Source organism: Bombina bombina, chromosome 4, assembly GCF_027579735.1.
Source record: "Bombina bombina isolate aBomBom1 chromosome 4, aBomBom1.pri, whole genome shotgun sequence".
Taxonomy (NCBI): Eukaryota; Metazoa; Chordata; class Amphibia; order Anura; family Bombinatoridae; genus Bombina; species Bombina bombina.
This window is the reverse complement of record NC_069502.1, coordinates 965,505,038-965,566,534: the sequence shown is the minus strand read 5'-3', so window position 1 is coordinate 965,566,534 and position 61,497 is coordinate 965,505,038. Positions and strand designations below refer to the sequence as shown.

Below are 61,497 nucleotides of genomic sequence, written 5' to 3'. Positions count from 1 at the left end.
CCTCCTCTGCAAATGAAAGTGATCTGCCGTCTGACTCAGGCACACACTGTACAAAGTGCCAAGTCTGTCTCACACTGCGCATAGTGGTTTAGTGCACACTAAGAAATCCTCTCAAATTCTAATACTTTACTCCCTGTAATAACATCTCCCATGCTCAATTAGCACTCTGCTGTAGTACCCACTGGTGGCTGCCAAAATTAAAAAAAATTTTAGTTCTTGACTCATGGGGCCCCCCTGGCTCATTGGGCCCCTGACAGTAGTCACCCCTGTCACCCCCTGATGGCGGCCCTGCTTGGTGTTATTATACTGATGCAGATACCACTGATCCTATAACCAGCCCTTGTCTGGCTATACCCATGAGCCAGTGTCACTACTGTGTAATTATATAGCGCTGGGTGTTATTATACTGATGCAGATACCACTGACCCTATAACCAGCCCTTGTCTGGCTATACCCATGAGCCAGTGTCACTACTGTGTAATTATATAGCGCTGGGTGTTATTATACTGATGCAGATACCACTGATTCTATAACCAGCCCTCTTGCTATACCCATGTGCCAGTGTCACTACTGTGTAATTATATAGTGCTTGGTGTTATTATACTGATGCAGATACCACTGATCCTATAACCAGCCCTTGTCTGGCTATACCCATGAGCCAGTGTCACTACTGTGTAATTATATAGCGCTGGGTGTTATTATACTGATGCAGATACCACTGATCCTATAACCAGCCCTTGTCTGGCTATACCCATGAGCCAGTGTCACTACTGTGTAATTATATAGCGCTGGGTGTTATTATACTGATGCAGATACCACTGATTCTATAACCAGCCCTCTTGCTATACCCATGTGCCAGTGTCACTACTGTGTAATTATATAGTGCTTGGTGTTATTATACTGATGCAGATACCACTGATCCTATAACCAGCCCTTGTCTGGCTATACCCATGTGCCAGTGTCACTACTGTGTAATTATATAGCGCTGGGTGTTATTATACTGATGCAGATACCACTGATCCTATAACCAGCCCTCCTCTGGCTAAACCCATGTTCCAGTGTCACTACTGTGTCATTATATAGTGCTGGGTGTTATTAAAATAATGCAGATACCACTGACCCTATAGCCAGCCCTTGTCTGGCTATACGCATGTGCCAGTGTCACTACTGTGTTATTATGCAGATACACATCCAGTATTTCACTCAGGCTTTATTTATTCCATAACTTATTACCCAATATCGCTAGCAGTCTCTTGACAAGCCACTACCTTTATTCACACTACATATTTTTTTTTAATTCCTATTATTTAATCAGAAAGAAAAGATATACTAAGGTTGTGGCGGACACTGCAAGGGCTAGTCACGGACACCAGTGTCCGTGTACGGACACCTTGCCTATCCCTGATCATAAAATATTGGAACAAATGTGCTCTTATTTTTTAAACCCAGACTCTTAATTGCTAATTCATCAATGGTAGAAAAAAATTTTGGTTGAATTTTAAACCCACAGTCAGCATTGGAAAAAAGGATATCAACTTAAGGCTTCTGTTAAATTTATAAAGGTCCTGATCTAATTTGAACCAGTTGCAGTTATCTTGCTTGCAAAAAGACAGTCCCTTTTCCAGTACCTTATGTTGGGCATCTGTAAGTTCTACCTTGGAGATATTCAGCACTAACGTCTGTTCCCCTGACGTGTCCTCCTTGGTGGTGCCTGTGACAACTGGCTGTGAACCGGTTTTGCAGTGATGCCTCCTACCGCCCAGTCTCCTCCAACATCTGAATCCCCCGACGTGGATTCCATGGTACTGTCAGAGCTGCTAACGGTCTTCTGTGACCTCCGTTCTCGTCGACGAGCCGCACCGGAAGTGACATTTCTCGAACTTCCGGTCGGGTCCCGGGTCCACCTGTAAACCGCTCCGGTCAGATAATCGTTTTCATCACGGTTGAACTTAATCCGTTTCTTGTTCTCAAGTTCTTTCTTCAGTTCTGTAATATTTGTATTAATCTCTTTTATTGATTTATCGATGTCAAGATCTCCTGAGGACTGTTTGAGGCTTGTCACTACCACCTTAATTTCCTCCGTCTGGGCATCAATAGCCATCTGTAAATACTCAACCGTGAGTATGATTAAATCCAGCGAGCACTTGTTCAAAATCTGTTCAAATTTGGTGCAATATTCTTTATTGCTTGATAGTAGTGTTGGTCTTGTACTCATCCTTAACCCTCTAGGGATACGTCTGATTCTGTAGTACTCTGCCAAGGTAGATGCATGTAATTGATAAGACATATTTCTCTTAGCAAGTCTCTCATAATGATTCATATTGACTTCTGTCTGTGGTGTCCTCAGAAAGTCACGAGAGCCCCTTACCAGGGTTGTGATTCTGGCAGCTTCAACATCTGTGTATGCAAAAACCTTTGCTCCCTGGGAATCCTGTATATCGTCCATGGCAGGGTAGGTGCAAGGATAAATAGCAGTAGGTATCCAAAAAGCACAGTAAATATCCAGCACTCAGGCCCAAGGTGTGTGCAAGCTGACACAGGATCACTGCAAAGATCCAAGTAACATCAAATATATCCAAGAAATGCAGCAGCACCACTTCTCATCATCCATAAAAAGTTCCTTTATTAACACATAGTGGGAGCAGGTAAGAAATCAAACAACGTTTCGGGTAGTCAACCCTTAGTCATGTTTACATAGTGTTTGTAAGTCCTAATCACCCTTAAATAGCTAACAGCCAGGTGAGACCACACCTTTCCACTAAATTACCTAGACATACATATCTCTTAATCTCTACTGACATCTAGTGGTCTAAACCTATATCAAAAATACAATTTATTTATACAAAAATAATTTTAAAAAAAAAAGAGAACAATCACATTTGTTGAAGAGCAGATCTAAAAATGTCAAAATACAGTTTGTTAGTGAATTGAACAGGGCATCAAGATGTATTAGATTCACAATATCTTGGAGCGAAGAGTCGATTAACTTTCTTGATACTAAAGTCTATAAAGATGGTTCCCTCTTAAAAACAGATCTATTCAGAAAGGATACTGATAGGAATAGTCTCCTACATTTCTCTAGTGCCCATGCACCTGCTTTAGTGAAATCTTTGCCATACAGTAAAATGCTGAGAGTAAAGCGGATAGTAAAAGATGAGTCTTTGGCTTTACAGAGACTGCAGGAGATGGGTACTAGATTTGTACAGCAAGGGTATCCTCCTGATTTGATTCAGGAGACTATTGATAAGGTGGTACAGTTACCTGATGGAAGGGCCAATATTGGAAATACCCATAAGAGAAAGGACCCTGACAGGATGGTATTTGTGTCTGAGTACAGTACCTGTAGTACAGAAATTCAAAGGATCATTAGGAAGCACTGGTATGTTTTAAGAGAGTGCAACCCTGGGGTACCAGCATTTCGCCAACCGCCGATGCCAGCCTATACTAGACTCCCTAGTTTAAAAGATAAAATTGTTAAAGCTGATGTTGGTTCCAAAAAGAAATCTAAATTGGGATATATTACTCTGAGAAAAATGGTTGTTTCCCTTGCCTCAATTGCTCCAGTTGTAATAACATGATAAAAGGTGATGAATTTATCCACCCCCTTACGGGACAGAAATTTTGGATCAATGGTTATTATAACTGTAATGCCAATTTTGTTATATATCTAATTAAGTGTCCGTGTGGGCTTATTTACATTGGAGAGATGACCCAGAGAGCGAGGGACAGAATAGTCCAACATAAATCTAACATTAGGACTGGAGACCTAAAGGCCCCAGTTGCCCACCATTTTTTAACTAAAGGACACTCTATTGCACAATTAAAATTTCAAATAATAGATTACATACAGAGTCCTAGACGTGGTGGCAATAGAGAGTTGCTTCTCAAAAAATGTGAAGCATTTTGGATTAATAAACTAGACACTTTAATCCCCAATGGCATGAACAGGGAATTAGATTTAAGTATATTTTTATAGAGTAGCATATTTTTTAATATTGTGTAATTCCCTTTCTGGTATTGAATTTTATATTTTGACATTTTTAGATCTGCTCTTCAACAAATGTGATTGTTCTCTTTTTTTAAAAAAAATCTTTTTTTATAAATAAATTGTATTTCTCTTGTTAAGTGTATCCAGTCCACGGATCATCCATTACTTATGGGATATTAACTCCTCCCCAACAGGAAGTGCAAGAGGATTTACCCAGCAGAGCTGCTATATAGCTCCTCCCCTAACTGCCATTACCAGTCATTCTCTTGCACCCAACGAATAGATAGGATGTGTGAGAGGACTGTGGTGATTATACTTAGTTTCATACCTTCAATCAAAAGTTTGTTATTTTATAATAGCACCAGAGTGTGTTATTCCTTCTCTGGTAGAATTTGAAGAAGAATCTACCTGAGTTTTTCTATGATTTTAGCCGGAGTAGTTAAGATCATATTGCTGTTTCTCGGCCATCTGAGGAGAGGTAAACTTCAGATCAGGGGACAGCGGGCAGATTAATCTGCAAAGAGGTATGTAGCAGCTTATTATTTTCTGACAATGGAATTGATGAGAAAATTCACTTCAGTATTCTGGGGAATGGCACTTCACTGGAATTATACTGTATGCATAAAACTTTAGCCTAATTTGCAGGGACTAGCAACAGGCTTTTTAATAACACTCAATTTATTAATGTTAAACGTTTTTTGCTGGCATGTAAAATCGTTTAATTTTCTGAGGTACTGGGTGAAAAAATGTTTTGGGCACTATTTTTTTCCACTTGGCAGACGTTTTATTTAATTTATGACAGTTTACTGATCTCTCTCACTGTTATGTGTGAGGGGCCTTTTTTGGTGCTTTTGCTACGCATCAAAAAATTCAGTCAGAAGTTTATTGTCTTCCCTGCATGATCCGGTTCATCTCTACAGAACTCAGGGGTCTTCAAAACTTGTTTTGAGGGAGGTAATCACTCACAGCAGAGCTGTGAGATTGTAGTTGACTGTGATAAAAAAACGTTTATTTCTGTATTTTTTTTTTTTTTTTCTGCTATCAGGGTTAGTTATCCTTTGCTATAAAAGATTTGATGCTATAACTTTTCAGTTTATTAATTTTCAACTGTCATAACTTTTTCTGTGCTTCTTATAGGCACAGTACGTTTTCATATTATAGTAAATTACTTGAAAAGTATTTCCAAGTTGCTAGTTTATTTGCTAGTGTGTTAAACATGTCTGATTCAGAGGAAGATATCTGTGCTATATGTGCTAAAGCCAAAGTGGAGCCCAATAGAAATTTATGTACTAACTGTATTGATGCTACTTTAAATAAAAGTCAATCTGTACAAATTGAACATATTTCACCAAACAACGAGGGGAGAGTTATGCCGACTAACTCGCCTCACGTGTCAGTACCTGCATCTCCCGCTCGGGAGGTGCGTGATATTGTAGCGCCGAGTACATCTGGGCGGCCATTACAAATCACATTACAGGATATGGCTACTGTTATGACTGAAGTTTTGGCTAAATTACCACAACTAAGAGGTAAGCGTGATCACTCTGGGGTGAGAACAGAGTGCGCTGATAATATTAGGGCCATGTCAGACACTGCGTCACAATTTGCAGAACATGAGGACGGAGAGCTTCATTCTGCGGGTGACGGTTCTGATCCAAACAAACTGGATTCAGATATTTCAAATTTTAAATTTAAGCTGGAAAACCTCTGTGTATTACTAGGGGAGGTGTTAGCGGCTCTGAATGATTGTAACACAGTTGCAATACCAGAGAAAATGTGTAGGTTGGATAAATATTTTGCGGTACCGGCGAGTACTGACGTTTTTCCTATACCTAAGAGACTTACTGAAATTGTTACTAAGGAGTGGGATAGACCCGGTGTGCCGTTCTCACCCCCTCCGATATTTAGAAAGATGTTTCCAATAGACGCCACCACACGGGACTTATGGCAAACGGTCCCTAAGGTGGAGGGAGCAGTTTCTACTTTAGCTAAGCGTACCACTATCCCGGTGGAGGATAGCTGTGCCTTTTCAGATCCAATGGATAAAAAGTTAGAGGGTTACCTGAAGAAAATGTTTGTTCAACAAGGTTTTATATTGCAACCTCTTGCATGCATTGCGCCTGTCACGGCTGCAGCAGCATTTTGGTTTGAGTCTCTGGAAGAGACACTTGAATCAGCTCCATTAGATGAGATTACACACAAGCTTAAAGCCCTTAAGTTAGCTAACTCATTTATTTCAGATGCCGTAGTACATTTAACTAAACTTACGGCTAAGAATTCCGGATTCGCCATTCAGGTACGCAGAGCACTGTGGCTAAAATCCTGGTCAGCTGACGTTACTTCTAAATCTAAATTGCTTAATATACCTTTCAAAGGGCAGACCTTATTCGGGCCCGGGTTGAAAGAAATTATCGCTGACATTACAGGAGGTAAAGGCCATGCCCTGCCTCAAGACAGAGCCAAACCTAAGGCTAGACAGTCTAATTTTCGTTCCTTTCATAATTTCAAAGCAGGAGCAGCATCAACTTCCTCTGCACCAAAACAGGAAGGAGCTGTTGCTCGCTACAGACAAGGCTGGAGACCTAACCAGTCCTGGAACAAGGGCAAGCAGGCCAGGAAACCTGCTGCTGCCCCTAAGACAGCATGAATCGAGGGCCCCCGATCCGGGAACGGATCTAGTGGGGGGCAGACTTTCTCTCTTCGCCCAGGCTTGGGCAAGAGATGTCCAGGATCCCTGGGCGTTAGAGATCATATCTCAGGGATACCTTCTAGACTTCAAATTCTCTCCCCCAAGAGGGAGATTTCATCTGTCAAGGTTGTCAACAAACCAAATAAAGAAAGAGGCGTTTCTACGCTGCGTACAAGATCTTTTATTAATGGGAGTGATCCATCCGGTTCCGCGGTCGGAACAAGGACAAGGGTTTTACTCAAATCTGTTTGTGGTTCCCAAAAAAGAGGGAACTTTCAGGCCAATCTTGGATTTAAAGATCCTAAACAAATTCCTAAGAGTTCCATCGTTCAAAATGGAAACTATTCGGACAATTTTACCCATGATCCAAAAGGGTCAGTACATGACCACAGTGGATTTAAAGGATGCTTACCTTCACATACCGATTCACAAAGATCATTACCGGTATCTAAGGTTTGCCTTTCTAGACAGGCATTACCAGTTTGTAGCTCTTCCATTCGGATTGGCTACGGCTCCGAGAATCTTCACAAAGGTTCTGGGTGCTCTTCTGGCGGTACTAAGACCGCAAGGAATTGCGGTAGCTCCGTACCTAGACGACATTCTGATACAAGCTTCAAGCTTTCAAACTGCCAAGTCTCATACAGAGTTAGTACTGGCATTTCTAAGGTCGCATGGATGGAAGGTGAACGAAAAGAAGAGTTCTCTCTTTCCACTCACAAGAGTTCCCTTCTTGGGGACTCTTATAGATTCTGTAGAAATGAAGATTTACCTGACAGAAGACAGGTTAACAAAGCTTCAAAATGCATGCCGTGTCCTTCATTCCATTCAACACCCGTCAGTAGCTCAATGCATGGAGGTGATCGGCTTAATGGTAGCAGCAATGGACATAGTACCCTTTGCACGTCTACATCTCAGACCGCTGCAATTGTGCATGCTAAGTCAGTGGAATGGGGATTACTCAGACTTGTCCCCTACTCTGAATCTGGATCAAGAGACCAGAAATTCTCTTCTATGGTGGCTTTCTCGGCCACATCTGTCCAGGGGGATGCTATTCAGCAGGCCGGACTGGACAATTGTAACAACAGACGCCAGCCTACTAGGTTGGGGCGCTGTCTGGAATTCTCTGAAGGCTCAGGGACAATGGAATCAGGAGGAGAGTCTCCTACCAATAAACATTCTGGAATTGAGAGCAGTTCTCAATGCCCTTCTGGCTTGGCCCCAGTTAACAACTCGGGGGTTCATCAGGTTTCAGTCGGACAACATCACGACTGTAGCTTACATCAACCATCAGGGAGGGACAAGAAGCTCCCTAGCAATGATGGAAGTATCAAAGATAATTCGCTGGGCAGAGTCTCACTCTTGCCACCTGTCAGCAATCCACATCCCGGGAGTGGAGAACCGGGAGGCGGATTTCTTAAGTCGTCAGACTTTTCATCCGGGGGAGTGGGAACTTCATCCGGAGGTCTTTGCCCAAATACTTCGACGTTGGGGCAAACCAGAGATAGATCTCATGGCGTCTCGACAGAACGCCAAGCTTCCTCGTTACGGGTCCAGATCCAGGGATCTGGGAGCGGTTCTGATAGATGCTTTGACAGCACCTTGGACCTTCGGGATGGCTTATGTGTTTCCACCCTTCCCGATGCTTCCTCGATTGATTGCCAGAATCAAACAGGAGAGAGCATCAGTGATTCTAATAGCGCCTGCATGGCCACGCAGGACTTGGTATGCAGATCTAGTGGACATGTCATCCTGTCCACCTTGGTCGCTACCTCTGAAACAGGACCTTCTGATCCAGGGTCCCTTCAAACATCAAAATCTAATTTCTCTGAAGCTGACTGCTTGGAAATTGAACGCTTGATTTTATCAAAACGTGGTTTTTCTGAGTCAGTTATTGATACCTTAATACAGGCTAGGAAGCCTGTTACCAGAAAGATTTACCATAAGATATGGCGCAAATACTTATATTGGTGCGAATCCAAGAGTTACTCATGGAGTAAGGTTAGGATTCCGAGGATATTGTCTTTTCTACAAGAAGGTTTAGAAAAGGGTTTATCCGCTAGTTCCTTAAAGGGACAGATTTCAGCTCTGTCCATTCTTTTACACAAACGTCTGTCAGAAGTTCCGGACGTTCAAGCTTTTTGTCAGGCTTTAGCTAGGATCAAGCCTGTGTTTAAAACTGTTGCTCCACCATGGAGTTTGAACTTAGTTCTTAATGTTTTACAGGGGGTTCCGTTTGAACCCCTTCATTCCATTGATATCAAGTTGTTATCTTGGAAAGTTCTGTTTTTAATGGCGATTTCCTCGGCTCGAAGAGTCTCTGAGTTATCTGCCTTACATTGTGATTCTCCTTATCTGATTTTTCATTCAGACAAGGTAGTTCTGCGTACTAAACCTGGGTTCCTACCTAAGGTGGTCACTAACAGGAATATCAATCAAGAGATTGTGGTTACATCTTTGTGTCCTAATCCTTCTTCGAAAAAGGAACGTCTGCTACACAATCTAGATGTAGTCCGTGCCCTGAAATTTTATCTACAGGGAACTAAGGATTTTCGACAAACGTCTTCCCTGTTTGTCGTTTATTCTGGTCAGAGGAGAGGTCAAAAAGCTTCGGCTACCTCTCTCTCCTTTTGGCTTCGTAGCATAATACGGTTATCCTATGAGACTGCTGGACAGCAGCCTCCTGAAAGAATTACAGCACATTCTACTAGAGCTGTGGCTTCCACTTGGGCCTTTAAGAATGAGGCTTCTGTTGAACAGAGTTGCAAGGCTGCAACTTGGTCTTCTCTTCATACTTTTTCCAAATTTTACAAATTTGACACTTTTGCTTCTTCGGAGGCTGTTTTTGGGAGAAAGGTTCTTCAGGCAGTGGTTCCTTCCGTATAAAGAGCCTGCCTGTCCCTCCCGTCATCCGTGTACTTTAGCTTTGGTATTGGTATCCCATAAGTAATGGATGATCCGTGGACTGGATACACTTAACAAGAGAAAACATAATTTATGCTTACCTGATAAATTTATTTCTCTTGTAGTGTATCCAGTCCACGGCCCGCCCTGTCACTTTAAGGCAGGTAATTTTTCCATTAAACTACAGTCACCACTGTACCCTATGGTTTTCCTTTCTCTGCATGTTTTCGGTCGAATGACTGGTAATGGCAGTTAGGGGAGGAGCTATATAGCAGCTCTGCTGGGTGAATCCTCTTGCACTTCCTGTTGGGGAGGAGTTAATATCCCATAAGTAATGGATGATCCGTGGACTGGATACACTACAAGAGAAATAAATTTATCAGGTAAGCATAAATTATGTTTTTTGATATAGGTTTAGACCACTAGATGTCAGTAGAGATTAAGAGATATGTATGTCTAGGTAATTTAGTGGAAAGGTGTGGTCTCACCTGGCTGTTAGCTATTTAAGGGTGATTAGGACTTACAAACACTATGTGAACATGACTAAGGGTTGACTACCCGAAACGTTGTTCGATTTCTTACCTGCTCCCACTATGTGTTAATAAAGGAACTTTTTATGGATGATGAGAAGTGGTGCTGCTGCATTTCTTGGATATATTTGATGTTACTTGGATCTTTGCAGTGATCCTGTGTCAGCTTGCACACACCTTGGGCCTGAGTGCTGGATATTTACTTTGCTTTTTACAAATATGCATGAGATGATGAAAAATATGACTAGGAAGTGAAGAGGATCATTATGATAAACGAAAGTCAAATATTGTCCTATAGAGACCATATCAAAGAGAGTTAAGCTGACCTCCATATGGAATCAAGGGGATCTCAGTCTAACCTATACCACACTTAACAGGCTTGCTCCGTTGTACCGCAATGTCCTTTGCGTGGACATAGAGAGATTTACATGAGAGCATATCTTGAGACTGCCCGTAGTAGAGTTCTGCATGAACAAAGTAGACCCATACAGGGAGATAGTCATGCCACCGTTGTTTCAGCAGTGCTGTGCTTATTCCTATAGCCACGGATCGATGGAGCATAACTGGAAGTTCAAAGGAGGGGTCAGCCGTTTCCCCCGTAGGCCACATCCAGTAATAATTAGAGTTGCAGGACTGCGTTCTTCTGTTCGTCTCATCCCTACCTCCCTGAGCTATAACTTGCAAAACGAGCTGGACTCTGCTATGTGATAGCGTACCCAACTGACGGCCACCCAGAGAGCCCTGAGCTTCAGGTGATTTAGTGTGCGGCGACTCCAATGACTGAGCAGCATGTGAATTCTAGTTGGGCGACAATGCTGAAAGGCAAACTATGGTATGTGGCAACGGCCCTTCAGAGGAGCACATGTCACAAGCTGGACCAGTACTCGCCAAACAGAGCTCCAGGACCGGAGGGGAGCAAACTGATGTGGCGAACTCTGAGCGCAGCGAGACAAGCAGGTCCTCCATTTTGCTGCAATATGCGGCTTCAAATTTTTCCAGCGCCATTTTGATGTCACTGTAGGATTCCTCCATTACTAGCTACGGTCTCCGTAATAGTATAGTCAGTTAGCTGATCTGGTTTCTCCAGAAGAGATAAGATGCTATTTAGTCCGGCTCCAGAGGTTAGATGCTATATATTATCCGTGGAGATAAACTGATGGTGATATGAGTAGGCCGCTCACCAGCTGACAAAATTGTACGTTAAAACTATATTTGCAGAGCAAAACTCCTATTACCTTCAGTGTCACAATAAATAGTTCTAGGGTCTAGTGTTTTAGAGTTGTCATTTATAGTAGAAAGTTAGAAAATAACCCCTTTTAGTGAAATTTAGCTGAAGGAACTCACAAGGAACACATCCGTTAGCTTTGGCAGTTGGCTCCGCCCCCGTCTTAAGTAGCTTTCTAATTTACTTTCATTATCAAATTTTCTTTGTTATCTTTTATTGAAAAGCAGGGAATAAGCTCAGGAGCATGGATGTAGCTGGGCACTATATGGCAGCAGTTTTGCAAGAATGTTATCCATTTGCAAGAGCACTAGATGACAGCACTATTCCCTGCTATGTAATGCTTCAGATGCCTACCTAGGTGTCTTTTCAACAAAGAATAACATGGGAACAAAGCTAATTTGACAATAGAAGTAAATTGTAAACGTTTAAAAAAATTGTATGCTTGCTCTGTCTGAATCACACATTTAAAGGAACATTAAAGTAAAAAATAAATTTTCATGACAGCTTTCCGGTTTACTTCTGTTATTAAATGTGCATCTTCTCTAGGTATACTTTCTTGAAGAGTAATTCTAGGTAGGCTCAGAAGCAGCCGATGATTGATGGCTGCACATCGATATTTCTTGTCATTGGCTCACCAAGGGCCCAATCCGATATGCAGCGTCGCCCGCAAAAGCCGGTGACGCCAAATATTGCGCGGGTTTGGCATCCTAAATATGGCGTAACATAGAAGTTACGCTCGTATATGTCTGCCGTAGTTTTTTGGCCCATAGACAGGTATACCAAACCTGCGCAGTTTGGTATCCAATATACAGCGTAAGGACTTACGTGGCGAAAATGGAGAAATCTTACTCCATTTTCACCTCGCCACAAAATGCAGGCGTAGTAAGCCTTACGCTGAGTATTGGAGCCCCGTAACTCCCTAAACTGCCTTCAAAATAAAACCTTACACCTAACGCATGCGCAATGTCTATCTACCTGTCAACCGCAATCCCTAATAAAGTGCTTAACCCCTAAACCGCCACTCCCGGACCCACGCCGCCACCTACATTAAATGTCTAACCCCCTAATGTGATCCCCCTACACCGCCGCCACCTACATTAAAATTATTACCCCCTAATGTAATCCCCCTACACCGCCGCCATCTATATTAAAATTATTACCCAATAATGTGAGCCCCCTACCCCGCCGCCACCTATTTTATCTACACTACCCCCTAATCTAAACCCCCTACCCTGCCGCCACCTATATTAAAATGATTAACCCATAATCTAATCCCCCTACCCCGCCGCCACCTATTTTAAAATGATTAACCCCTAATCTAATCCCCCTACCCCGCCGCCACCTATTTTTTTTTTTTTTTTTTCAGTTTTGAAGGGCTTTATTTCCTATACAAACCGGAAACAGAGGATCAGAAATTATTCCAATGTCAAGTATTACATTTTAATCTCACCCCAGAAATGTCATTTTGTGTGAGTTTTTCCCTAAAACTCTCCTGTAGCATTTTCCCATTTTTGGTCTCAAATCAATCTCAGTAAGGTTATTGTGGAATCCTACTGATGACAGTAAAGTTCTTGTTTTATTTGAGTTTAGTTTTAAAGTCCTAAATCTCCAACTTTATCATTCATATGAAATAACTAATTTGTCATAAATTATGTAATTTTTGTTAAGTATAAGGAAGCATAGTTTGTTTTTTTCTTTGGTGGACATCCATATCTTAATTGCTGTTTCACAAACAATATTTGCCTTACACTAATATAGTTAACATCCAAATCATATAATTCTTTTAGATAATTCAACAATTCTTGAATGGTAACTGGTGCAGTCAGCCAAATAATTAATTAATGAGCAGGTTTACTTATCGTCATATGGATAACCTTTACATTTTTCACGTCTATACAAGGCTTTTTTTGTTTTGTTACATTTAACTTGCAACTATAATTACCTTTTATAGCTCAAATCAATAATGTTAACAAACAGAATGAGATATATAAATTCAATATTAATCCATGTAGCATTCACCACCTAAGCAATCAGCAGCTTCCAACTCTACACTTGACAGAAAACGCCTCATAAACTTCTTGCAGTTGAAATCCAACGTAGTTGTGTAGACAGTTTTTGTATGTTTTGGATACACAATAGTGGTGCTCATGAACCTCTGAGGCTTATTCTTAGGTTCAAAGTAGACCTCTGCTTTATAGTTGCGCCATGTGCAATTTGGGACGCAGATCACTGTTTGTCTGCAGGAGGAGAGGCCCAGTCCGACCGGCATGTAGATATTGTCAATGAAGTGTTTATCAGAGTCATATTTAACTGAGGAGGTGTACCTTATTTCTTTAGGAGGCAAAGGATCAAACTCCACACCCTCTCCAAAAGACAAAGGACACAGTCTTGGAATGCAGTTATTTGTCAGACTTAAAAGAGGCAAGTTCCCCTGTGCTGGTGAAGGTTCTTGTTCAATAGCTTTCTCTGCCACTCCTGCAGTCAAAAGCCAGTTACTGGGACAGGGGCTGGGAGGGAGCCCAGAATCTGGACTATCCAGAACCCTCTCACCCTTCTTCTTCATGTCGAGCAGATCAGGGACATCCTGCAGGTTCAGCCTCCCGACCATTGCAGCCAGGACCTCAGCTGAGGACACAGCTTTGTTTGACTGGCAGCCTCTGGGAATGTGACTTGTTGGTACCCACAGGATACAACGTGATAATAAACAGTGGTTATAAACAACACCTGTTGTAGTTAAATGCAGACTACGTTCAGTTAATTACACACACATGACTGGTCCAGTGTTTGTCTAGAGGGAGATTCTCTTTCCCAGCCCTCCTACAAAGATAAGAGTTTATAGCAAGTTTCCAGGGAACTGTGGCAAGAGGCAGCTCTATGAAAGTGCTGTAGGGCGACGAGTGATCCTGCTATAGTAGTACCAGCACACAGGCAGTGAGGAGAATAGCCCGCCGCCACCTATTTTAAAATGATTAACCCCTAATCTAATCCCCCTACCCCACCGCCACCTATTTTAAAATGATTAACCCCTAATCTAATCCCCCTACACCGCCGCCACCTATAATAAATGTATTACCCACTAAAATACTAAAATGTCCCTACCCTAAACTAAATTACAAATAGCCCTGAAAAGGAACTTTTGCATGGCATTGCCCAAAAGTAACCAGCTCTATTACTAGCCCTTAAAAGGGCCTTTGCGGGGCATTGCCCCAAAGTAACCAGCTCTATTACCAGCCCTTAAAAGGGCCTTTTTCAGGGCATTGCCCCAAAGTAACCAGCTCTATTACCAGCCCTTAAAAGGGCCTTTTGCGGGGCATTGCTGCAAAGTAACCAGCTCTATTACCAGCCCTTAAAAGGGCCTTTTTCGGGGCATTGTCACAAAGTAATCAGCTCTTTTACCAGTAATCGGACCCCCCTACACCGCAGCCACCTATATTAAATATATTAACCCCTAATCTAATCCCCCTACACCGCCGCCACCTATATTAAATATATTAACCCCTAATCTAATCCCCCTACACCGCCGCCACCTATATTAAATATATTAACCCCTAATCTAATCCCCCTACACTGCTGCCACCTATATTAAATATATTAACCCCTAATCTGACCCCCTACACCGCCGCCACCTATATTAACTATATTAACCCCTAATCTGACCCCCCTACACCGCCGCCACCTATATTAACTATATTAACCCTAATTATATTAGGGTTAATATAGTTATTGTATTATATATATTAACTATATTAACCCTATCTAACCCTAACACACCTAACTTAATTATTATTGCAATAAATCTAAATAATATTAATATTATTAACTAAAATATTCCTATTTTAAACTAAATACTTACCTATAAAATAAACCCTAAGATAACTGCAATATAATTAATAATTACATTGTAGCTATTTTAGGGTTTATATTTATTTTACAGGTAACTTGGTATTTATTTTAACTAGGTACAATAGCTATTAAACAGTTAATAACTATTTATTTAATAGCTACCTAGTTAAAATAATTACCAATTTACCTGTAAAATAAATCCTAACCTAAGTTACAAATACACCTACACTATCAATAAATTAATTAAATAAACTACAATTATCTAAACTAAAATATAATTAAATACACTAAACTAAATTGCAAAAAAAACAAACACTAAATTACAAAAAATAAAAAAAGATTAGAAGAATTTTAAGATAATTACACCTAATCTAAGCCCCCTAATAAAATAACAAAGCCCCCCAAAATAAAAAAATGTCCCTACCCTAAACTAAATTACAAAAAGTAATCAGCTCTATTACCAGCCCTTAAAAGGGCCTTTTGTGGGGCATTGCCCCAAAGTAATCATCTCTTTTGCCTGTGAAAAAAAAAGAACACCCCCCCATTAAAACCCACTACCCACACACGCCTACTCTAAAACCCACCCTATCCTCCCTTAAAAAACCTAAGTCTAACCCCCAAGTGCTCCTTACCTGTCCTGAAGACCGGCGGAGAAGGTCCTGTTCCAGGCGGAGAAGTATATAGAATAGAATAAGCCAATAGAATTCCAGTAGCTCTTATTCTATTGGCTAATCAAATCAGCCAATAGAATTAAAGTAGCTTTTATCCAATTAGCTGATTTGAATTTGAAGGCTCAAATCAGCCAATAGGAATTCAAGGGACGCCATTTTTAATCGCGTACCTTGAATTCCGATTCAGTGTATGGCGGCGATCGTATGAAGAGGATCCTCCATGCTCCATGGCTCCGGTCTTCAGTTCCAGCGTCACCTATCTTCAGTTCCTGCATCGCCAGTCTTCAGTTCCAGGGAGGACGGTCTTCAGCTCCGCAGTCATTGATCTTCAACTCCTCCGCTCTGCGCCGACTGGCTCCTGGAAGAAGAAGAGGTCGCCGCCTGGAAGAAGACTTCTCCGTCTGGAACAGGACCTTCTCCGCCGGTCTTCAGGACAGGTAAGGAGCACTTGGGGGTTAGACTTAGGTTTTTTTAAGGGGGGATAGGGTGGGTTTTAGAGTAGGGGTGTGTGGGTGGTGGGTTGTAATGGGGGGGTTGTTCTTTTTTTTCACAGGTAAAAGAGCTGATTACTTTGGGGCAATGCCCCACAAAAGGCCCTTTTAAGGGCTGGTAATAGAGCTGATTACTTTTTGTAATTTAGTTTAGGGTAGGTACATTTTTTTTTATTTTGAGGGGCTTTGTTATTTTATTAGGGGGCTTATATTAGGTGTAATTAGCTTAAAATTCTTGTAATCTTTTTTTATTTTTTGTAATTTAGTGTTTTTTTTGTAATTTAATTTAGTGTATTTAATTATATTTTAGTTTAGATAATTGTAGTTTATTTAATTAATTTATTGATAGTGTAGGTGTATTTGTAACTTAGGTTAGGATTTATTTTACAGGTAAATTGGTAATTATTTTAACTAGGTAGATATTAAATAAATAGTTATTAACTGTTTAATAGCTATTGTACCTAGTTAAAATAAATACCAAGTTACCTGTAAAATAAATATAAACCCTAAAATAGCTACAATGTAATTATTAATTATAAAGTAGCTATCATAAGGTTTATTTTATAGGTATTTAGTTTTAAATAGGAATATTTTAGTTAATAAGATTAATATTATTTAGATTTATTGCAATAATTATTAAGTTAGGGGTGTTAGGGTTAGATAGGGTTAATATAGTTAATATATATAATATAATAACTATATTAACTATATTAACCCTAATATAATTAGGGTTAATATAGTTAATATAGGTGGCGGCGGTGAAGGGGGGTCAGATTAGGGGTTAATATAGTTAATATAGGTGGCGGCGATGTAGGGGGGGTCAGATTAGGGGTTAATATATTTAATATAGGTGGCGGCGGTGTAGGGGGATTAGATTAGGGGTTAATATAGTTAATATAGGTGGCGGCAGTGTAGGGGGATTAGATTAGGGGTTAATATATTTAATATAGGTGGCGACAGTGTAGGGGGGTCAGATTACAGGTAAAAGAGCTGATTACTTTGTGACAATGCCCCGCAAAAGGCCCTTTTTGCGACCAATCAGATGCCTCCCTGATGGTATTGCATGATGGATAAGTCTGTTCTTCTCAGCATTGAAATAATTAATTCTGACCAAATACTCCATTTGCAAACATGCAAGAAACCTCCACCATGCTTCACTGTTGCCTTCAGACACTCATTCTTGTACCGCTCTCCAGCCCTTTGGCAAACTGCCTTTTGCTACAGGCAAATATTTCATATTTTGACTCATTAGTCCCGAGCACCTACTGCCATTTTTCTGCACTCCACTTCTTGTGTTTTCCTGCAAAGTTGGGTCGTTTGGCCTTGATGCCACGTCGAAAGTATGGCTTTTAGCTGCAACTCTTCCATGAAGTCCACTTCTGACCAAACTTCTCCGGACAGATGGGTGTATTAGGGTCCCACTGGTTTGATGACACTGCTGGACATCTTCTGATTGTGAATTGAAATAAGCATGATGTGTTTTTCATCTGCTGCACTAAGTTTTCTTGACCTACCACTGCACCCTCAACACTGCCTGTTTTGTTGTGCTTTTTCAGAAGAGGTTGGACAGCTTATCTAGAAACACTTGCCTGAATTTGTTGTTTTAGCAAAGTTTTAATGACCATCCATATTGATTTTTTGATCTCTTTATTAAGATACAAACAGAAAATACAGGTAATATGTACACGAAATATTTAAAAAAAAATAAAAAAATTTCAGAACAAAATGGCTTCTCCAGGCAAAAGTCAGTATGTAGTGTGACCTACCTTGACACTGAGCACATTCTGAACTCTTTTGGGGAGACTGTCCTGAGGTTTTCTGAAGTAATCTTCTGGTACATTATACCAGGCTTCTTTCAGCACTTTCCAGAGTTCTTCTTTAGATTTAGGTTGTCTTTTATATCTTTCTCTGTCCAAGTGATCCCATACAGCCTCTATAATATCCCGGTCTGTACTCTGTGGAAGCGAGTCCATGACTGTCAGTGTTTTATCAGCTGTATTTTTTTGTCTCAAAATATGATTTCACTGCACTAGCAGTGTGCTTGGGTTCATGCTGAAAATTAAAACTATTCCCAATCAGGCACTTTCCAGAAGGGATGGCATGATGAATTTAAACCTGTCTGTACTTTTCACCATTCATGATCCCATCAATTTGGACTATATCACCAACACTGGCAGAAATGCAGCCCCATACCTGGACAGACCCTTCGCCATGTTTTACTGAAGGCCGCAAGCACTCATTCTTCCATCTCTCTAACTTTTCTTCTCACATATTGTTGACGATTGAACCCAAACATTTCAAATTTGGATTCATCACTCGATCTTTTCCACTGATCTTCATTCCAATCTTTGTGAGCTTTATCATATCTAAGCCTTTTCACCCTGTTCCCCTTCTGAAAAAGTAGTTTCTTGACTGCTACCTTTCCACAAACACCATTCCTGATCAAGCTTCTTCAGACTGTAGAAGGGTCGACTTGGCATCTTGATGAAACTGACAGATGCTGAGCCAGGTCCTTGCTGGACTTCTTCCCGGTCTCTCAAAGAAGAAACTCTGAGAAACTTCTTATCAGATTTTGAAAGTTTTCTTGGCCTTCCAGTCCTTTTTTTGTCCTTCAAGGGACACTGAACCCAATTTTATTCTTTCATGATTCAGATAGAGCATGCAATTTTAAGCAACTTTCTAATTTACTCATATTATCAATTTGTCTTCGTTCCCTTTCTATCTTTATTTGAAAATCATGAATGTTAATCTTAGCTGCCAGCCCATTTTAGGTTCAGCACCATGGATAGCACTTGCTTATTGGAGGCTGACATTTACCCACCAATAAGCAAGCATAACCCAGGTTCTCAACCAAAAATGGACTGGCTCCTATGCATCACATTCCTGCTTTTTAAATGAAGATAGAAAGAGAACGAAGAAAATTGCTAATAGGAGTAAATTAGAAAGTTGCTTAAAATTGCATGCTCTATCAGAATCAAATTTTGCGTTTAGTGTCTCTTTCACCTCTCCTGATTCTTCAAATTTCTTTATAACAGCTTGAATGCCACATCTTGAGTATCCAGTTTGCTTGCGTATTTTCCTTTTAGAGTGGCATTGCTGATGCAAAAGTATGATTTTCTGTCTGTCAAATTCTGTGATCTTTGGCATTTTGAATGGAATGATGTGATTGAAAGTTGGTCTTATAAGCAAGCTTCATATTATTTAAACTCATACCATGTGTATTTAATGCTCAAGCATGTCTTGCACAAACCTGGTGTAATAGACCTTTTTCACAGCAGTCATTTTGTAATGAAATAATAGGACAAATACAGATGATAGCAATGGCATTAACTAGGGTTCCATTCCATTTAGGAATCAGTTGCAGCATCCAGATTAAAACCATTTCCTCTTAAATTAATTAGAACCGAAAAAAATGAACATTCTGTTTAATGTTAAAAGAATTGCATAAGGTTTTAACAATTGTCAATACAGAGTAAAACAAATGGGTTAATAGTGGTTATTAGATCACAGACAAGTTTTACATAAATACGTTTGGTGTCAGTCATTTTCAAGACATTGAGACAGAGTATATACTGATTCAATAAATGACTTAAAATGTAATACCAGGTAATCACTTTCCAAGAATAAAGGGTTGTTCCCATCAGGGGGTCGATCCGATATAAATCGTCGCCCGCAAAAGCCGGCGACGCCAATATTTGCGCGGGTTTGGTATCACATATACGGCGTAACCTAGAAGTTACGCCCGTATATTTTTGCCGTCGCCCGCAGTTTTTTGGGCCATAGGCAGGTATACCAAACCCGCGCAGTTTGGTATCCAATATGCAGCGTAAGGACTTACGTGGCGAAAATGGAGAAAACTTACTCCATTTTCACCTCGCCACAAAAAGCAGCCGTAAGAAGCCTTACGCTGACTATTGGAGCCCCGTAACTCCCTAAACTGGCTGCTAAAATAAACCTAACACCTAACGCATGCGCAATGTCTATCTCCCTGTCAATCGCGATCTGCTAAAATAAACCTAACACCTAACGCATGCGCAATGTCTATCTCCCTGTCAACCGCGATCCCCCCCCCCCGAAATCCCTAATAAAGTTATTACCCCCTAAACCGCCGCTCCCGGACCCCGCCGCCATCTACATAAACTAACCCCCTACTGTGAGCCTCTAAAACCGCCGCCATCTACCTTATCTATCCCCTAATCTGACCCCTTACACCGCCGCCACCTATATAAAAATTATTAACCCCTAATCTAATCCCCCTATACCGCCGCCAGCTATATTAATATTATTAACCCCTAATGTAAGCCCCTTACACCGCCGCCATCTCTATTAAAATGATTAACCCCTAATTTAATCTACCTACCCCGCCGCCAGCTATATTATCTATATTAACCCTAAGTATATTATAGTTAATATAGGTATTACATTATATATATTAACTATATTAACCCTAATTATATTAGGGTTAATATAGTTAATATAGTTACTATAGTATTTATATTAACTATATTAACTCTATCTAACCCTAACACCCCTAACTAAATTTATATTAAATTAATCTAATTCATTTATAAACTAAAATATTCCTATTTAAATCTAAATACTTACCTATAAAACAAACCCTAAGATAGCTACAATATAATTAATAATTACATTGTAGCTATGTTAGGGTTAATATTTATTTTACAGGTAAATTGTTAATTATTTTAACTAGGTATAATAGATATTAAATAGTTATTAACTATTTAATATCTACCTAGTTAAAATAATTACCCAATTACCTGTAAAATAAATCCTAACCTAAGTTACAAATACACCTACACTATCAATAAATTTAATAAACTACAAACATCTATCTAAAAATACAATTAAATTAACTAAACTAAATTACAAAAAAAAACAAACTCTAAATTACAAAAAATAAAAAAAAGATTACAAGATATTTAAGCTAATTACACCTATTCTAAGCCCCCTAATAAAATAATAAACCCCCAAAATAAAAAAAATTCCCTGCCCTATTCTAAATTAAACAAATTTCAAAGCTCTTTACCTTACCAGCCCTTAAAAGGGCCTTTTGTGGGGCATGCCCCAAAGAATTCAGCTCTTTTGCATACAACAAATACAATCCCCCCCCCCATTACAACCCACCACCCACATACCCCTATTCTAAAACCACCCAAACCCCCCTTAAAAAAGCCTAACACTACCCCCCTGAAGATCTCCCTACCTTGTCTTCACCACACCGGGCCGAACTCCTGATCCGATCCGGGCGATGTCTTCCTCCAAGCGGCAAAGAAGAATTCTTCCTCCGGCGATGTCTTCCTCCAAGCGGCAAAGAAGAATTCTTCCTCCGGCGGCGTCTTCCTCCAAGCGGCAGCAAAGTCTTCATTCTTCCGGCGGCATCTTCAATCTTCTTTCTTCGCTCCGCCGCCGCGGAGCATCCATCCTGGCCGACTGCTGTACTTGGAATGAGGTACCTTTAAATGACGTCATCCAAGATGGCGTCCGCCGAATTCCGATCGGCTGATAGGATTCTATCAGCCAATCGGAATTAAGTTAGAAAAATCTGATTGGCTGATTGAATCAGCCAATCAGATTCAAGTTCAATCCGATTGGCTGATCCGAACAGCCAATCAGATTGAGCTCGCATTCTATTGGCTGATCGGAACAGCCAATAGAATGCGAGCTCAATCTGATTGGCTGATTGGATCAGCCAATCGGATTGAAGTTGAATCTGATTGGCTGATTCAATCAGCCAATCAGATTTTTCTAACTTAATTCCGATTGGCTGATAGAATCCTATCAGCCAATCGGAATTCGGCGGACGCCATCTTGGATGACGTCATTTAAAGGTACCTCATTCCAAGTACAGCAGTCGGCCAGGATGGATGCTCCGCGGCGGCGGAGCGAAGAAAGAAGATTGAAGATGCCGCCGGAAGAATGAAGACTTTGCTGCCGCTTGGAGGAAGACGTCGCCGGAGGAAGAATTCTTCTTTGCCGCTTGGAGGAAGACATCGCCGGAGGAAGAATTCTTCTTTGCCGCTTGGAGGAAGACATCGCCCGGATCGGATCAGGAGTTCGGCCCGGTGTGGTGAAGACAAGGCAGGGAGATCTTCAGGGGGGTAGTGTTAGGCTTTTTTAAGGGGGGTTTGGGTGGTTTTAGAATAGGGGTATGTGGGTGGTGGGTTGTAATGGGGGGGGGGGATTGTATTTGTTGTATGCAAAAGAGCTGAATTCTTTGGGGCATGCCCCACAAAAGGCCCTTTTAAGGGCTGGTAAGGTAAAGAGCTTTGAAATTTGTTTAATTTAGAATAGGGCAGGGAATTTTTTTTATTTTGGGGGTTTATTATTTTATTAGGGGGCTTAGAATAGGTGTAATTAGCTTAAATATCTTGTAATCTTTTTTTTATTTTTTGTAATTTAGTGTTTGTTTTTTTTTGTAATTTAGTTTAGTTAATTTAATTGTATTTTTAGATAGATGTTTGTAGTTTATTAAATTTATTGATAGTGTAGGTGTATTTGTAACTTAGGTTAGGATTTATTTTACAGGTAATTGGGTAATTATTTTAACTAGGTAGATATTAAATAGTTAATAACTATTTAATATCTATTATACCTAGTTAAAATAATTAACAATTTACCTGTAAAATAAATATTAACCCTAACATAGCTACAATGTAATTATTAATTATATTGTAGCTATCTTAGGGTTTATTTTATAGGTAAGTATTTAGATTTAAATAGGAATATTTTAGTTTATAAATGAATTAGATTAATTTAATATAAATTTAGTTAGGGGTGTTAGGGTTAGATAGAGTTAATATAGTTAATATAAATACTATAGTAACTATATTAACTATATTAACCCTAATATAATTAGGGTTACTATAGTTAATATATATAATGTAATACCTATATTAACTATAATATACTTAGGGTTAATATAGATAATATAGCTGGCGGCGGGGTAGGTAGATTAAATTAGGGGTTAATCATTTTAATAGAGATGGCGGCGGTGTAAGGGGCTTACATTAGGGGTTAATAATTTTAATATAGATGGCGGCGGTGTTAGGGGCTCACTTTAGGGGGTTATAGATATAATATAGCTGGCGGCGGGGTACGGGAGCGGCGGTTTAGGGGTTAATAGCTTTTTTATTGTTAGGATAGTGAGGGGGGATAGCGGATAGAGGGTTAGACAGTGCGGGCTATGTTAGGGAGGCGTGTTAGACAGTGCGGGCTATGTTAGGGAGGCGTGTTAGACAGTGCGGGTGTTTTAGACTTTAGTCAGGTTTTATAGGCGCCGGCAGTTTCTAACGTGACGCAAGTCACTGGCGACGCCAGAAATTTGTACTTATGCAGATTTCTGGACATCGCTGGTTTATCCGACTTACGGCACGTTAGCATCTGACGGCGACATATATGGGATGGCTCGAGTTGCGAGCTGAAACTGCGGGCGACGCCGGTTCCCTCGCTTGCGCCGCAAACTGCGATCTATATCGGATCGCGCCCCAGCTGTATTGTGTTTTTTCTTATTACTCATTTCTTATATAATTATCAATTGTTTCTTTTGTAGTTTGTTACACTCATCACATTATCATAGAACAGTTAATAAACTGTATCACACTACAAAAGCAGCTGCAAATGGCAAAGAGATGTTCAAAATAAGATGAAATTACAAAAGTATAAGAAACTACCATTCAGATTTTTCATGCTTTATGTTTTGTATATACATGTTTTGAATTTACATTTTGTAAAAAATAAGGGATACAAATGTTCTAAGAGCAGATAAATAAGGAACCTGGGAGACTGTAAAAAAGTTTGGGCAAATAAAGGTGATCCCTGCACTATCTAGGTATGTATGAGCTTTAGTGCCTGTTTGGGATATGCTTTGCAAAGTGCATAAATTACTTAAAGGGACAGTAAAGTCAAAACTTGTATTTCATGATTCAGATAGGGCATGCAATGTAAAACATCTTTCCAATATACTTCAATTATCTAATTTGCTTTGTTCTCTTGGTATACAGGGAGTTAGCTGCTGGTTGGTGACTCCATATATATTTCTATTCTCATTGGCTCACCAATTATGCTCTGCTAGCTCCCAGTAGTGCATTGCTGCTCCTTCAACTAAGGATTCCAAGACAATAAAGCAAATTAGATAATAGAGCATACAATTTTAAACAACTTTCCATTTTATGTCTATTTGAATCACAACATAAAAAAAAAGATTGTTATGTCCCTTTAAGTTGTACAGTGCTATTAGGAGAATCATATTTTAGGTAGGGCTAAGTAGAAGAGGGAAGTAATATGTTTTGTTTTTAAACAACAGTACAGTCAGAGCACCGGTAAAAATAGTAGAAAGTGAACTTCAGTTGGAGAGTATTATACAGTTTTATGATTGGGAAATCTTAGCACATATATAGCCAGGGGAGGATTAAAAAGAAAAGCAGTTAGATTAGAGCTGTCAGGCAGGGACAAGAAGTATACATATGGAATGCAATACCTTGTCGAAAATGTTAAAGGGACAGTGCACTATAAAATTGGTGTCTCCTTAATTTGTTTCCAATTACTTTTTATACCAGCTGCAGAGTTTAAAATGTATGAGAAATTGTTTCTTTAGGTATATTTTTGTATATGAAATAACTGTTAATTGTAACAAATGATGCATTAATGTGCACAAGTATTATAAGTTGAAAGTAAAAGTGTTCTCGAGTGCAATCAAATTTAACATGTGTCAGATTAGCACGGCTGAAGACCTTCCATAAAGGGTTAAGACAAACAACATAAATACATTCAAATATACAGTTGCAGTCATATAAACACTATCTGATGAAAAAAATATTCATAAAAAGTATTTAAAGAAGAATTAGCGTACACATTAGTCCGATAGGAGTACAATAATTCTTCATGTGTGCTATCCCGACATGAGTTATATTAAGGTACGTTATATATTTATTAAATAGAAAATATTGAAAAATATTAATAATTAATGTAAATAATTATTATAGATATACTAAAATATTCTCAAAATATACATATAATACAGTAAAAAATACATAGACTTAAAAAATATATATATTACAGTAACTATAATAATTGTTATTAATATTTTTTAAATTTTCAATATTTTATGTTTACTATTTACATAACGTGCCTTCAGATAACTAATCCTTCATGTGCGCTAACCCGACACTGCATTTATATATATACAAAACATGGAAGGGGACTGCGCTCCTAGAACGGACCGCGTACACATCCCATAACCCTGCAACATGCTCAGCCCTGGGTGCTCAGTGGCACTCACAAGAAGCTGTGTGTGTTTCCAGAGTCACAGGCAGTTAACCCCAGACAGGTCTGAGTGCAAGAACCATAGGGGAAATTACAAAAAAAATTAATACAACACACAGAGAAAACCCTGCACTCACTTGCAAGCTCCCAGCTAAGATTTAAAAGCAAAAATGGAAAGGTTAGTTGCCAGGTATTGGAAAGGGCCTCGACGTGGTACCTGGGCTTGTCCCATTTGGCCAGATGCGGTAACTAACCTTTCCATTTTTGCTTTTAAATCTTAGCTGTGAGCTTGCAAGTGAGTGCAGGGTTTTCTCTGTGTGTTTTATATATATATATATATATATATATATATATATATATATATATACAGTATATATATATATATATATATCATAATGTTAATAATACATATAATTATATACCTATATATCTATATGATTAGATATATAGCTATAGGTATATACAGAAATATTTATTTAAAATAAAAATAACATTTTCCTATATGTAAAGAACATTGGAATGGGAAATATTAATAACACCTTTTGGGTTTTCTTCTGCGCACTCCATTTAAGTCTATAGAACATTTTTTTTGCGTGATGTCATATCCAAAGCCCTGAAGTTAGTGGGCATCGGATTTTGCTTGCGCACAAAAGTTTTACTTTCAACTTGTAATATGAGCACTAGCACATGCGAGCAAAACCTGTATGTCCGGGAATATTTTAAAAGAAAGTGGGCTTACCCTCACTGTTCTGATAAGTGGTGATGTGTCTCACATAAAAAATAAAAAGCACAACAACATTGCCACTTATCTCTGATCTTCGTGGGGGGGGGGCCTGTTTTTAAAGGGACAGTCTACTCCAGAAAATGTTTAAAAATATTGATAATCCCTTTATTACCCATTCCCCAGTTTTGCATAACCAACATAGTTAAATTAATATAGTTTTTACCTCTGTAACTGCCTTGTATCTAAGTCTCTGCAAACTGCCCCCTTATTTCATTTATTTTTTACAGATTTGCATTTTAGCCAATCAGTGCTGACTCCTAGGTAACTCCACATGAACGAGCACAATGTTATCTATAGGGCACACATAAACTTGCAATGTCTAGCTGTAAAAAAACCTGTCAAAATGCATACAATAAGAGGCAGACTTCAAGGGCTTAGAAATTAGCATATGAGCCTACGTAGATTTAGTTTTCAACAAAGAATACCAAGAAAACAAAGGAAATTTGATGATAAAAAAAAAATTGGAAAATCGTTTAAAATTGCCTGCCCTATCTGAATGATGAAAGTTTAATTTTGACTATTCTGTCCCTTTAAAGTATACTTACACAATCTAGTTTGTGTGTTTGCTAAAACAAAAATGGATTCTCTGTAGTAACACTTCAAATAATGCAAATGTAAATAAAGTCTCACTGAACATTCACAAGATTTATCACAATAGAAATTCTTGCCACTAAAAGCTGATGAGACTGACACGGCTGAAAAGGTTTATCTAACATGGAGGACAGTGCTTTTAAAGTTAGAAACTCACAGCAATGTTTCCCCATTAAAGGTACATGAAACCCACATTTTTTCTTTACAATTTGCTTCTATCTAATTTGTTTTGTTCTCTTAATATCCTTTTGCTGAAAAGGATACCTAGGTAGGCTCAGGATCTGCTGATTGGTGGCTGCACTTCTATGCCTCATTTTAATGGTTTACCCAATGTATTACCTAGCTCCCAGTAATGTATTGCTACTTTTTCAACAAAGAATACCAAGAGAACGAAGCAAATTTGATAGCAGAAGTAAAATGGAAAGTTGTTTAAAATTGTATTCTCTATCTGAATCATGAGAGAAAAATTTGGGGTTTCATGTCCCTTTAACATACAAATTATTCTCAATGTATCCCCTATTCATTCGTTATCTGCAATCTCATAATAAAGAATAAAATAAAAAAATTACTATTGAACCAATAGAAGCTGTTGGTATATGATACATGTATATCCAATGTTTTTTATATATATCCACGGAATCATCCATTACTTGTGGGATATTATCCTTCCCTACAGGAAGTGGCAAAGAGCACCACAGCAGAGCTGTCTATATAGCTCCTCCCTTAGCTCCACACCCCAGTCATTCTCTTTGCCTACTCTAAGTACTAGGAAGGGTAAAGTGAAAGAGGTGATAAAATATTAGTTTTTAATTTCTTCAAGCAAGAGTTTGTTATTTTAAATGGTACCGGTTTGTACTATTTACTCTCAGGCAACAGATGGATGAAGACTGCTGCCTGGAGGATAATGATCTTAGCATTTGTAACTAAGGTCCATTGCTGTTCTCACAGAGGCTGAGGAGAACAGGAAACTTCAGTGTGAGGAACGGTTTCATGCTATGCAGCAATGAGGAATGTTCAGTCATATTTTTTCTGGAGAGACTGTGTATTTCAGAAAGGCTGACATTATACCCAGGAGGGTAAGGGTAAGCAGTAATCCTAGAGCTAAAAGAAGGACATTACTTAGCTTGCATATGGGGCCAATTTCATATATGGTTGACACTGAATGACAAATGTTTGTGAGCAAACGTTTTTTTGAAGGGAGTGCTTTAACGTTTTTGTGGGGAAGGAATGTTTTGGGCAACTTTATTTGGGCCCACATGGCTTAACTTTAGGGTTTTAGAACCCACATGGCTAGTTATAAAAGGCTGAGGAAACATCGAGTGAGATGGGCGGGGCCTACAGTTAGTTTGTCAGCAAGCAGCAAGCTTTAACTTCTGAGGGCCCTAGTGTATGTTTTGGGCCAAATCGAAGCTTTTACCCCACACTGTCGATCCCTGAGGGCAGGTAGGGCCACAGCAGGGCTGTGTGCAAGGTGCTGATGTTTTTTTTTTCCGGATCTAGGCCTATTTTCGATCCGGTTTGGTAATTAAGGGGTTAATTATTAAAAATGTTTGTTGTGCAATCTTAACTACTTATAGTGTGTCTACATACAAAATTTTGAGAAATTTGGTGCATGTTTAGGCTGTTTTGCAGAACGTGTATGCTTTTTTTCTCTTAAAGGCGCAGTACCGTTTTTTAAGATTGTTATATTTTTCAATAAATAAAGTGTTTTCATGCTTGTTTGTGGTCATTACTAGCCTGTTCAACATGTCTGACATTGAGGAAAGTCAATGTTCAATATGTTTAGAAGTCATTGTGGAACCTTCACTTAGAATGTGTCCCTCATGCATTGAAAGGTCTATAAATTGTAAAGAACATATTTTAGCTACTAAAAGTATGTCGCAGGATGATTCTCAGTCAGAAGAGAATCAGGTTATGCCATCTAATTCTCCCCAAGTTTCACAACCATTAACGCCCGCACAAGTGACGCCAAGTACTTCTAGTGCGTCTAATTCTTTCACCCTGCAAGATATGGCCGCAGTTATGAATACTACCCTCACAGAGGTTTTATCTAAACTGCCTGGGTTGCAAGGGAAGCGCAGCAGGTCTGGTGTGAGAACAAACGCTGAGCCCTCTGACGCCTTATTAGCTATATGCGATGTACCCTCACAATGTTCTGAAGTGAGGGATTTGCTGGCTGAGGGAGAGATTTCTGACTTAGGAAATATGTTCCCTCAGACAGATTCAGATATGACGGCTTTTAAATTTAAACTAGATCACCTCCGCTTATTGCTCAGGGAGGTTTTAGCGACTCTGGATGATTGTGACCCTATTGTAGTTCCAGAGAAATTGTGTAAAATGGACAGATTCCTAGAGGTTCCTGCCTACACTGATGTTTTTCCGGTCCCTAAGAGGATTTTGGAAATTGTTTCTAAGGAGTGGGATAGACCAGGTATTCCGTTCGCTCCCCCTCCTACTTTTAAGAAAATGTTTCCCATATCAGACGCCATGCGGGACTCGTGGCAGCCGGTCCCTAAGGTGGAGGGAGCTATTTCTACCCTGGCTAAGCGTACAACTATACCTATTGAGGACAGTTGTGCTTTTAAAGATCCTATGGATAAAAAATTAGAGGGTCTCCTGAAGAAAATATTTGTTCATCAAGGTTTTCTTCTCCAACCTATAGCGTGCATTGATCCTGTAACTACTGCAGCATCCTTTTGGTTTGAGGCTCTGGAAGAGGCTCTTCAGGTTGAGACTCCATTAGAGGATATTCTGGATAGAATTAGGGCTCTCAAGCTAGCTAATTCTTTCATTACAGATGCCGCTTTTCAATTGGCTAAATTAGCGGCAAAGAATTCAGGTTTTGCCATTTTAGCGAGCAGAGCGTTATGGCCCTGGTCTGCTGATCTGTCATCAAAGGCTAAGCTTTTAGCTATCCCTTTCAAGGGTAAGACCCTATTCGGGCCTGAACTGAAAGAGATCATTTCAGACATCACTGGAGGGAAAGGCCATGCCCTTCCTCAGGATAAGACGAATAAGATGAGGACCAAACAAAATCATTTTCGTTCCTTTCGAAACTTCAAAGCTGGTCCCTCTTCCTCTTCCCCTGCCGCAAAGCAAGAGGGGAATCTTGCTCAATCCAAGTCAGTCTGGAGACCTAACCAGACTTGGAACAAGGGTAAACTGGCCAAGAAGCCCCTGCTGCCACCAAGACAGCATGAAGGGGAAGCCCCCGATCCTGGACCGGATCTAGTAGGGGGCAGACTTTCTCTCTTCGCTCAGGCTTGGGCAAGAGACGTTCAGGATTCCTGGGCTTTAGAAATAGTACCCCAGGGGTGCCTTCTAGATTTCAAAGATTCTCCCCCAAGGGGGATATTCAATCTTTCTCAATTGTCTGTAAACCAGACAAAAAGAGAGACGTTCTTACGCTGTGTAGAAGACCTATATTCCATGGGAGTGATCTTCCCAGTTCCGGAAACAGAACAGGGGCAAGGGTTCTACTCCAATCTGTTTGTGGTTCCCAAAAAAGAGGGAACTTTCAGACCAATTCTGGATCTCAAGATCCTAAACAAATTCAAGATGGAGACCATTCGGACTATTTTGCCAATGATCCAGGAGGGTCAATATATGACCACCGTGGACTTAAAGGATGAGTATCTACTCATTCCTATCCACAAAGATCATTACCAGTTCCTCAGGTTCGCCTTTCTGGACAAGCATTACCAGTTTATGGATCTTCCCTTAGGGTTGGCCACGGCTCCCAGAATTTTCACAAAGGTGCTAGGGTCCCTTTTGGCAGTTCTAAGGCCACGGGGCATAGCTGTGGCGCCTTATCTGGATGATATCTTAATCCAGACGTCAATTTACCAACTAGCCAAATCTCACATGGACATCGTGTTGGCTTTTCTAAGATCTCACGGGTGGAAGGTGAACGTAATAAAGAGTTCACTTATCCCTCTCACAAGAGTTCCATTCCTGGGAACTCTGATAGATTCGGTGGACATGAAAATTTTTCTGACGGAAGTCAGGAAATCAAAGATTTTAACCACCTGCCGAGCTCTTCATTCCATTCCTCGGCCATCAGTGGCTCAGTGTATGGAGGTAATTGGACTAATGGTAGCGGCAATGGACATAGTTCCGTTTGCTCGCTTGCATCTCAGGTCACTGCAACTATGCATGCTCAAACAGTGGAATGGGGATTATGCGGATTTATCTCCTCAGATAAATCTGGATCAAGAGACCAAAGACTCTCTTCTTTGGTGGTTGTCACAGGATCATCTGTCCCAGGGAATGGGTTTCTGCAGGCCAGCATGGGTCATAGTGACGACAGACGCCAGCCTATTGGGCTGGGGTCCAGTCTGGAACCCCCTGAAAGCACATGGTGTGTGGACTCAGGAGGAGGTTCTAGAACTGAGAGCGATATTCAACGCACTTCAGGCATGGCCTCAGCTGGCTTCGGCCAGATTCATAAGATTCCAGTTGGACAATATCACGACTGTAGCATATATCAATCATCAGGGGGGGACAAAGAGTTTTCTAGCGATGATAGAGGTTACCAAAATATTTCGATGGGCAGAGACTCACTCTTGCCATCTGTCAGCAATCTATATCCCAGGAGTGGAGAACTGGGAAGCAGATTTTCTAAGTCGTCAAACTTTTCATCCGGAGGTGTTTGCACAATTGATTCATCAATGGGACACACCGGAATTGGATCTGATGGTGTCTCATCAGAACGCCAAACTTTCTTGTTACGGGTCCAGATCAAGGGATCCGCAAGCAGTACTGATAGATGCTCTAGCAGTACCCTGGTCGTTCAACCTGGCTTATCTGTTTCCACCATTTCCTCTCCTTCCTCGTTTAATTGCCAGAATCAAACAGGAGAGAGCTTTGGTGATTTTGATAGCACCTGCATGGCCACGCAGGACTTGGTATGCAGACCTGGTTGAGATGTCATCTCTTCCATCATGGACTCTGCCACTGAGACAGGACCTTTTGATTCAAGGTCCGTTCCAGCATCCAAATCTAGTTTCTCTGTGGCTAACTACCTGGAGATTGAACGCTTGATTTTATCCAAGCGGGGATTCTCTGAGTTGGTCATAGATACCTTGATTCAGGCTCAGAAGCCTGTCACTAGGAAAATTTATCATAAGATATGGCGTAAATATCTTTATTGGTGCGAATCCAAAGGCTACTCATGGAGTAAGATCAGGATTCCTAGGATTTTGTCCTTTATCCAAGAAGGTTAGTTCCTTAAAGGGACAGATATCTGCTTTATCAATTCTACTGCACAAACGTCTGGCAGATGTTCCAGGTGTTCAGTTGTTCTGTCAGGCTTTAGTTAGAATCAAGCCTGTGTTTAAACCTGTTGCTCTGCCATGGAGTTTGAATTTAGTTCTTAAAGTTCTTCAAGGGGTTCCGTTTGAACCTATGCATTCCATAGATATTAAGCTTCTATCTTGAAAAGTTCTGTTTTTAGTTGCTATCTCTTCGGTTTGAAGAGTTTCTGAACTATCTGCATTACAATGCGACTCGCCTTATCTTGTTTTCCATGCTGATAAGATGGTTCTGCATACCAAACTTGGATTCCTTCCTAAGGTTGTTTCTAATAAGAATATTAATCAGGAAATTGTTGTTCCTTCTCTGTGTCCTAATCCTTCCTCTAAGAAGGAGCGTCTATTGCACAACTTGGACGTGGTTCATGCTTTAAAGTTTTACTTGCAAGCGACCAAAGATTTCCGTCAAAAATCTTCTTTGTTTGTTGGCTTTTCTGGAAAACGTAGAGGTCAAAAAGCTACGGCTACCTCTCTTGCCTTTTGTCTAAAAAGCATCATCCGTTTGGCATACGAGACTGCTGGACAGCAGCCTCCTGAAAGAATTACAGCTCACTCTACTAGAGCGGTGGCTTCCACATGGGTTTTTAAAAATTATGCTTCTGTTGAACAGATTTGTAAGGCTGTGACTTGGTCTTCGCTTCATACCTTTTCCAAATTTTACAAATTTGATACCTTTGCTTCTTCGGAGGCTGTTTTTGGGAGAAAAGTTCTTCCAGCAGTGGTGCCTTCTGTTTAACAATCTGTCTTGTCCCTCCCATTCATCCGTGTCCTGTAGCTTTGGTATTGTATCCCACAAGTAATGGATGATTCCGTGGACTCGTCTTACCTTTATAAAAGAAAACTAAATGTATGCTTACCTGATAAATTGATTTCTTCTATGGTAAGACAAGTCCACGGCGCGCCCTGTCATTTTAAGACAGATTATATTTTTTGATTTAACTCAGTCACCTCTGCACCTTGTAGTTTCTCCTTTTCCTTCCTGTACCTTCGGTCAAATGACTGGGGGGTGGAGCTAAGGGAGGAGCTATATAGACAGCTCTGCTGTGGTGCTCTTTGCCACTTCCTGTAGAGAAGGATAATATCCCACAAGTAATGGATGATTCCGTGGACTCGTCTTACCATAGAAGAAATTAATTTATCAGGTAAGCATAAATTTTGTTGTTTTTTTTTTTTTGTATAATACTATAATATATATATATATATTTTTTTTCTTTTTGAAAAGAGCTTTATTAAAATATAAAATGAAAAAGGCAAATAAAAAAAAAAATAGTACAACACAATTAGGACAATCGCAAAATTACAATTTCAAAGTGGGTCCTGCATCTAATGTCCCAAACATATATACTGCATCTGCCGTCAAATCTGTTGACACGCTCTGTTCTTTTCATTTTTTTTTTGTTCCTTATTTCTTAACAATATTGTCCAAAACAGTATAAGGTTACCGAACATATTAAGAATAACATAACAACAGTTACAATCAGGGGTTTGAAATAGAACAAAAGCTTGAACTTTCAATATTGTAATAGAAGTGTTCGAGAAACCCCTGGACCGTAGACAATGAAACAGTTTTAATTCAACAAATATCCAGAGGTTAGGGGAAGGGAAATGGAAGAAAGAAGAGCAAGGGGGGATAAGGGGAGGAGGGAGGGGAGAGAAGAGAGGAAAGAAAAAAAAAAAGGAATGCGCATCTAAGAAAGTAGAGGGGAGATGCCCCGGCGAGGGCCAATACAGAATGACACTCTTATTTCCATGAACATTTATGGCTAAACTCTTTGACCCTCCGCATTATCTGTGGCCTCTCTCCACCTAATCAACATTAGCTCGTGTGTCACTGCTTTACCTGACTCCCAATAGTGTCGTCTATCTAAGTTAAGGGTGTGTGACACCTGTGCCTTCCAGTGAGCCAGTGTGGGAGTCACTACCGACTTCCACCTCTGGGGGATAAGAGCTTTGGCGCAATTCAAAAAGGTTGTTAAAAGCAGTTGCGTGGCAGCATCCTCTATTCTAGGTAATGAATGGAACAACAAAATATCAGGCTCTAGAGGAAGCGGCACCGAGAAAGTGTGTCTGATATACGTAACAACCTCTTTCCAGAAAGGTCTGATTTTATCACAACTCCACCAAATGTGGAGAAGATCTGCCTCCTCGCCACACCCCCTCCAACACTTGCCATCAGTGTTTTTATAGATTTGTTTTAGCCTTGTTGGGGTCAGGTAAGAGCGAGAAAGAAATTTAAAATTCATTTCTTGTGTGTTGGCAGAGATTGAACATTTTTTGTGTAGAAGGAAGATTTTTGCCCAATTTAGCAAGGTTATGTCCGAGTGTAGGTCCGAGTTCCACCTATGTACATAAGCAGGCAGAAGGTCCATAGGAGTCAACAGTCTGTATATTTTAGATAGGAGGTGCCACCCTAGGTGCTCTGACATACAGATGTTCTCAAAAGGGGTAAGTCCCCTGATTAATTGTTTTTTTTTAGGGTGCCCGTGTACAAAATGAGAAACCTGTGCGTGCGAGAACCAGGAGGAGAACACAGGTTTCTCCGTTCCCATCAGTTCATTTATCGGTATCACAGCTCCATCCCTGATCAGAGATCCTATAGCTCTGTCGCGGATGTGCGTTGCCCTCGTGTCCGAGCTGGAGGTAAAGGATAGAGGAATTTCGGGATTCCCCCGAAAAGGTGATAGAGGGGAAGGAATAGAAGAGATGTGTGTAGTAGTGCTCGTTAGCCTATCCCATTGTGTAAACACTTCGTTCAGGAGGGGGTATCTCTTGATCAAAGGTGGTCTGTGTCATGGACTCAGCCACGCCACAGCACCTACATTACCTATTCTCAAAATGTCAGAATCCAAGCGGATCCACTGCTTCTGATCCGACAAAGAATACCATTCCGGTATCCTTTGCAACAAAGTAGCAGTTCTGTAGCTCACAAGATCCGGTACACCCAGTCCTCCTCTGTCTTTAGCCAGGTAAAGGTTTTTTTTTTTGTACTCTGGGTTTAATTTTATTCCATATGAATCCCTCCAGCCTCGCTTGCAGTTTGGTAAGATATTGACTGGGCAGGGGTAGGGGAATCGTTTGGAGAAGATAAAGTATACGGGGCAGGATGTTCATCTTCAATATCTGTATCCTACCAAACCAGGAAAACGTTTTGCCGCTCCATCTGGAGAGGTCATTTATAATCTCATTTTGGATAAGGAAATAGTTTGGTTCTATCATGTCCGCAGGGTCAGCTGTTAAATAAACCCCTAGGTATTTAAGTTTTTTAGGTTGAATTTTGAGGGGGCAATTTAAGGTGATCCTCTCGAGAACCCCTTGGGGGATATTTACATTGAGTATTTCGGATTTTGCGAGATTGAGATGAAAATTTGAAAATCTGCCATATATCTGAAACTCTCTGAGCAAGGCTGGGATGGATTCATCTATGTCAGTCAGTGTCAATAGCACGTCATCGGCATAAAGAGCCGCTTTATATTCAGTATTGTGTACTGTGATTCCCCAAATTTGTTGGTTAAGTCTAATCTTGTGAGCCAAAATTTCGATGGAGAGGGCGAATAGTAGAGGGGACAGTGGGCATCCCTGATGAGTCCCGTTGGAAATTTTAAAGGGATCCAAGAGGTAGCCGTTAACCTTCACTCTGGCAACAGGGCAAGAGTTAAGAGCAAAAACCCTACTAATAAATCTGTCCCCTATGTTCATGGAGGATAGGGTGGCTTTAAGGAATTGCCAGTCTACCCTATCAAAAGCCTTTTCGGCATCGGTGGATATAATTCCCATTGGGATTTGATTGTTTCGGGCGTAGGAAATAAGCTGTGTAACCTTAAGGGTATTATCCCTGGCCTCCCTCCCCGGGATGAATCCGACCTGGTCCGTGTGGACCAGATGCTTTAATAGAGGGTTTAGCCTATTGGCCAGGACCTTGGCATATATTTTCACGTCCGAATTCAGAAGTGAAATGGGTCGATAGTTCTCCGGTCTGGTGGGTGTTTTCCCTGGTTTGGGGAGCACCGTTATATGTGCTTCTAACATATTTTGCGTAAAACCCATGTTATCCTGTAGGGAATTGAATAGATTAGCAAGCTGTGGGGCTAGAATGTGAATGTATGTTTTGTAGTAAGTGTTGCCGTACCCATCGTGGCCCGGACTTTTACCTGCCGGTAAGTCTCTGATGGCGTCTGTTATTTCTTCCACTGAAAAAGGTAAGTCTAGAGCGTCGGAGTCACTATCATCAAGTTTGGGAAGGTCAGGCATGGAAAGATAATTCTCCACCTCTGTTGCATAGCTACTACTGTCCAACTGGGATGTATTGTGCTGGCTGGTCTGTAGATTATATAAGGAAGAATAGTATGCTTTAAATGTTTCTGCTATTTGTAAGCTATCCTCATGTGAATGTCCCGAGTTATCCTGCAACAAATGTACAAAAGTCTTTAAGTATTTCCTACGGAGAGCTCTAGCGAGTAAGCGTCCCACCTTGTTACTGTGTTTGTGATAATGTTGTTTCAAAGAAAAGGTAGAATGGTGCTGCTCCTGTTGTAAGTATAGTGTCAGAGCTGCCCTCTTTTGTAGCAGTTGCTCTGTAAAGAGGGTGTGGGATGGGTCTTGTTTATGTAATTGTTCTGCAGAACTAACTTCTTCTAACAGTTGCTGATATTTAGACCTTTGCTCTCTCTGCTTGCGCGCCTTGTACTTTATATATTCTCCCCACAGAACGCACTTGTGCGCCTCCCAAATTGTAGTAAGTGGTAACTCGTCACCAGTGTTCAACTGGAAATATTCAATGAGAGACTTTTCAATCTCGATTTTCACCAGTGCGTCATTTAAAAGGGAGACATCCAGCCTCCACTGGAAAGGAGCCACCGGTGTCTCGGGCCACTCCATCGTGCATAGCACTGGGGAGTGGTCCGACCAGGTGATAGGGAGAATGTCTATCGCTCTCACAAAAGAAAGGCTAAGGGGGTCGGTCAAGAAGTAGTCGAGACGAGAGTACACTTGATGGGGGTTTGAAAAAAAAGTGTAGTCTCTGCATCCAGGGTGTATTGTGCGCCACACATCATGGACCGCCATGCTCCTGAGACTGCTATTTATATTTTTGATATGTTTCCCTGACAGGGAGGAGGTTCCCCCAGACGTATCTATGTCAGGATCCAAGGGTACATTGAGGTCGCCCCCTATGATTAGTGAACCCTTTCTACAGTCCAATATTGTATTCGTTATGCCCCGGATAAAGGCATGTTGAGCCAAGTTGGGTACATAGACGTTAACTATAGTAATTGGCCTACCGAATAATAAGCCTACGAGTATTAGGAGCCTACCCTCATGGTCCTTCTCTATCGGCAACAACTGAAATGGCAATTTTTTGTGTATATGTATGCCTACTCCACATTTTTTGTGGGTTCCCGATGAGAGATATACTGCGGTGTATGTTTGTGACAGCCATTTAGGTTCCCTCCCCCTCTTGAAGTGGGTTTCTTGAATAAGAACAATGTCGTTTTTCTGGTTGGTTAAGGCCTTTGGTATTTAAGGATAAAAAATTGACAAACTGGGCAGCCGGGGGCATAATAAGATTAGGGTCCTCGCCGGGGCACAGAGAAGAAAAAAAAAAAAAAGAGAAGGTGAGAGTGGGGAAAAAGGGGGGAGAGGGAGAAGAAATGGGGAGGATACCTTTTAGGGTAAAGGGGAGTCAGATATAGAGAGAAACGCTTGGAAAAGAGTAGGTATTCAAATCCTATAGCACACTCAGGACTAAACCTGTCTGAGAACTGTGGGTAAAGGAAAAAAAAAAAAAGTAAGGGAGGGGAAGGGGGAGGAGGGGAAGAATTAGAAGATGGGGAAGATGCGAATTAAGGTAAAGATAGAAAAAAGAAAACTGAAGCAGAAGAACAAAGTAGAAGTAAGATTAGGAGGTCGAGCCAGGGACCTGCAGGGTGAGTTAAAGTGTAATCATATAGAGTGATAAACTTTTTCTAAGACATGCAATCAATTCGTAATGTTCAAATGCAAACATAATAAACATGAGACACAACCAAGTGCAGCGAAACAAAAATATAAGTGAGTAACTGGCACATTCGATGAGACTATAAGATGCTGCTCTAACTTAATAAACCCTAAAGTGTATGCTTCTAATTCGGTTCGTTATCTCCGGAATGTGGGATAAGGAGTTCCCCTGAAATCTCATCATCTACCTAATCACTGCCTAGGGGCAAACTAGCTTCTTTGTGGTTACATTCTAATGTGGATAGTGCACCTGCAGGGCGTATTTGGTCACTTGCGGAAAGCACCATGTTTGTTACACACTCTCAAATGTGATGCAAGTGATACTCTAGCTAGCTGGTAATTACATGTAGGGTAGAGCAAAAATATGCACATCTGCTGTTAAGTGTTATAAACAAACCAATGGATAACATAACATATCAAGCATTTATACTCATCTGCCAACACAGGTTCACTTGGTAGGAGGAGAACATCCTTGTCAGTCTCTAGTCCATTAGAACCTAAAACCAAGAGCCATAGATTTTTTTTTTTTTTTAAATGTTCAGGTGTTTTGCTCCTCGGGGCCGGAGCTCACAGCAAATTTCCCCCGGACGGCCTGGGGATTAGGGTCAGGGATCTCCACTCCCAACGCTTCACAAAAGTCGGGAAGGTCATCCATACTTCGAAAAGTGATAAGGCGGCCATTCCTAGGCACTAAGATGCTTACAGGGAATCCCCACCTGTAGGAGATCTGTTTTGACCTCAGAACGTCCGTAACAAATTTAAGCTCTCTGCGCTTCTGCAGCGTTACTGGACTGATGTCAAAGAAGATAGAAATAGATATTCCTGCATGTGTTATCGGGGCTTTCGCTCTGGCGTTGCGCATTATGTCTTCCTTTTCTGCGAAGTTGAGGACCTTTACTATGATATCTCGTGGGGGTGCTTTCCCCGTGGGTTTCGGTCTTAAGGTCCTGTGTGCTCTCTCTAAGACAACAGCAGGGGATGCTGGTGTCCCTTTAATAGTTCTAAAAAGATCCTGCAGGTATCCCTGAAGAGCTGCTGGTCCTATTGACTGAGGGACTCCCCTAATCCTTAGATTATTCCGCCTATTGCAGTTGTCCAGATCCTCCACCCTCTCAGACAAGTGATAGATTAAGTCGTCTTGGTTATTAACCTGTTTGTTAATATCTTGGATGTCATTGTACAGAGTATTGTGAGCCTCTTCTATGTTGGTCACCCTTTTGGTAACTTTATCTATATCTTTGCGTAGCTCACCAAAAAGGCTTTTCACCTCTTTTAAGACTTCTTTTATATCGTCTTTAGATGATAGGGTACGCAGGTCTTCTCTAGTGATGTTAGTATCTTGGTTAACAGTGGTTTTAGAGGGGTGTATGGAGGTGTGCAGCTCATTGTTATCTGACCTGGTTTCCAGAGCTGAATCCTGCGCTTTTAGATAATGAGTCATAGTGGCAGATTTGCTTATTCTATCTGTTTTAGCAGGTTTCTTTAAGGGCATGGCTATGCCCAGGTAAAGTTGCAGCAGATGTATGTCAGGGTGTTATCAGCAAGCACACTCTATAGTCCCTTTGCAGCTGTTTATTATGGGGCCTAGCACTATGACCCTCCAAGAAGACCAAACCGTGCACACAGTATGTAATCTACCCAGCCCAGCGCGACCAGCTCCAACATACACTCCCAAGTGCACTGCAGCAGAATTTTAATGTAAGGAGGGAAGATTGGGTAGTAATTGCTTATAGTCAGCGTTCCCCTTCTGTATCTATACTGTGCTGTGTGGGCCTAGCAACAATCCCCAAAGCGGTTTGCAGTAGATAGATATACTGTACATACCAGTTCCACGTGGCTGGGGGAATGATGACAAGGAACTTTCCCCTTTGCAGCACTCAAACAAGATGCGGAATGGTGCCTCTGATATTCCCAGCACCGCGTGGCGCTATATGATGGAGTGCGCTCTGAAGAAGGAACAGCCGCGTGGTCACGTCTCACCCGATCTTTGTCGCCTCTCTCTCTTGATCTAGCCGGCACCCGATCCGGTCATCTGACCGATCGGGGGGTAAGAGTCTGTATCTTCTTGCTGGGTTAACAGTGTAAAGTGCGGTATCGCCGGCCAGTTGTCCGCCGTAGTAGGTGTACAAGGCTGGTAACGGTAACTCGCCACAGGGAGGGCCTCAAGTAGCGGGGTATCCATGCTCCTTCGTGATATATCACAGCTCCAAAGTTGTTAAAAGTTCTTAGTTGTTCTCAACAGCTTCACAGATTAACTAAATTATTCCTATTTAAAACTAAATACTTACCTGTAAAATAAACCCTAAGATAGCTACAATATAACTAATAGTTACATTGTATCTATCTTAGGGTTTATTTTTAGTTTACAGGCAAATTTGTATTTATTTTAACTAGGTACAATAGTTATTAAATAGTTATTAACTATTTAATAACTACCTAGTTAAAATAAAGGCAAATTTACCTGTAAAATAAAACCTAACCTATGTTACAATTACACTATAATTAAATTAATTACCTAAACTAAATACAATTAATTACAATTTAAATAAATTATCTAAAGTACGAAAAACAAACAAACACTAAATTGCAGAAAATAATAAAATAATTACAAGAATTTTAAACTAATTACACCTACTCTAATCCCCCTAACAAAATAAAAAAGCCCCCCAAAATAAAAAAAGCCCTACCCTACACTAAATTACAAATAGCCCTTAAAGGGACACTCAGGTTAAATTACATTTTCATGATTCAGATACAGCATGTAATTTTAAACAACTTTCCAATTTACTTCCATTAAAAAAAATGTGCACAGTCTTTTATATTTAGAGTTTTTGAGTCACCAGATCCTACTGAGCATGTGCAAGAATTCACAGACTATACGTATATGCATTTGTGATTGGCTGATTGCTATCACATGGTACAAGGGGAGTGGAAATATACATAACTTTGAAATTTGTTATAAAAAAATCTACTACTCATTTGAAGTTCAGACTAAGTGCTATTGCATTGTCTTGTTATCTTGCATTTGTTGATTATGCAAATCTAATGTGTTGACTGGTCCTTTAAAAGGGCCTTTTGCGGGGCATTGCCCCAAAATAATCAGCTCTTTTACCTGTAAAAAAAAAAAGTACAAATACCCCCCCAACATTAAAACCCACTACCCACACAACGAACCCTACTCTAAAACCCACCCAATCCCCCCTTAAAAAAACCTAACACTAACCCCTTGAAGATCACCCTACCTTGAGAAGTCTTCACCCAACCGGGCCGAAGTCCTCCACGAAGCCGGCAGAAGTGGTCCTCCAGATCTATCTTCATCCATCCAGCGTGGAGCGGCTCCATCTTCAAGACATCCGACGTGCAGCATCCTCTTCAAACGACGTCCAACTGAAGAATGAAGGTTCCTCTAAATGATGTCATCCAAGATGGCGTCCCTTCAATTCCAATTCTATTTTTGCAACACACATGCCTTTTATTTTTTTAACTTTAGCCGCACAAGTGACTTGTGGAGTAAAAAGCCACAGTTTGTGTGAACTCATATTCCCTGATCATACATAGCCATAGTACTGGTAGCATCACAATAAGCATCACTTCTGGTTCTCTATGTTCATATTCTTCACTTAAGACGTGCCTCAATGTTTTTTTTAGATAGCATTGGTTTCCTTCTGTCCTCCCATGAACACCATCTTGTTCTGTGTTTTTTGATAGTGGTCACATGAGCAAAGACTTTCACAGTTTGTAGAGTTTTCTGGAAGTCTTTTGCTGTTATCCTTGGGTTCTTTCTCACCTCTTTCAGGATTGCTTGATGTGAAAAATGTTGACTCCTAGGGAGTAGCAACAGTCCTGAATTTTCTCCATTTGTAGACAATTTGTGGTTTGATGAACATACAAGTCTTTTGTAACCCTTTCCCGTTTTGTTCATCTCTATAATGCATCTTCTAAGGTTTTGTGAAAGTTGTTGGCATTGAAGCATGGTTCACACTAACCAGTCTTTCTTGAGAAGAACATATTTGTCAGTAGCCAGCGTTTGTATTCCTTAATTTAAGGGGCACGGCACCTGTGCAACCCACACTTCCCATCTCATCTCCTTAAAAAGATAGGTAATCCCTTTATTACCCATTCCCCAGTTTTGCATAACTAACACTCAGCAAGATTACAAGTTTTGCGTTATGGCTGGCTCGCTAATAATTTGCAAATTATTTTCACCGCTCACCTTTCATAGCGCTGCTATTACAGGTTTGCAAAAACCCGGCTTGTGCAGGCGATATGGTTGCGTTGAGCTCCTTACCGCACCGAAATACAGCAGTGTTTTGACGTGCTCGTGCACGATTTCCCCATAGACATCAATGGGGAGAGCCGGCTAAAAAAAAGCCTAACACCTGCAATCGCGGAGTGTAAGGTTCTGTAACGCAACCCCATTGATGACTAGGTGGAAAAAAAAGTTACGTTTAAACCTAACACCCTAACATAAACCCCAAGTCTAAACACCCCTAATCTGCCGCCCCTGACATCGCCGACACCTACATTACACTTATTAACTCCTAATCTGCTGCCCCCAGTGTCGCCGCCACCTACATACATTTATTAACCCCTAATCTGCCGCCCCCAATGTCGCCGCCGTCACTATACTAAAGTTATTAACCCCTAAACCTCTGGCCTCCCACATCACTAACACTAAATAAATATATTAACCCCTAACGTAACCCTAGGTCTAACCATAACCCTAACGTAACCCTAACACCCCCTAACTTTAATATAATTAAAATAATTATAAATAAAACTTACTATTAATAACTAAATAATTTCTATTTAAAGCTAAATACTTACTTACCTGTAAAATAAGTATCAAAATTAGTATGTAGGTAGAACTAGCGCCTAGATTTGTTTACTTGCTGCACTATAAAAGACCCCCTAATCAATTTTTGTTAATTTAAAATATATGTTTTAAAGAGCCATTTAGGTCTGATGTATGGTTATAAAGAGAAGTCTTTATACTTTTTTATCTTTGTATCTATCTGATTATTGCCTACTTAGGAATATACCTAGAATATTTAGGTGGTGCTTGAAAAGAAACCTAATGTTTACCTTTACCTGTAAAATAAACCCTAAGCTAGCTTAGGTTATATTTTTATTTCACAGCTAAGTTTGTATTTATTTTAACTAGGTAGACTAGTTAGTAAATATTTATTAACTATTTACTAACTACCTAGTTAAAATAAATACAAATTTACCTGTAAAATAAAACCTAACCTGAGTTACATAAACACCTAACATTACAATAAAATTAAATAAATTAAATTAACAAAATACATTTATCTAAATTACAAAAAATATAAACACTAAATTACACAAAATAAAAAAAGAAATTATCAAAAATAAAAACAAATTACTCCTAATCTAATAGCCCTATCAAAATAAAAAAGCCCCCCCAAATAAAAAAACCCTAGCCTACACTAAACTGCCAATGGCCCTTAAAAGGGCCTTTTGCAGGGCATTGCCACAAAGAAATCAGCTCTTTTACCTGTAAAAAAAAATACAAACAACCCCCAACAGCAAAACCCACCACCCACACAACCAAACCCCCCAAATAAAATCCTAATCTAAATAAAACTAAGATCCCATTGCCCTGAAAAGAGCATTTGGATGGGCATTGCCCTGAAAGGGCATTTAGCTCTTTTACATTGCCCAAAACCTTAAGCTAAAAATAAAACCCACCCAATAAACCCTTGAAAAAAAAACTAGCATTAACCCCCGACGATCCACTTACAGTTTTCGAAGACTGTCCATCCATCCTCATCCAGGCGGCAGAAGTTTTCATCCAAGCGGGCAGAAGTCTTCATCCAAACAAGCAGAAGTCTTCATCCAGACGGCATCTTCTATCTTCATCCATCCGGCGTGAAGCGGGTCCATCTTCAAGACATCCGGTGTCGGAGAATCCTCTCCTTCCGATGGCTGTTGAAGAATAAAGTTTCCCTTTAAATGATGTCATCCAAGATGGTGTCCCTTACATTCTGATTGGCTGATAGAATTCTATCAGCCAATAGGAATTAAGGGGAAAAAAATCCTATTGGCTGATTGGAATAGGCATTAGAATGCAAGCTCAATCCTATTGGCTGATTGAATGAGCCAATAGGATAAAAGCTCAATCCTATTGTCTGATTGCAACAGCCAATATGATTTTTCCCCCTTAATTCCTATTGGCTGATAGAATTCTATCAGCCAATCAGAATGTAAGGGACGTCATCTTGGATGACGTAATTTAAAGGGAAACTTCATTCTTCAACAGCCATCGGAAGAAGAGGATGCTCTGCGCCAGATGTCTTGAAGATGAACCCGCTCCGCACTGGATGGATGAAGATAGAAGATGCCGTCTGGATGAAGACTTCTGCCCGCTTGGATAAAGACTTCTGCCCGCTTGGATGAAGAGTTATGCCGGCTTTCCATGAGGACTTCTGCCCGCTTGGATGAAGACTTCTGCCACCTAGATGAGGATCGATGTCCGGTCTTCAAAAACTGTAAGTGGATCGTCGGGGGTTAGTGTTAGTTTTTTTTAAGGGTTTATTGGGTGGGTTTTATTTTTAGCTTAGGGTTTTGGGCAATGTAAAAGAGCTAAATGCCCTTTAAATGGCAATGCCCATCCAAATGCCCTTTTCAGGGCAATGTTTAGCTTAGGTTTATTTTTATTTTGTGTAATTTAGTGTTTATTTTTTATTGTAATTTAGAAAAATTTATTTATTTAATTTTATTGTAATGTTAGGTGTTAGTGTAACTCAGGTTAGATTTTATTTTACAGGTAAATTTGTATTTATTTTAACTAGGTAGCTAGTAAATAGTTAATATCTACTTACTAACTAGTCTACCTAGTTAAAATAAATACAAACTTACATGTGAAATAAAAATAAAACCTAAGCTAGCTACAATGTAACTATTAGTTATATTGTAGCTAGCTTAGTGTTTATTTTACAGGTAAGTGTTTAGTTTTAAATATGAATTAGTTAGTTATTAATAGTAGGTTTTATTTAGATTTATTTTAATTATATTTATGTTAGAGGGTGTTAGGGTTACGTTAGGGTTAGGTTTAGGGTTTAATAGGTTTATTATAGCGGCGGAGTGGGCGGACGACAGATTAGGGGTTTATAATATTTAAATACCGCTAGATTTAGAGTTCTGCATTAGCCGTCAAAACCAGCGTTAGGGGCTCCTAACGCTGGTTTTGGCCGCCCGCTGGTATTTAGAGTCAGTCAGGAAAGAGTCTAACGCTCACTTTCCAGCCGTGACTTTTCCATACCGCAGATCCCCCTACGCCATTTGCGTATCCTATCTTTTCAATGGGATCTTTCTAACGCCGGTATTTAGAGTCTTGGCTGAAGTGAGCGTTAGAAATCTACCGACAAGACTCCAGCCTCAGAGAAAATCCAGGAGTTAAGAGCTTTCTTGGCTAACGCCGGTTCATAAAGCTCTTAACTACTGTGCTCTAAAGTACACTAACACCCATAAACTACCTATGTACCCCTAAACCGAGGCCCCCCCACATCGCCGCCACTCTATTAAATTTTTTTAACCCCTAATCTGCCGACCGCACACCGCCGCCACCTACGTTATCCCTATGTACTCCTAATCTGCTGCCCCTAACACCGCCGACCCCTATATTATATTTATTAACCCCTAATCTGCTGCCCCCAACGTCGCCGCCACCTACCTACACTTATTAACCCCTAATCCGCCTCACTCCCGCCTCAATAACCCTATAATAAATAGTATTAACCCCTAATCTGCCCTCCCTAACATCACCGACACCTAACTTCAAGTATTAACCCCTAATCTGCTGACCGGACCTCACCGCTACTCTAATAAATTTATTAACCCCTAAAGCTAAGTCTAACCCTAACACTAACACCCCCCTAAGTTAAATATAATTTTTATCTAACAAAATAAATTAACTCTTATTAAATAAATTATTCCTATTTAAAGCTAAATACTTACCTGTAAAAAAAAACCCAAATATAGCCACAATATAAATAATAATTATATTGTAGCTATTTTAGGATTAATATTTATTTTACAGGTAACTTTGTATTTATTTTAACCAGGTACAATAGCTATTAAATAGTTAATAACTATTTAATAGCTACCTAGTTAAAATAATTACAAAATTACCTGTAAAATAAATCCTAACCTAAGTTACAATTAAACCTAACACTACACTATCAATAAATTAATTACATACAAATACCTACAATTTGCATACAAAGAGAGAAGCGCTCTGCCAGGAACGAACAACAGCTCAGTGGCTTGTTCTATGGCGATTTACCACCCGTAGGCAGCCTCTTTTAGACCAGTGTGCTTTTCACAGAAGAAAACTTTCCTGAAGTATATCAGTCTGATCCCGCCAAGTAAGGTCAGTCCAGCCCCGAAATACCAGGCAATTCTCCTCTGAACAAGGAACATGACAACCCCAGACGATCGTTTCGGCCTCCTATGGGCCTCGTCAGTGAGGTGCAGCCACATTCCTCTAAGCACACTGGGCAAGGAGTCCACGTCTGGTTTCCCCCATCACCCATAGGGAGACTTCCCCAGGGTCATAATAATTTGCATACAAAGAGAGAAGCGCTCTACCAGGAACGAACAACAGCTCAGTGGCTTGTTCTATGGCGATTTACCACCCGGAGGCAGCCTCTTTTAGACCAGTGTGCTTTTCACAGAAGAAAACTTTCCTACAATTACCTACAATTAAACCTAACACTACACTATCAATAAATTAATTACATACAAATACCTACAATTAAATACAATTAAATAAACTAACTAAAGTACAAAACATAAAAAAAGAACTAAGTTACAAAAAATAAAAAAATTATTTACGAACATTATAAAAATATTACAACAATTTTAAGCTAATTACACCTACTCTAAGCCCCCTAATAAAATAAAAAAGCCCCCCAAAATAAAAAAAATGCCCTACCCTATTCTAAAATAAAAATAGAAAAGCTCTTTTCCCTTACCAGCCCTTAAAAGGGCCTTTTGCAGGGCATGCCCCAAAGAATTCTGCTCTTTTGCCTGTAAAAAACCCCCCATACAAAACCCCCCCCAACATTACAACATTACAACCCACCACCCACATACCCCTAATCTAACCCAAACCCCCTTAAATAAACCTAACACTAAGCCCCTGAAGATCATCCTACCTTATCTTCACCATGCCGGGTATCACCGATCCGTCCAGAGGAGGCTCCGAAATCTTCATCCAAGCCCAAGCGGGGGCTGAAGAGGTCCATCATCGGGCTGAAGTCTTGATCCAAGCGGGCGCTGAAGAGGTCCATCATCGAGCTGAAGTCTTGATCCAAGCGGGCGCTGAAGAGGTCCATCATCGGGCTGAAGTCTTGATCCAAGCGGGCGCTGAAGAGGTCCATCATCGGGCTGAAGTATTCTATCAAGCGGCATCTTCAATCTTCTTTCTTCCGGATCCATCTTCATCCCGCCGACGCGGAACATCCATCCTGGCCGACGACTTCCCGACGAATGACGGTTCCTTTAAGGGACGTCATCCAAGATAGCGTCCCTCGAATTCCGATTGGCTGATAGGATTCTTTCAGCCAATCGGAATTAAGGTAGGAAAATTCTGATTGGCTGATGGAATCAGCCAATCAGATTCAAGTTCAATCCGATTGGCTGATCCAATCAGCCAATCAGATTGAGCTCGCATTCTATTGGCTGTTAGTGTAGTATAAATCCTAAAATAGCTACAATATAATTATAATTTATATTGTAGCTATATTAGGGTTTATTTTACAGGTAAGTATTTAGCTTTAAATAGGAATAATTTATTTAATAAGAGTTAATTTATTTCGTTAGATAAAAATTATATTTAACTTAGGGGGGTGTTAGTGTTAGGGTTAGACTTAGCTTTAGGGGTTAATAAATTTATTAGAGTAACGGTGAGGTCCGGTCGGCAGATTAGGGGTTAATACTTGAAGTTAGGTGTCGGCGATGTTAAGGAGGGCAGATTAGGGGTTAATACTATTTATTATAGGGTTATTGAGGCGGGAGTGAGGCGGATTAGGGGTTAATAACTTTATTATAGTAGCGGTGAGGTCCGGTCGGCAGATTAGGGGTTAATAATTGTAGGTAGGTGGCGGCGACGTTGGGGGCGGCAGATTAGGGGTTAATAAATATAATATAGGGGTTGGCAGTGTTAGGGGCAGCAGATTAGGGGTACATAGGGATAACGGTGTACGGAGCGGCAGATTAGGGGTTAATAATAATATGCAGGGGTCAGCGATAGTGGGGGCAGCAGATTAGGGGTTAATAAGTGTAAGGTTAGGGGTGTTTAGACTCAGGGTTCATGTTAGGGTGTTAGGTGCAGACTTAGAAACTGTATCCCCATAGGAAACAATGGGGCTGCGTTAGGAGCTGAATGCTGCTTTTTTGCAGGTGTTAAATTTTTTTTCAGCTCAAACTGTCCCATTGTTTCCTATGGGGGAATCGTGCACGAGCACGTTTTTGAAGCTGGTCGCGTCCATAAGCACCGCTGGTATTGAGAGTTGCAGTGGCGGTAAATATGCTCTACGCTCCCTTTTTGGAGCCTAACACAGCCCTTCTGTGAACTCTAAATACCAGCAGTATTTAAAAGGTGCGGGCGAAAAAATACAGGGCGTAGCTAATGCACCCCTTTGGCTGCAGAACTCTAAATCTAGCGGATAGTGTTTGCGATGCGGGAGGGTGGCAGTTTAGGGGTTAATAATTTTATTATAGTGGCGACGATGTCGGGGAGAGGCGGAATAGGGGTTAATACATTTTTTAAGTGGCGGCGATGTCCAGAGCGGCAGATTAGGGGTTAATAATTTTATTATTTGAGATGCGGGAGGGGCTCGGTTTAAGGGTTAATAGGTAGTTTATGGGTGTTAGTGTACTTTGTGACAGTTTAGTTATGAGTTTTATGCTACAGCTTTGTAACGTAAAACTCATAACTACTGACTTTAGATGACGGTACGAATCTTGTCGGTATAGGGTGTACCATTCACTTTTTGGCCTCACAGCAAAACTCGTAATACCGGCGCTATGAAAGTCCCATTGAAAAAGGACTTTTTTTAAAAGTGCGGTACTGACGTTGCGTGACGGCCAAAAAAGTGTGTGGTACAGCTATACCTGCAAGACTTGTAATAGCAGCGTTAGGGAGAAAGCAGCGTTATAAAGCATAACATTGTATTTTGACTCATAACGCCAAACTCGTAATCTAGCTGATAGTTATATAAATAAACTTTGTATCTCTGTGATTACCTTGTATCTAAGCCTCCGCAAACTGCCCCCTTATTTCAGTTCTTTTGACAAACAATTTTAGCCAATCAGTGCTGACTCCTAGGTAACTGCACTTGTGTGAGCATGTTATCTATATGACACACATGAACTAACGCCCTCTAGCTGTGAAAAACTGTCAGCCTTCAAGGCAGCCTTCAAGGTCTTAGAAATTAGCATATGATACATAGGTTTAGCTCTCAACAAAGAATACCAAGAGAACAAAGAAAATTTGATGATAAAAGTAAAATAGAAAGTTGTTTAAAATCGCATGCCCTATCTGAATCATGAAAGTTTAATTTTTACTAGACTATCCCTTTAATTGAAACACCTAACTCCAAATAACATTTGGAGAAGTCATTAAGAGAAGTTCACTTGATTATTCAATGTCTTAAATACAAATTTGAAAGGTACAACTGTTTGTGTGTTATTAGTTTGATCACATTGTGTTTGTCTATAATTGTGATTTAGATCAGTGGTTCTCAACCTAAGTGACCTCAAGGCCCGGTAAGTTTTAACCGGACCTGTCCAGGGCCCGGTAAGCATCGGGAGTGGGTATATATATATATATATATATATACTGTACATATATATATATATATATATATATATATATATATATAGTAGCTATATATATATATATATATATATATATATATATAATATATATCTATATATAAATATATAAATAAATCTATATCTATGTATAAATATATATATATATATATATATATATATATACACACATACACATACATACACACACAGTATATGTATGGTTTACAGTTGTTTAATTATGTAATAATTAATGGGTGTCAGTGGGATCTATAAATATCCCACTGACACCAATGAATTATCATAAAATTAACCCACTGTAAACTATATATACACATACACATTGGTGTCAGTGGGTTATATATATATATATATATATATATATATATATATATATATATATATAGTGTACACATACACATTGGTGTCCAGTGGCCGCCTAAATATACATGTTAGTGTCAGTGGCCATAATTATTTGTCATTGGTGACAGTGGACTTCCTTACCTGTGAGCCGATCTGCTCTGCCCGCCACTCGCCGCTACTCACAGTGCGCCACTACCCGTTCACACTGCGCATACAGACATGCGCAGTGGCGCATACAAACATGCGCAGTGGCACTCTAACAGGCCCGTCCAAAATTTTGGACATGTGTAAAGACGAGCCGGTCAGAGCGAGTGTCTGGAGGCTATGTCGGGTCGCGGCCCACCAGCAGGGCCGTCGCGGCCCGGTAGTGGGCTGCGGCCCGGCTGTTGAGAAACACTGATTTAGATGACAATCAGGCCACATTTTATTAGTAATCAATGCAGAAATCCAGATAATTCCCAAGGTTTCACAAACAGTTTCTTGTAACTGTAGCCTGAATATGATTTATTAGCAGCCAATGCCATTTTTTCAGGGAAAATAACAAATCACAAGACATTTATTAATGTGTAGAAAAATAAATAAATTATATTAAGACATTTTATCACAAAGCCTTTTACAAATTAGTATAGTTTTGTTAAGAATTAAGAATTATATTGAATAATATCTCTCCTTTTTGTTTAAATTACTTCTTTATTACCCAGTTTTCTATGTCACTATAGTTTTTTTTTTAACCATGAGACCAACTTGGCAATGATAATATACATTATAGTAGGCAAACAATGCTATTGCATTCTATTTCACAGTGTAATGTTGCTTCTCCTTCAGACAGGAGATAAAATCTCCTTAGAGGAACATTCTATGAAAGAATAATTCCAGTGATTCCTTTTTGTCAAACCCATTTCACAGCATTTGCAATTTCTTTTCATAGCATTCCCCAGCCTGTACTTTGTACTAGTCAAATTCCTTAAAGGGACATTCCAGCTAAAACTAGAATCCACATGGATACATTTCAATTTGGTATAGAAATCTTTTTGTAATATACATGTATTAGCAAAAATGCTTCTAATAAAAGCTATTAATAAATTAAAGGTGGGATAGGGGTTAATACATTTATTAAAGGGACACTCAGGCTTTATTAAATTTTCATGATTCAGATAGAGCATGCAATTTTAAACAACTTTCCAATTTATTTCCATTAAAAAAAAATGTGCACAGTCTTTTATATTTACACTTTTTTTGAGTCACCAGCTCCTACTGAGCATGTGCAAGAACTCAGACTATACATATATGCATTTGTGATTGGCTGATTGCTATCACATGGTACAGGGGGAGTGGAAATATACATAACTTTAAAATGTGTTAGAAAAGAATCTACTACTCATTTAAAATTCAGAGTAAATGCTATTGTATTGTCTTGTTATCTTGCATTTGTTGATTATGCAAATCTGCTGTGTTTACTGGTCCTTTAAAGTTGCGGCTGGGTCCGGGAGCGACAGGATAGGGGTTAATAACTTTATTTAGTGGCGGTGATGTCAGGGCGGCAGATTAGGGGTGTTTAGAATCAGGGTTTATGTTAGGGTGTTAGGTTTAAACGTAACTGGTTTTCTACCTTAGAAATCAATGGGGATATCTGGCAGCATGGAACATAAGCTTTCGCTGCTTTCAGACTCCCATTGATTCCTATGGCATCCACGGCCTCCAGGATGGCAGATTGAAAACCAGGTATGCTGGGCCGGAATAGCCGCGAGCGTACCGGTTAACTATTTGATAACTTTTAAAAAGTGTCAAATAGTGCTGATTGAGTATTCGGAACATCTGTAAGCATCGATCTGTGTTGGATTGAGACCGGCGGATCGTATGTTACGTCACAAATTTCAAATTTTGCCGGTCTGTAGGCTTTGATAACTAGGTCAAATCAAGCTTGCCCCAATTATGCTGCAGAATTCCAGCGTATTTGCAGTTGAAGGCTTGATAAATATCCCCCACAATCTGGTATTGCTAGTTGAAGGTTAAATATTTTAACCAATGCATCTTAACGTGGCTGAAACTTTTTAACGCACCCTTTACTTTTAAAGGATAAAGTAGAATGAGCTATTAGCGCACTCACTGCGTTCATATTACAAGTGGCGAGTTTAGTGTTGCACTTGAGCAAAAACATTCGCTAAATGTTGTGCTTTTTGAGACCTGAAGTGAGTGATTATCGCTTGCTAGTTTGCATCACAAAACACATTAAAACATTCTGGAAATAAAGGATTTAAAATTATATATAGATTTGATACTTATGGAACAAAGGTTAATTAATTAAAAAAAGGCTTTGTGGCGAGTTAATTAATATTTGACATTCATTTTATTGCACGCTCTCATAGAAGCCTATAATGTGAGGGATTTAGGGTACTCACCCTTTTCAACATGCAGATCTTAATGCGCATTTAAATATCGCTCAAAAAATTAAAAATAACTTTAGAATTATAACATGAGTACAAAAATAGAAGCAATATTTACTGTGTTTGAGTGAGGATAAGACACAATAATGATATGTTTGTGCTCAACTTGGTAAAAACATAATGGCTGTTGGTTAATTATTGGTTCAGTGTTGATGATGACTGGTGACTGTGTTTGAATGTAGTTTTTTTTTATAGTGTGCTTATTGTATCTTTAAAGGGACATAACAATCCAAATTAAACTTGTGTGATTCAGAAGGAGAGTATTATTTTAAAAAAGAACATTCCAAATTAATTTTACTTTATTTGCTTGCTATCCTTTGCTGAAGATCATACCTAGAAAGGCTCAGGATCCTGCATGTGTCCAGAGCACTATATGGCAGCAATGTTTGCAGACCCCCCCCCCCCCCCCAGATATGAAGAGAACAAAATTAATTTTGATAGTGGAACTAAACTAATTGCTAGTCCTATTTGAATCATGAATGTGTAATTTTGACTATTATGTCCCTTTAAATTAAGGAAAAAGGGGCCAATAAAGTATTTGTCAAAAAATATTTACTATATTGCTAAAATACTTGATCTATATAACTAAAATCTAATTATACTCTTCAAAATTTTAGTTGATAGTAAAGAGTAGACATGTGCACGAGCGAAAACTTAATTTCATCTGAAATATTTGCTTTGGATTTTTTCAAATGTTTGGTTCGTCTGAATTTCGCCCATGCAGGCATTTGGATTGGCACATGTTGGATTTGGATTTGTTACCATTATTTTTAAAGGGACAATATTAACAAAAAAACTTACATTATAGTATTCAAATAATTAAAAGAAGCTATTTTTCAATGTTAAAGGGACCTAATAGTCATATGCTAAATGACTTGAAAGTGATGCAGCATAACTGTTAAAAGCTGACAGGAAAATATCACCTGATCATCTCTATGTTAAAAAGGAAGATATTTTACCTCACAATTTCCTCAGCTCACCAGTGTAAATGCTCTGTAAAAAGTTATCTTTCAGTTACTGCCCAGCTGCAAGAAAAAAAAAAGGAAAAAAGAAAAGGAAGAAATTAACAGCAGCCAATCAGCATCATCAGTGCTGAGGTTATGAACTGTGATCTCATGAAATTTCATAATAAACTTCCTTAAACTGAATAGGGAAATAACATGAGTGTGCATGAGGCACGCTCCCTTGCAAGTCCCAGGACATGGATGCTGAATTGCTGCTTAAAGTCCTTTACAATCTGGTGTGAATACTTTGGACATTTTGAGGTACAATATCTTCATTTTTTTACATAGAGGGCTTAAGGTGATATTTTCTAGTCAGCTTTTCACAGCTATGCTGCATCACTTTCATGTGTTTCAACATTTGGGTATCACAGACATCCCAACTCTGAAAATAGGTTTGTAGTATGTGGTTGTGCAATAAAGCTATTTTTTTTTCTTTCTAATGTGCCTTTAGTGGGAAGCTACTTTAATGATAAGTTTCTGTCTTATTTAGGGTTTCAAGGTGTCCAACATATAACGTAGAGGGGGGGGGGGGGGTGGCGGCGCAGTAGCGGGTGAAGCTACCTCCATAAAATGAGTTTTTGCAGGTTGGGATGTCTGGTATTATGTCCCTTTAAAAGTACATACAACTCCTGTATGACAAAAATCCAGCATTTAGTGCCTGACCAGCTGTCCCTAACATCATTCATTAGTAATACTATGGCAGGATTGGACAGGGTATGATGTGCAAATGAATGGTAAGACCCTCTGTACATCATTACAAATACAAATAAAGGAGCTTATTACCCAAATAATAAAACTCCTCCCCTTTCCTGCACCATTTTTGGCGTCAAAAAGCACAAACGAAACAATTTTGTCAAGCAATCATTCGTTACACATCCATTTTGTCCAATAATGTATCCCGCTGTTTGTAAATCAAACGACTCAACAAATCTGCAAAATTAAGATGAATTTGCATTCCTCTGAAGCCCGAATGCACATCTTTAGTAAAGAGTATTGTATATTTCATTGATATATACAACACTGATTTTTTGTCTCTTAATCTCTTAATTTGCTTTCATAGGGGGATATTTATCAAAAGTCTGGCGGACCTTATCTGACAGTGCGGATCAGGTCTGCCAGAACTTCCTGAATGCGGAGATCCAGCAGGGGGTGTCAATCAACCTGATCATACTCGATCGGGTTGAATTGCAGTGATGTCTGTCCGCCAGAAACACGGGCCCTCAAGCTCCATCCGGAGCTTGATAAATGGGCCCCATAGCCTCAAATCAGCAATGAGAAAGTAATTTACAATTTCTTTCATGTAATTGGCAAGAGTCCATGAGCTAGTGACATATGGGATTTACAATCCTACCAGGAGGGGTAAAGTTTCCCAAACCTCAAAATGCCTATAAATACACCCCTCACCACACCCACAATTCAGTTTTACAAACTTTGCCTCCTATGGAGGTGGTGAAGTAAGTTTGTGCTAAGATTTCTATGTTGATTTGCGCTTCTCAGCATTGTTGAAGCCCGATTCCTCTCAGAGTACAGCGAATGTCAGAGAGACGTGAAGGGAGTATCACCTATTGAATTTGATGATTTCCCTAACGGGGGTCTATTTCATAGGTTCTCTGTTATCGGTCGTAGAGATTCATCTCCTACCTCCCTTTCCAGATCGACGATATACTCTCAATTTACCATTACCTCTACTAATAACTGTTTCAGTACTGGTTTGGCTATCTGCTATATGTGGATGGGTATCTTTTGGTAAGTATGTTTTCATTACTTAAGACACTCTCAGCTATGGTTTGGCACTTTATGCAAATTATATAAAGTTCTAAATATATGTATTGTACTTATATTTGCCATGAGTCAGGTTCATGTATTTCCTTCTGCAGACTGTCAGTTTCATATTTGGGAAATATAAACATCTTTTATAGAATTTTTTTTCTTACCTGGGGTGTAGTCTTTTTTCAATTGACTACTTCTTGCAAATTGCGGGTGACATTAGGCCCGCGGGTGCGTCAAATACTAAACTTTATTGCGTCATTCTTGGCGCGAAAATATTTTTGGCGCGGAAAAATACGTCTATGATTCAACTTCGTCATTTCCGGCGTCATACTTGGCTCCAAGACCTTTCACACGGTTCCGTCATTAGTGACGCGAGTGTGTCATTTCCGGTTATTTTTGGCGCCAAAAAGTTTACGTTAGGTTGTGTGTCATACTTGGTGCCAAACTTTTTCATTTTTTTAATACCCCATTGATGTTTGCCTCTTGATTTTTTCTCTATCAGAGGCCTATGCTATTTGCTTTTTTCCCCATTCCTGAAGCTGTCATTTAAGGAAATAGATAATATTGCTTTTTATGTTGTTTTTTCTCTTACATTTTGCAAGATGTCTTTATCTGATCCTGCCTCAGAGGTTTCTGCTGGAACATTGCTGCCTGACATCGGTTCTACCAAAGCTAAGTGCATTTGTTGTAAAATTGTTGAAATTGTTTTGCAGAATGTCATTTGTAATAGTTGTCATGATAAACTTTTACATGCAGTTAGTGTATCCATCAGTAATAGCACATTGCCTGTTGTAGTTCCTTCAACTTCTAATGTGCATGATATACCTGTAAATTTTAAAGAATTTGTTTCTGATTCTATTTTGAAGGTTTTGTCTGCATTTCCACCTTCTAATATATGTAAAGGTCTTTTAAAACTTCTCATTTAGTTGATGAAATTTCAAATGACCAACAACATAATTTATTCTCTTCTGATGAGGATCTATCTGATACAGAAGATCCTTCCTCAGACATTGACAAATTTACTTATTTATTTAAAATAGAGTATATGCGTTCTTTATTAAAGAAGTGTTAATTATTTTGGCTATTGAGGTAACCAGTCCTATTGACGTTCAGTCTAATAAACGTTTAAATGCTGTTTTTAAACCTCCTGTGGTTTCTCCAGGTTTTTTTTCCTATTCCTGAGGCTATTTCTGATATGATTTCTAGGGAATGGAATAAGCCAGGTACTTCTTTTATTCCTTCTTCAAGGTTTCAAAAATTGTATCCTTTACCAGCAAAATCTATAGAGTTTTGGGAAAAAATCCCCAAAGTTGATGGGGCTATTTCTACTCTTGCTAAACGTACCACTATTCCTATGGAAGATAGTACTTCCTTTTAAGGATCCTTTAGATAGGAAGCTTTAATCTTATCTAAGGAAGGCCTATTTATATTCAGGTCATCTTCTCAGACCTGCAATTTCTTTGGCTGATGTTGCGGCTGCATCAACCTTCTGGTTGGAGAATTTAGCGCAACAGGAATTGGATTCTGACTTATCTAGCATTATTCGCCTATTGCAATATGCTAATCATTTTATTGTGGTGCAATTTTTGATATTATCAAAATTGATGTTAGATCCATGTCTTTAGCTATTTTAGCTAGAAGAGCTTTGTGGCTTAAATCTTGGAATGCTGATATGACATCTAAATCTAGATTACTATCTCTTCTTTCCAAGGTAATAATTTATTTGGTTCTCAGTTGGATTCTATTATTTCAACTGTCACTGGGGGAAGAGAGTTTTTCTGCCTCAGGATTAAAAACCTAAGGGTAAATCTAAGGCTTCTAATCATTTTCATTCCTTTCGTCATAATAATGAACAAAAACTCAATCTTCCCCCCAAGGAGTCTGCTTCCAATTGGAAGCCTTCCTCAAATTGGAATAAATCCAAGCCATTTAGGAAACCAAAGTCCAAAATCAATGGTTTCAGAGCATTGTCTCTCAAGGGTATCGAATAGTATTCAGAGTAAGACCTCCTGTGAGAAGATTTTTTCTCTCATGTATCCCAGTAAATCCAGTAAAAGCTCAGGCTTTCCTGAAGTGTGTTTCAGACCTGGAGTCTTCAGGGGTAATCATGCCAGTTCCTCCTCAGGAACAAGGTTTGGGGTTTTATTCAATCTATTCATTGTACCAAAGAAGGAAAATTTATTCAGACCAGTTCTGGTTCTAAAAATTTTGAATCGTTATGTAAGAGTACCAACTTTCAAGATGGTTACTATAAGGACTATTCTGCCTTTTGTTCAGCAAGGACATTATATGTCCACAATAGACTTGCAGGATGCATACCTTCATATTCCGATTCATCCAGAACATTATCAGTTTCTGAGATTCTCTTTTCTAGACCAGCATTACCATTTTGTTGCTCTTCCATTTGGCCTAGCAACAGCTCCAAGAATCTTTTCAAAAGTTCTGGGTGCCCTACTCTCTGTAATCAGAGAACAGGGTATTGCAGTGCTTCCTTATTTGGACGATATCTTGGTAATAGCTCAGTCTTTGCGTACTGCAGAATCTCACACAAATCATCTAATGTTGTTTTTTCGGAAACATGGTTGGAGGATCAATTTACCAAAAGTTTCTTGATTCCTCAGACAAGGGTCACCTTTTTAGGCTTCCAGATAGATTCAGTGTCCATGACTCTGTCTCTAACAGACAAGAGACGTTTAATATTGGTTGCAGCATGCTGGCACCTTCAGTCTCAGGCATTCCCTTCAGTGGCTATGTGCATGGAAGTTTTAGGTCTCATGACTGAAGCATCAGACGCGATCCCCTTTGCTCGTTTTCACATGAGACCTCTACAGCTTTGTATGCTGAATCAATGTACGACACTCTCTGACATGGTGGATAGATCACCATTGTTTAGTTCGGCCAACCTGGACTGTGATCACAACAGATGTGAGTCTTTCAGGTTGGGGAGCTGTTTGGGGATCTCTGACAGCACAAGGGGTTTGGAAATCTCAAGAGGCAAGATTACCAATAAATATTTTAGAACTCCTTGCAATTCTCAGAGCTCTTCAGTTTTGGCCTCTGCTAAAGAGAAAACCATTCATTTATTTTCAGACAGACAATATCACAACAGTGGCATATGTCAATCATAAGGGTGGGACTCACAGTCCTCAAGCTATGAAAAAAGTATCTCTAATACTTGTTTGGGTGGAATCCAACTCTTGTCTAATCTCTGCGGTGCTTATCCCTGGTGTAGACAATTGGGAGGCGGATTATCTCAACCGCCAGACTTTACATCCAGAGGAGTGGTCTCTCCATCCAGATGTGTTTTCTTAGATTGTTCAGTTGTGGGGTCTTCCAGAGATAGATCTCATGGCCTCTCATCTAAACAAGAAACTTCCCAGATACCTGTCCAGGTCCAGGGATGTTCAGGCGGAAGCAGGGGATGTGCTGACACTTCCTTGGTGTTATCATCCTGCTTACATTTTCCCGCCTCTAGTTCTCCTTCCAAGAGTGATCTCCAAAATCATCATGGAACAATCATTTGTGTTGCTGGTGGCTCCAGCATGGCCACACAGGTTTTGGTATGCGGATCTGGTTTGGATGTCCAGTTGTCCACTTTGGCCACTTCCGTTCGGCCAGACCTACTATCTCAAGGTCCGTTTTTCCATCAGGATCTCAAATCATTAAATTTGAAGGTATGGAAATTGAACGCTTAGTACTAAGTCATAGAGGTTTCTCTGACTCAGTGATTAATACTATGTTACAAGCTCGTAATCTGTTTCTAGAAAGATTTATTATAGAGTTTGGAAGACTTACATTTCATGGTGTTCTTCTCATAAATTCTCCTGGCATTCTTTTAGAATTCCTAGAATTTTACAGTTTCTTCAGGACGGTTTGGATAAGGGTTTATCTGCAAGTTCCTTGAAAGTACAAATCTCCGCTCTTTCTGTTTTATTTCACAGAAAGTTTGCTATACTTCCTGATATACACTGTTTTGTACAGGCTTTAGTTCTTATTAAGCCTGTTATTTAATCAATTTCTCCTCCTTGGAGTCTTAATTTGGTTCTGAAGGCTTTACATGTTCTTCCATTTGAACCTATGCATTTTTTGGACATTAAACTACTTTCTTGGAAATTATTGTTCCTTTTGGCCATCTCTTCTGCTAGAAGAGTTTCTGAGTTATCTGCTCTTTCTTGTGAGTCTCCTTTTCTGATTTTTTCATCAGGATAAGGCAGTTTTGCGGACTTCTTTTTAATTTTTACCTAAGTTTGTGAATTCTAACAACATTAGTAGAGAAATTGTTGTCCCTTCCTTGTGTCCTAATCCTAAGAATTCTTTGGAAAGTTCCTTACATTCTTTGGATGTGTTAAGAGCTTTGAAATATTATGTGGAAGCTACTAAAGATTTCAGGAAGACTTCCAGTCTATTTGTTTTATTTTCTGGTCCTAGGAAAGGTCAGAAGGCTTCTGCTATTTCCTTGGCTTCTTGGTTGAAACTTTTGATTCATCAAGTTTATTTTGAGTCGGGTCAGGCCCCGCCTCAGTGAATTACAGCTCATTCTACTAGATCAGTCTCCACTTCGTGGGCTTTTAAGAATGAAGCTTCAGTTGATCAGATTTGCAAAGCGGCATCTTGGTCCTCTTTGCATTCATTTACTAAATTCTACCGTTTTTATGTATTTGCTTCTTTGGAAGCAGTTTTTGGTAGAAAAGTTCTTCAGGCAGCTGTTTCAGTTTGATTCTTCTGTTTTTTATTTGTTTTTTTCTTTCAAATGAAATAAACTTATATTTTTGGGTTGTGGATTAATTTTTTTCTGCAGATTATGGCTGTTTTTATTTTATTCCCTCCCTCTCTAGTCACTCTTGAGTGGAGATTCACATCTTGGGTATTGATATCCCATATGTCACTAGCTCATGGACTCTTGCCAATTACATGAAAAAAAAACATAATTTAAGTAAGAACTTACCTGATAAATTCATTTCTTTCATATAGGCAAGAGTCCATGAGGCCCACCCTTTTTATGGTGGTTATGATTTTTTGTATAAAGCACAATTATTTCCAAATTTCCCTTGTTGATGCTTTCTACTCCTTTCTTTATCACCCCACTGCTTGGCTATTCGTTAAACTGAATTGTGGGTGTGGTGAGGGGTGTATTTATAGGCATTTTGAGGTTTGGGAAACTTTGCCCCTCCTGGTAGGATTGTATATCCCATATGTCACTAGCTCATGGACTCTTGCCAATATGAAAGAAATGAATTTATCAGGTAAGTTCTTACATAAATTATGTTTTTTAAATACTTTCTCTGAGGTAATGGTATTATTAAACTTGCTTTATGACTATTTCGGGATAATAAATGAATAATTTAATAATAAATACAAATGAATAAATAAAAAAAGTACATCAAAATAAATGAATAAATAAATAAAATTAAAATAGACAAAGGTTGCCCTAGAGTCTCCTCTGTTTGGCTTCAGGTATCTAACCTCCTACACTCACTAGGTATCATCATTCAACTTAGTCCCCAAACTGGCCTGCTCCACCTAGATTTTCCAGCCATTACTCCTACACACAAAGCCCTAACTATCTACATTCTAATGGCCACTAAACTAGAAATAGCAAAAGCGTGGAAACAACTCTCTCCCCCTTCCATCTCACAAATCTTAGCCACAGTTAACTTTCTATCAAAAATGGAAGCCTACTCCCATTCAGCCCTAGATAAACTAGACTTTTATTATGAAACCTGGACACCCTGGTGGGAGAAATTCCCTAATTGATCGAGCTTGCTACCATC

At 39.7% G+C, this 61,497-nt stretch overlaps 1 protein-coding gene across 1 annotated transcript; it reads right to left on the bottom strand.

Annotated features, from left to right (window-relative positions):
• Positions 1–12,686: 12,686 nt before the first annotated feature.
• LOC128655729 (refilin-B-like) lies at positions 12,687–14,003 on the bottom strand. The gene has a single exon (XM_053709301.1). It carries the CDS (start codon positions 13,939–13,941, stop codon positions 13,333–13,335), a length of 609 nt encoding a protein of 202 aa, XP_053565276.1. The 5' UTR covers positions 13,942–14,003; the 3' UTR covers positions 12,687–13,332.
• Positions 14,004–61,497: the final 47,494 nt, after the last annotated feature.

Excerpts from the sequence above, each read along its gene's own strand:
- LOC128655729 (XM_053709301.1), bottom strand. The coding sequence starts at position 13,941 with ATGGTCGGGAGGCTGAACCTGCAGGATGTCCCTGATCTGCTCGACATG.